General features: G+C 33.5%; 2 protein-coding genes and 1 pseudogene across 2 annotated transcripts; 1 reads left to right on the forward strand and 2 right to left on the reverse strand.

The window, feature by feature from the left end:
* The first annotated feature begins 25,238 nt into the window (after nucleotides 1–25,238).
* Nucleotides 25,239–31,032, forward strand: GULLO3 (D-arabinono-1,4-lactone oxidase family protein). The gene is made up of 3 exons (XM_088109855.1): nucleotides 25,239–26,060; nucleotides 29,163–29,421; nucleotides 29,940–31,032. Exons 1-3 carry the CDS (start codon nucleotides 25,296–25,298, stop codon nucleotides 30,767–30,769), a joined length of 1,854 nt encoding a protein of 617 aa, XP_087965981.1. The 5' UTR covers nucleotides 25,239–25,295; the 3' UTR covers nucleotides 30,770–31,032.
* Nucleotides 31,033–32,373: 1,341 nt separating this feature from the next.
* LOC124846203 (Calcium-binding EF hand family protein) lies at nucleotides 32,374–34,518 on the reverse strand. Its single transcript, XM_047323420.2, has 6 exons — nucleotides 34,011–34,518; nucleotides 33,615–33,717; nucleotides 33,397–33,462; nucleotides 33,081–33,236; nucleotides 32,831–32,927; nucleotides 32,374–32,508 (listed from the first exon to the last, which is right to left on the reverse strand). Exons 1-6 carry the CDS (start codon nucleotides 34,516–34,518, stop codon nucleotides 32,386–32,388), a joined length of 1,053 nt encoding a protein of 350 aa, XP_047179376.2. The 3' UTR covers nucleotides 32,374–32,385.
* A 23,686-nt stretch (nucleotides 34,519–58,204) lies between these two features.
* Nucleotides 58,205–60,679, reverse strand: LOC148205104 (uncharacterized; annotated as a pseudogene).
* Between the last annotated feature and the right edge of the window lie 269 nt (nucleotides 60,680–60,948).

Consider the following 60,948-nt stretch of genomic DNA (forward strand, 5'->3'; position numbering starts at 1 on the left):
TATATTATCACATAAATTAACGATTTCATTCACACTTTAGTTTCTTTTACACTATTAGTTATTTTTATTTTAGATATATTTTGGTTTTCAAATAACTCACATATCACTTAAAATTTGTTATGATATATTCTAACCATGTTTATAATATCATATTTGAAAATAGATTTTAAGTCTAATTCAATCCACAAAATCGACTTATAAAATAAGATTTCACTTATATATTATAATTTAGTTTTATTTTTAATTAACGTAAAACTTTCAACAAATTCAACAATTTAATGAATAAATAATAAAATAAATCTTCCACGTACACTTTTTAATTACCTAAAATTTCTCTTTTTTTCCTACTTTAATACTAACCCTTTCTAATGGTTTTAAGAAATACTATACCAAAATTTCTTAAAGGCTACACTTTTTTTCTTGATTGTGTAAAAAACATTGCTTTGGGTTTCCCAAAGGGAGACGACTATAAACGTAAAAAATAGAGAAACTTGTGTCACTTAACCAAATCTCAAAATGATAGCTATAAATAATATAATCTAAAGAACATATTTAACAATTAAGTAATATTTAATTTTAAATATTTTTTCGATTTATGTAAAATTAGTAAGTTTTGATACATATTCTTTTGCTTTTTATAACATTTCAAATAATTTTTAGTCGTTATAAATAAGCGTGAATCATTATTTTAGTCTCTGTATTCTTTTCCATTCCTATAAAATTTTGGGTTAAATATGTTTTTAGTCCCTAAACTATTGGTCGTTTCTGGTTTTCGTCCCTCTTCCAAAGTAAGGTACGATTTGGTCCTCATTCTTTAGAAAAACGTTCGTTTTAGTCCTCAAAATTTTGTTTTTAGTCCTCGTTTTAGTCCTCAAAACGTTCGTTTTTTCGACTAAAACGAACGTTTTTTAAAGATTGAGGACCAAATCGTACCTTAGTTTGGAAGAGGGACGAAAACCAGAAACGGTCAATAGTTTAGGGACTAAAAACATATTTAACCCTAAAATTTTAAATAACTAACTGTTATCCTTAATATTCATTTTAAAATAAATAACTAAATTATTTTATAGATGTTAGAAGTTTTTAAAGTAAAACATAGTGACATTATATTGTATGACTAACATGACAAGAGAGTATTTATTTAAAAAGATTAATCTTTTTATTTTAATTTCAAGGCCTTTTAAAAGAATATCTTTTTAAAAAATTTAAAATGTCTAACAACATATTAAAGTAATTGGATTACATATAAAATTAAGAATTTCAAACTTACCGAAAAAGTAAGAATTTGAAATTTTTGTTTCTATTTATATTTTAGTCTTTGCAATCAAGCTAGACTGAACCTAGTCTAATTTGATTGAACATGACTCATTTTAATTTATTTCACCTTTCGATTAAGGTTGATTTAACTAATCATTTATACAAAATTTGACTTGTCTCGACCTTTGTGATAAAGTTGGACTCAACCAAATTGAACTCGATATAGACCTAGTCCAATTTGATAAAACATGAGTCATCTTGGTTCATTTCACCTTTCAGTTAAGATTGATTTGCACTGATTATCCATACAAAATTTAACTCGTCTCGACCTTCAGTTAGAACTGCTAAGGTTGTCTCAATTCGACTTTCGACCTCGAACTTGTCTCAACATTCAACTTAAACTGGTTTAACTTGAACTTCAAATCAGACAGACTTATCTTAATATTTGGTCTGAGCCCACTCAACTAAATTAGTCAACTTAACTAACTCAACTTAACTTTTAACTTATATCATAACTTTCAATTTATATCAGCTTGACTCAAATAAAACACGTAATAATAATTAATCTTTGGACCTTCTGATCCATATCTAAAAGTGAATTTGGTACCTTAAAAAACTATTTCCACTGTCAAATAAAGTTTTGTATAAACAACCTCCACCTACGAAGACAATAATACAACAATTTTTTGGACAAAGTCAAGAGTATTTCAAAAAGATAATAACCTCTATCAATCAAGATACGTGCAATAAAAAAACCAAAGTATAATTATCTAAAAATAAACGTATATCAATTTTGTTCATGTATTAAATAAATTATATATAAAAGCCTCATATGTTTAGTTAAGAGTACGTCATATATAAAGTATAAAGAATAATGATGCATAGACCAGTACAAATTTCTTATGGTAAAATATGTTTAGTTAAGAGTACGTGAGTTGTTGAAAATCTTTAATGTGTTTTATTTTTACGAATTGAAAAAAACGTAATTCCCTTAACATATTGTGAGTTGTCCGTAAATTTTAATATACGTTTATTTTTTTTTATGAATTAAAAAAGTACAAATCCCTTACATAACATGTTGTAGATGCTCCGAGGTGACGTATAATATCTAAGATGTTGATCTATCATTTTTTTATTATTAATTATTAATTCGTGCAAAAGTTCTAAATGACAATGACGACGAAAAACAATTGTGGTTGAACTTCAATAGACGTAACCGCCTTTGCCAATTAAGAAAGGAGTCTTTCGGTTTCCAATATTAACATCTTTTGTCAAATATCTATTTAAAAATGTGCCAAAACTAATACATCTAAAATCTAAAAGTAATAAAGAAAAAGACCTCTGTGTTCACTCTTTTACATAAAGTAAATAACTAATTTATTAAGAAAAATGAATAAATATCTTAAGCATAGAATTAAAGTAAATTTAAAAAGCAACTGTGATTATATCTTAAATCTATCTATATTGAAATAAATAAAAAATTTCACATGCAATATATAAGACTCTATAAAATATAAGAAATAGTTTTTATAATAGAGACATAATTATTTTGTTAATAGAAATTAGTTTAATTAAGTTCATTTTATAAAGTTTTTTATTTATCTAGAAAGTAGAATCCATTATTATAAGAAAACCTTTTTACACCGTTAAAAAAAGTTTTTATAACGATTTCATAACTTATATATAAAATAGACTTTCTATATCAATTTTGAAACTATATAAAAAATCCAATTGAAAAAGGAAAATTCTATATAAGAAAAAAACATTATTTTTATATTGGTTAAGGTGAAAAAGAGCATAAAAAGTGTTTCTTTCTATACCACTTTCTATTACCATTTTCTGTCTTTGTTTGCAATTTTATCATCGTGTTATTTATTATAACAAGTAGATTATAATCGGTATAAATGGTCTTTATAAAAAGAATTTTTTGGATATTTCTAAGTCTTTTGAATTTTCTACCCATTTGTTTAAAGATCAGAGCATACTATAAGACTCTTGGCGACGAGGTCTATCTTTTTATTCGATCAATTTGTTGAACAAAGTAAGTTCCTTTTTTACTTTTTTTAAAGTAATTTGGTCTTCAGTTTGCATGCATAGTTCTTGGAACTTGCATGTCTGATCTAAGAGCTCTTAATGAATTTATGTTCAATTAGAATTGTCAAGGTATGTTCAAAAAATTTATCTTAGCCTTCTTTATGCAAGTACTACCTTCTTTGTGGTTAGGCATGCTTGGAGGAAAAGGAGACAATGTATTGTGCCCATAGTCATGTAAGGAAAGTTAGTTATTTAAAATTGATTGTATTTTAGATTGGTATTGTTCTTTAATTCTGAATTAGATTGGCTGAATTTAGTGTATGATGTGAATTTGTTTGTTCAATAGTGTGATTAGGTGGATTGGTTGAATGGATGATTGAGGTCGATTTTCATATGTGTGTTTGTCTTTTCATGAGTTTGATTTAAATATTGGTAAATTTGGCTCAACTAGTTTTAGTTGGTGCATTTGATTTGGTATAACTTGTTTTGACTTATGAGAGGAAAGAAAAATACAAACTAAACCCAAGGGAATAAATTCACCTATATGATATGATTCTTAAATTATGCAAACTCTTTAGATGGTTGATTTACTTGTTGAGCAAGCGTAAAAGTCACGAAGTCAGGGATTCATGTAACTCCCTAAATTTCAGGGTGTCACGAGTTATTCACAAATCGATAAAATTCAAAACTTAATCATAGCGCGGAAACGTATTTTAAAAAAACTTTAAAATTTAAACGACATAATTTATTCAAAACATAATAGTTCAAAAACATTGGTCTAATGAAATAACGAAGGAAATAAAATAACTTCAATTACATTATTTTAAAGTTCAAAGGTAATAACTTTAAATAAAAATTCCAAGTCTGTCCCTGTCATCTCTCGAATCTATCATGTCTTAGCATCATCTGCAATATAATCTACTCACACATTATGATAATAACATCATTCACAACACACAAACACAAACACGTATGAGGTAAACTATCGATAAAATAATCATAATAATAATAAGATATAAACACATTGAATATATCAACCACAAGCCACCCTATACCCAACAGTAATAACAATAAGATTCTTAATCCTCTAACATAACAACTTAATCATAATAATTACTCAATTTTTGATCCTTGATCCTTGAACCTTAATGTCATCACTAACATCTCACACATAGACCCTTGGTTTATCCGCTCATTAACGCCTAAGCTAACTACCTACTATAACCATTATAGTAACACAACTATCAACATAACATCACTTGGGAATCCTCAAATACCATGATCATCATCATAGATACACCACCATCATGACTATCACAGTCATCAACAACATCATGAGCATTACCATACAATAACACCATAGTGGAAAGAATCAATCACACTCATGTACCCTACCTCACCGACTGTAGCTAGGGATGAATAAAAAATTTGTGCCAGCGAATATCCGTGTATAAAATTTGCAATGGATAGTTGGTACCTGTTGTTGATGGATTGACAAGTGTACCAAATCGCACAAATAATATAAAATGGTAAGGCCAAGTATCGTATCCCAGAAGACTCTCGACACTAGACAATTGTGTGATAACTCGAATAATTAAGACTTAAATAAAACAAGATATCATTTGTTTAAGATGAAAAATACTGAAAATTAAATATGAATGCAATTTGATTAATAGTAAAAGAGCACAGTGATAAACGAATGTTGTTTAATATGAGATGGGTATGTTGTTGGGGTTAGATTTCACCAAGTTTTCTCTCATGTAGGAAAGAATTCTCCTTTATGCATTAATGTTAACGTCACTCACTAAACCACCTAAACCCGATCCCTCAGCGCACCAGTTCATGCAATTCCTAGCATTCCTAGTAATTAAATGTGCAGATCAAGAGCTTAAAGACGACCAAGACTCATACCCTCATCCCTGAGCAATATTACTCTTGGAAGAATTCAACAAGGACCTGAATTGTAAGGAACCTCCCGACACTCATGCAATTCATAAATCATGCGATGAATGAGTTAAACAAAACATGTAATAAGCACAGATGAATTACTCTAACAATTAATGAAAAAAGCATGTGTTATTAATAATCAATTCAAATACATGAGAGTTCACAAGGTTACATCATCCCCCAACAAAAAATAGAGTTTAGTTCCCCACAGACATGAAGAGACTAGATGAATAATGGAAAAGCATGAGATAGCAAATCCCTAAAAGTAGAGGAAGAACGCTTTCGCATCCAAATCTGCCTTCAAAGAGTTGAAGAGAGTGTTGTTGTGCTGCTCCAGCCAGAGATACAAAACCTAGGAAGTGCAAGTCCTTAAATAGAACATAAAAATAACATAAAACAGGTCCAAGCCCACGAAATTGGCGCTCAAGCGCCCTAAATGGGGCGCCTGGGCGGTGTGCGGTGCATTTCTGGCGCTCAAGCGCCCTTGAGGGGCACCCGAGCGCAGTGCGGGACGAAAATCTTGCACTCTGGTTGAGTTTTATGCACTCTGGTTGACTTTTCTACATTCTGGTTGACTTTTCTGCATTCCAACTATTTGGTACTTTAACTCTTCTTTCAAATATTCCAATAGCCTACAAAATCAAGGGAATTTAGTAATAAATCATCAAGTCTAACCTCAACTTTCTTATTCACAAAACTAAAGCAAAAACATGATTACAAGAGAGTTTCTAAGCAGAAAAGGGTGCATTTAGTGTCAAAATTACATCATATATAACGGTATTTTCAACCGTTATCACAACCCCAAACATATAACTTTGCTTGTCCTCAAGCAAAACAGAATGTAACTCAACTTTTCAAAACAATCACTACAATGACTCAACATTTTTCAAAACTTTTTCTTCCAAGACAAGAGATCACTTTTATCAACTCAACATACAAATGTTAGTCAAGATGTACAAATGCCTTAATTTAATCAAAATCAATGTGATGCTCATATACTTCAACAGATGCTATCCTTAAGAATGATCAATCAACCAAGCAAAGATGTAATCATAAATTCAAAGAACTAATCCTTACCAAGGACAGTGTTTCACTTAAGCACTCAAAAGTTTATCACTCAACTTACAGGTGTATAGTGAGGTGTTGGTGTCTTTTTCACTCTGCTATCACAATGTCACACAAATTAACTGTCTTTCATTTAACCACAATCAAACATACTCACAAACAAGTTGTCATCACAATGGCTTTTCATGGCTTGTAGCTTGGCTAGGCTAAGAAGGAAATTGGTTTTTCTGGTCAGCAAAATCCTTGAGTTAAGAGAGACATTTATGATTTCATCATTCAAGCACAAACTCTCTTTTCCAGCTTTCCCTTGCATTGAGATTTTCTTTTCTTTTCTTTTCATTTTTCTTTTTCTTTTTCTTTTGCTTTTCATGTATTCACTGCTTAGCTCAATGCTTTTTCTTTTCCTTTCCCAATCTTTTCAGCAACCCCAAACTTGAACCTTTATCAATACCTCACAAATATTCTCAACTTAACTCAAGGTAAAGATTTTCACAAAGGGTTTTCAAAATTTGCATAAGGCTCAAGGTTCAAAGGATAATTTTCTTTTTAGTGGAATGAAATCATGTGAAGGTTAAGAAGAATAAGGGATAACAAAAGATGGCTTTGATCATATGAAACCTGCAAGCAAGTAGTTCAATCACAAAAAATATGAGCAAAATCATTCATGCTTCCAAAGGAGTAGCAATCATTCACAAAAAAATCTGAAGCCCAAAACGCACACAGGTAAACTCTCAAATCCCAGAATTCAGAAAAACATCTTGCTCAGTATCTTAATCAAATTTTACCTCAAGCACATGTTTCATACACTGTGAGCCATCACATGTATATCAGCACATCATGCATCATCTCAACATCAATATATACACTAGAATATCACAAAGCAATACTCATCAAAAAACACAACACGGTTGAATCAAAGCAGTGTGGTTCATTCAAGCAAAGTACAATAACAAAACAATTGATTAAAAGGAAAGGTTTAGAAAGCTGGGTTGCCTCCCAATAAGCGCTTCTTTAACGTCACTAGCTTGACACCATCTTCATCATCATAGCATTCATCAGTAGATGTTGTTAGTAACATCCATCAATAGATGTCTAGTCATCGTCTTCTTCCATAACAGCATCCATTAGTAGATGTTGTCATTCATCATCCTCATCATAGCAACATCCATCAGTAGATGTTGTAGAAGCATCCATCAATAGATACTATCATTATTGCCATCAGAAGCAGCATTTAACCTAAAAAAAACTCAAACACACAAAGAAAAAAATCAAATCAAAACCACACAATTAAATCAATTAAAAAGAAAAGTTCAGAAAAATGGGCTATCATTCATCGTAGCAGCATCCATCAGTAGATGTTGTTATCTGAATCCTCTTAGCATCCCCAGTAGATGTTGTCCAGCATCCATCAGCAGATGTTGTCATTACTGCAAAACAAAATCAAATCCACACCACACAACTAAATAAATAAATAGAAAAACAAAATCAGAAACAAGGTTGCCTCCCAGCATGCGCTTCTTTAACGTCACTAGCTTGACCCACTGCAATTGTCCTATGCCTCAATTGTTCCCTTTTCTGGATATATTTTTTTTCTTTTTGTTGAATTTTTTCAAGAATTTAATATAACCAGGAACCTGTTGCAGTGTCCCAATCATAGGAATTTTAATCTCCAATTTCTTGAAGATTTCTATGAAACGCTCAAACTGTTTTTCCTTCTCCTTCCTATGATACTTCTTTGGGTGAGGAAGGGGTTTTTCATATGATTCTTTCTTTTTTCTCTCATCCTCCTTCTCTCTCTCTTTTTCTTTTCTTCCCTCTCTTTTTCTTTTCTTCCCTCTCTTTTTCTTTTCTTCCCTCTCTTTTTCCTTTTCTTCCCTCTCTTTTTCCTCCTTGGAGCACTCCTTAGGGTACAAAAGATTTTTCTCAATTTTTTTCTTTTCTCTCTCAACCTCTTCTGTTTCTCTTCTCTCTTCTTCCACATTCTTCCCCTTTTCTTTTCTCTCAACCTCACTTTTTCTCTCTTCTTTTTCTTCCTCTTCCTTTACATCTTTCTCTTTTTCACTCAACCTTTCTTCTTTTCACTCTATTTTTCTCTCATCTAAAACTATCTCACTTCTAGTGATAATAACTTGACATTCCTCTCTAGGGTTAGCCTTCATGTTACTCCCAAGATCATCCATCTTCTGAATTATGTGACCAAGTTGGCTCTCTATCCTTCTGAATGCTGCTTGATTGCTTTTATGATGAGAATTAGACATTTGCATTAGCTGTTGAAGTGTGTCATCCATGTTAGCCATTCTTCCAGAAAGAGAGGGTTGTTGCTGACATTGTTGTTGTGGCAACCTATCAAATTGTTCGGCAGCTTGCCCAAATTGACTTTGACCCATGTTTAAGTGAGGTTTCCACCAGTGGTTAAAATTACTTTGGTGGAATTAAGTGTCCATATAGTTAACTTCTTGTCTGAATTGCATCCTGCAAGCGCTAGACACAAACCCTAGAAAACACTATTAGAACAAAAACAAAAACAAACGACACAAAACACAAATTAAAAATAGGATAAAAATAAAAATAAAAATAAAAAAATAAAGTCAAAGTTAATCAAGAATCACACAAAAAAAAATATTTTAAATCGTGAGTCCCCGACAACGGCGCCAAAAACTTATTGATGGATTGGCAAGTGTACCAAATCGCACAAGTAATATAAAATCGTAAGACCAAGTATCGTATCCCAGAAGACTCTCGGCACTAGACAATTGTGTGATAACTCGAATAATTAAGACTTAAATAAAATGAGATATCATTGGTTTAAGATGCAAAACACTGAAAATTAAATATGAATGCAATTTGATCAATAGCAAAAGAACACAGTGATAAACAGATGTTGTTTAATATGAGATGAGTATGTTGTTGGGGTTAGATTTTACCAAGTTTCCTCTCATCTATGTAAGAATTCTTCTTTATGCATTAATGTTAACGTCACTCACTAAACCACCTAAGCCCGATCCCTCGACGAAATAGGCTTGTTCTTAATCACCAGTTCATGCAATTCCTAGCATTCCTAGTAATTAAATGTGAAGATCAAGAGCTTAAAGACGACCAAGACTCATACCCTCATCCCTGAGCAATATTACTCTTGAGAGAATTCAACAAGGACCTGAATTGTAAGGAACCTCCCAACACTCATGCAATTCATAAATCATGCGATGAATGAGTTAAACAAAGCATGTAATAAGCACAGATGAATTACTCTAACAATTAATGAAAAAAGCATGTGTTTTTAAGAATAAATTCAAATACATGAGAGTTCACAAGGTTACATCATCCCCCAACAACAAATAGAGTTTAGTTCCTCATAGACATGGAGAGACTAGATGAAAATGAAAAGCATGAGATAGCAAAACCCTAAAAGTAGAGGAAGGATGCTTTCGCATCCAAATCCGCCTTTAAAGAGTGGAAGAGAGTGTTGTTGTACTGCTTCAGCCAGAGATACAAAACCTAGGACATGTAAGTCCTTAAATAGAACATAAAAATAACAGAAAACAGGTCCAAGCCCACGAAACTAGCGCTCAAGCTCCCTAAATGGGGCGCTTGACGGTGTGCGGCACCGTGTGGCGCTCAAGCGCCCCTGGAACGGTGCCAGGGCGGTGTGCGGTGGATGTCAAGGGGCGCCCGAGCGCAATACGGGACGAAAATTCTGCACTCTAGTTAACTTTTCTACACTCTGGTTGACTTTTCTGCATTCTTGTTGACTTTTCTGCATTCCAACTATTTGGTACTTTAACTCCTCTTACAAATCATTCCAATAGCCTATAAAATAAAGGGAATTTAGTAATAAAATCATCAAGCATAACCTCAACTCTCTTATTCACAAAACTAAAGCAAAAACATGATTCCAAGCAAGTTTCTAAGCAGAAAAGGGTGCATTTAGTGTCAAAATTACATGATAGAGAATGGTATTTTCAACTGTTATCACCTGCGGATATTTACTACCCACGGATTGCGGATAGTGGATATTTTAATACCCGCTTATAAACGGGTCGGGTCCGGGTAATATACTATCTGTACCCGGGGATATCCGCTACCCGCCAAAAATAAAAATAAAAATATAATTTATATTTTATTAAGTTAAATTTAATTAAAACTAACATTAATTTATATTTTATAAGGTTAAATTTAATTAATATTAAATTTTCTTTTATATTTAATTTAATTTATGTTATATTTTAATTTTTTTATTTTATTTAAATTTTATTTTAATAATTAAAAAAATATATTGTTTTAAATATTTGCTGGTATCCGCGGATGTCCACGGATATTCGCGGGTTATAAACTACTTGCGGGTATCTTTTAGGTGAATATTCGTGCGGGTAGCGAGTGAATCTTTTTTTTGTCGGGTCGGGTTACGGGTAGGCATTATCCGTGCCCGATCTGACCCATTGTCATCCCTAACTATAGTTGCTCCTATAGCATAACCTATAGCATCCCTATATAAATACACTTGAGTAGTCCCACAATCCAACTAAGGAACATGTAATCCTGCCACACAATGACAAGGATGACACCATCACCCCCATATATGGAAGGTTCAATACCCGAAGAACCCTTCCTATGCACACAAGGCAAAGGAAGCATCTATCCGTAGATAGAACCAAGATTTACAAGGTATAACTACTAAACTTATCCTCTACTCTCATGCTCATCAACCATATACTCAGGTACATCCCAACACTCACTCATGCTCCAACCTCAACCACATGTCAAACCTGACCCTAAACATAACCACTAATCCCATTCTCTGATTATCATCACGTTTTACAGCTCGGCATGCTTGGTCCATGTCCAATCTTCATCAAAACGCATCGTTTCCAATAAAAATACTTTTTGATAATTTACTATCATGAGTGATAATCAATTATTCCCGAAACACACACATGTACATAAAATACCCTGTGATAATCGATTATAACTTAAGATAATCGATTATCTCAGTGATTCTATACAACAAATCACAATAATTCATTACGTATAATGGGATAATCGATTATCATCCCAAATAATCTATTATTTCCGAAACTCAACTCAACCAATGTGAAAATAGTCGATTATAACTAATGATATTGCCGAATTGAAATACATTCTGGACAAATATCAAGTGTTCAAATATACATGCAACAACCCTATATCATGAGAGAATCTCCTCTAAAACCTCATGCATGCATTCAAGCTTCACATACCTGTTACAAATAAGGAGCATTGGTATCTTGAAGATAATAATTTTGATGATATTACAAAGTGAAGAATAAGAAGACTTCTATTGTATGAATTTAAAAGCATTTCTGTATAAGACATCAGGACGGAGGAGTTAAGACCGAATGGTAGAAGGCATGATCAAGACCAAACGGTAGAAGGCATGAAGGAGACCGAGCGGTTGAAAGGTGAAGTGTTGATAGAAAGAATTGAACCTGGCAACCGAACATAAGCATGACTAAGACCGAACGGCCACCATCATTCAACGGCCAAACGCATATGCAGACCGAACGACTACACACAGGATGAACACTAGCCGAACACAATTCAGAACCGAACGAAGTTGAACATTGGCGAAACTCAGTTGAATATCGAACGGTCACTAACACTGGCCGAACACAACTTGAGTACCGAATGATGTTGAACACAAATGAAGGCCAAAAACAGCTTAAGGCAGCACACTTTTCATGGCCGAACACTGTTCATGGCCGAACATAGCTAACAGACCGAACAACATATAATAGTTGAAGGCTGGATGATATATAGCAATTCAAGGCCGAACACAGGATGAACACTGGCAGAACACAGTTCAGGACAGAAGAAGTTGAACATTGGTGAAACTCAGTTGAATACCGAACGGTCACTAACACTGGCCGAACAAAAGTTGAGGACTGAATGGTGTTGAACATAGTTGAAGGCTGAACAATGCTAAAAGGCTGAATGGCGCATAGCAGTTGAAGGACCGAACGATGTCTAACACAAGCTGAACGAAATTATGTCCAACTTCACTGTAGAAGAAAATGTTAAGAGTTGGAAAGCTTACAAGTATTGAGCCAAGCGGTGGAAAGCATAACCGAGATCGAGTAGTTAGCACCGAACGTTGGATGACAAAAGGGGATAAGGGGTTGAACCGAATGACATGAGGATGTCCTAACTGTTCCAAGTCTTGCATATAATCGATTATCACTTACAATAATCGATTATCACTAGCAGTTGTAATGCGTCTTTTCATTTTTGGACCAATAGGCTATATATACCTTTATCAAACACTTTAGAAAATAACTTTGCGAATTTGAGAATACAGTGAAATCTGAGGAAGTTCTCAAGTGCTAGTTCTTGCTCTTGTCAAGTCTTGTGAATAGGAGAAGCTCACGCTTTGTGTGTCAAAGGTCGGAGCGGTTCTCTTCAAGTTGGCAGAGTTATTGCTTCCGGTTCGTTTGTCGAAGGAAGCTCTTCCGGTTCGTTTGTCAAAGGAAGGTTTTTGCTGCATTCTTTTGGTTCGTTTGTCGAAGGAAGGTGTTTTTGTTATTGTTATTTTCTATTCACTTTCATTGTAACTATGAAACGATTTTATTAAAAAAGTTAATCATTATTCATAGTGATTAACGATTGGACGTAGAATCTTTTGATTCGAACCAGGATAAAAATCATTTGTGTGATTTTTCTACTCCCTACACTCTTTATATTTTATGCTCATCAACTATTCGATAAAATGCTTATAAGAAAATTAAGGAACCATTTTTAATTTGACCGAACACGCTTTTCGTAATTTTTTATTTCGCTGCGCGACTCGAAGATATTGGTTGTTCTAACCAACAATACCCTTATGAACAGACCTTAATGCATACATTACATCACTTGAATCATCCAAAACCCATCATCATAGAGATTATAACCCAACAAACTTAATATTTTGCATATAATTATCATACCTTCTTTATAACATACATTTGCATGATAAAACCCCAAATTATCATAACTTTGTTCCCTCTTAGTATCAAACCATATTATGGGATAACCCAACAAAACCATACATACATTCATAGGGAAAACCTAACACAATTGTTGATAGGAGGAGGTGTGCATAGCTGAACCCATCTCACATACATGTTTTTGATGATGAACAAAAGAAATGTTTTATAGTTTCTTGCACAATAAATGACAAAACAATTGCTTGATTATATCTGTGTTTGTGCGTGAATTGTTTGGTGTATGTATTCATTGATTGAAAATGAATCATTGGTTGAAATACATTGCACATTTCATATCTACATGAAATAATCGATTACACTGTTTGCATAATCTGTTAAATTTCATCAGATATCAGTATATGCTTATCAAGGGCAAAACAATTATGTTTTAACCGATTACATTAATTGTATAATCGATTAAAACACGTTGTTATGCCAGTACATGATTGCTGAATGCACCGAAGTGTTTTGAATGGAAAATGTTTTCAAATTTGCTTAAGTATGGAACTTAACTGGTAACACTATTTTCCTAATTAGTTAAAATGCGTCACTTGTGAAAATCATTTTCTTGAAAAGTTATAACTTTCATAGCAGTCATATTTTGAATATTGTTGGCTTGTATGTTTTTTATAATCGATTGCATGTGATTTTAATCTATTAAATCTAATACAGATGTAAAACTATTAAAGTAGAAGAAAAAGTTTAACAAATTACATTAAATGCTTAATGGATTAAACTGCACCGGAGTTGAAAAATCTATAAATTGACGCATTGCTCTATGCCTCAACATAATTCTATAATCTTACACTTTCATAAATAACTTGTTTGTTGAGATTTAATTGTAGGAGTGTCCTAGAATTCTTAGAGAATCAAGATCACTCATTTGAAAGGAAATTCATAAAGATTCTTGCAAGGACATTGTGCTTTCACATTGCTGATCAAATTTTCACATCTGGTGTGTTTTATCTAGATCAGTAGTCATTGCCAATTAAGAAGATTGTGTTTCCCTGTTGTTGTGAGTCAGGAAGAGAACCTTGTGTGTTCTAGTTCTTAGAGTTGGGATTGCTTTAAGGTGACAGAAAGTAGAGATAGCTTTCTAGGTTGAGACTGTGAGGTGTTCACGTCTTGTGCTATAATGGATATTGAGTTTGGGAAAGGAGAGTGCATTTGAGAGGGGAGTTCTTTGTATTCTTGCTTATACAAACTCTATCATTATATTCGTTCCCTTCAACTCAGGTTCATTGAATGAAGACTGGATGTAGGGTTTAGGTGTTGATCTTTCTATCCCTTCTATTTTACATTGTTCATATACTTTTTTGATTGCATTCCAAGAAAACTTCAAACATTTCAAAAATCTTTTGAAAGAACAAATTTTTTAAAGGGATAACCAATTCATCTCATCCCCTTCTTGGTTGAGATTATTGGCTTAACTTTTTCTACAATTGGCACCAGAGTTGGGAATTCAAATTTTACTCGAATTTTAATCGATTAGGTTTTAAGTATAATCGATTAAATTGTTCTTGATGGCCAATATATCTCAGATTATGAGTGATGATGGCATACCCCTAGCCATGACCTAGCACATTCAGGAAGAGTCAGAGACATCTATGGAAGGTGTGCCTAGACTCTTTCTCTTGGATCATCTTAAGTCATCGTGAGGATTTATTAGAGTAAGAATAATTTTGGACCTTGTATTTTGGGCCAAGTAGTCTACATTTTATTTGGGCTTTGTATTGTAGGCCAAGTAGTCTAGATTTTATTTGGGTTTTGTGTTATGGGCCAAGTAGTCTAGATTTTATTTGGGCTTTGTATTATGGGCCTAATAGTGTAGGATTTCAATTGGGCCTTGTATTTTGGGCCAAGTAGAATAGGATTTTGACCAAACAAGTCAATAAAGGGCCAAGGCCCAAAGTTGACTATGCTTGGACATCCAAAATGGGTGTGTTGACCAAGCGATCAACATTTTGGCTAAGCTTGGAGAACAAGGGAGCAAGATTTCATCCTACAAATGTGGAGGCTTCCCATCGAAGAGTTTTCTTCCTAGTTAGTGACCATGTGTCACTCTTGGAATGGAGAGTTTTTCCATAAGTAGTGGCCACATGTCACTCTCTCATTTGAGAGGATTTTTGCCACTTGTCTCCCTCCTATTGGAGAGGATTTCTCCTTGCTTTCCAAGCCAACCAATGTGGGTCTTTTAGGTTAAATTTTTTGTCCATTTTGAGACACCTTAGCCTATAAATAGCGGTGTTCTCCATCATGTAATAACTTTTGATTTAGAGTAAAGTTATGCTGCCATTTTTGTGTCATACTACTCTTTTAAGGTCACCTTAGGCTAGAGCAACCCAAGTGGTCTCCTCTAGCCACCTTCCTCCACAAATTTTGCATGCAAAACCGTGAGCTCTCATAGCTTGGTTGCTTCTAGATTTGGCTTGTCCTAGCTAGAGCATTGTCATCAAAAGATGCACGTGATGATGTTTTCTTGAATTCAATAGACAAAGATATACAACATTCTGTGATTAACTGTTCTCATGACCTTATTAAAACAAGAATACCAAGGAGATCAAATCAAATGAAGAAAAGAGTCACCAACTTCATTGAAATTGAAGAAACTGACTTAGTGGAAAAAAGGTTCTTGAAATTCCTGACGAGTAAAAGGAAATCTAACATGAATCTGTAGAAAATCAAAAGCATTCTAAAGACCAAGATTCACAACAAAATAAAGGCAGTGAAGTTGATTGCAACCACTCAAAACAGCAAACAGATTTGAGTATGATGACAAAATTTGCACATGCTGGAAGCAATGAGGAAAAAGATGAAAAAGATGAAAAAGAAGCCATGTGATATTTGGACAGTGGATGTTTCAGACATATGACTAGATATCCTACAAGTAGGGATGGCAAAAAAATCCGCGCCCGCGGATATCCGCGGATAAAATCCGCGACGGATAGTTGATACCCGCAGATATTTATTACCCGCAACCCGCGGGTAGCGGATATTTTAATACCCGCTTATAAACGGGTCGGGTGCGGATATTATACTATCCGTACCCGCGGATACCCGCTACCCGCAAAAAATAAAAATAAAAATTTAATTTATATTTTATTAAGTTAAATTTAATTAAAATTAACATTAATTTATATTTTACAATATTAAATTTAATTAAAATTTATATTTAATTTAATTTATATTATATTTTATATATTTTTTATAATTCTATTTAAATTTTATTTTAATAATTTATTAAAATATATATTTTTTTAATATTTGCGGGTATCTGCGGATATCCACGGGTATCCGCGGGTTTTAAAATACCCGCGGATATTTTTTAAGCGGGTATCCGTGCGGGTAGCGGGTCGGATAGCGGGTGGATTTTTTTTTGTCGGGTCGGGTTGCGGGTAGGCACTATCCGTGCCCGACCCGACCCGTTGCCATCCCTACCTACAAGGTTCATCAGCCTATCCTACAAAACAAGTGGTCAGTTACATATGGGGACAAGAATAAGGGTAAAATTGTTGGTATTGGTAAAATACAAACACCTTCCTCATACATTATTGAAAATGTGTTACTTATTGATGGGCTGAAACATAATTTTCTTAGTATTAGCCAATTGTTAGATAAAGGATTGAAAGTTACATTTGAACCTAATCATTGTTTAATTTGTCATGCTTCTTCAAATGAACTTGTGTTGATTGACATGAGATGTAACAACATATACATGGTTGATTTTAGAAAGACTTCTTTTAAATCTGTAATATGCTTGTTGTCCAAAGAAGATGAGCCCTGGTTGTGGCATAAAAGACTTGCTCATATTCATATGCCTCATTTAAATAAACTTGCATCTAGAGGTCTTGTTCTTGGGCTACTAAACATACAGTATGAATCTGATAGACTTTGTGATGCTTGTCAAAAGGGAAAACAAACCAAAACATCTTTTAAATCCAAGAGGATAATATCTACTACTATACCTCTTGAGCTTTTACACATGGATTTGTTTGCCCTTCAAGAATCAAAAGTCAAGGAGGAAATCTTTATGGTTTGGTCATTGTAGATGATTAGTCTAGATTCACTTGGTCCTTCTTTCTTGCTTCTAAGAGTGATACTTTTAAAACCTTTAAGAAATTTGCCTATATTATCCAGAATGGAAAAGATCTTAGGATAAAGGCTATTAGAAGTGATCACAGGAGACAATTTCAGAATGAGAGCTTTGAGAATTTTTGAGATGAGCAAGACATATCATACAACTTCTCTACTCCTAGAACACCATATCAGAATGGTGTTGTTGAGAGGAAGAATAGGATAGTAGAAGAGCTTGCAAGGACTAGAGGTGTCAACTTGACCCATGATCCATGGGTTAGCCCTAACCCATTTCAAAAGCCTCATTTTAGGAAGCCCCTCAAGTGGGGGCCAAAAACAGCTCCAACCCCCAAAACCCCTTTTCAAATGGGTTGGGGTCAAGATTAAACTGGGTTTAGTTCAACTAAATAAACTTATGTTTACTTTCATTTTCAAACCTGTTTACTTTTCACAAATTCATAATTTAGTTATTTAAAACTCAAATTCTTTATATCATTAGATTATGTATTTTTAATTTAAAAAAACGTGAGATTATTTTTCATGTTAAAAATTCAATTTTACAAATTATGAATTTGATTATTTTCTTAATTATAACCATAATTTTTCGGTGCAGTATTTTTTAGTGAAATATTTATAACCGTAATTTGATTATTTTCTTAATTATTTATCGATCACTATTATTATTTTTTTTAAAGAGGGTCTAAGTTATTGTTACTTTTTCTAATATGAAATTTCTTTTTCCTAAAAATATATCCATTAAGAATATTATTTAATTAAAAATATTTAATTAAATATTTTTTAAAATATTTAATTTAATATTAATCATCAACTTTTAACTTATTAAAAATAAATCATAATTCAATTTTAATGTGAAAAATATTTACAAGTAGATTTTACTGGATATATCTAATATGAATAATCTAATCATAAAATTTTTAAATAAATTCAAACTCGAAAATTTAAATAAAATTCTATTTTGATCAACGACATCTTAGAGTAATAAATTTAAACAATCGTTATTGTTATTTATTACAGCAACACTTCCTTCCCTTCTATTTATAAGACCAAATTACTCATGAATATGAAAACTGGTTTATTATTTGATAGATACAGATCTATTTATATATATATATATATATATATATATATATATATATATATATACTTTATTATACTTTATAATAAATTTATATTTTATTAGGTATACATTTAAAACAAATTTGCCAATTATTCTAAATAATTGTATTATGGGAAATTTATAAGAACTTGAAATTTGATAAAAACCTGTCTCGGAAAGTAGAGTAGGGGTTATGTTGCATAATTGGATTAGGCTTAGGCTCTTTTATCATATCATGATAGACATTGAGAATTAATTACATTTTTTTATTTGAAATGAATATTTTTTCTAAAAAAAGTCTATAGGTTGATTCTTGTCCACACGATTTTTGTAGATATTTTGGTTATGTGAATTTTTTCTATGAGAATTTTTTAGTTCTATGGGCTTTTCTGGCTTCAACCCATGAGAGTCAAGATCAACTATGTAAAAGAAGTCAAATTCACTAGAAAAACCATACTTAATAAGAGATTTTTAAGTCTCACCAACGAGAATGACCAGACGTAAATAATAATAATAATAACAACAACAACTCATTCATAGCTTCTTTATTAAAATATATTTTAAAATTAGAGAAATTAACATGTCAATTACAAATTATTGAAATATATATCTTAAAATAATGTTATTTTAAAACAAAAACCATAAGAAGATTTTACAAAGAGACTATAATTTATTTACGTAAAGTAAAATAAGACCCGATCAATACATCGGTGATTTTAAGTTTTATTCGCCAAAAACTACTAAAAAAACTTAATTTAATTATTTTGTTCTCAATGTAAATTTAAATTAGTTACTAATTATATCTCCTTTATTTCACTCTCTAGTCAATGTCAAGAAAACTTTAAATGATAATATAAATGAAAATAAATATATAACGGAAAAAATTATGTTAATTTTGAAATTTAAAATGGAGAATACGGTATTAACATGGTTCCATTTTCTGTCTCTATTTTGAATTTGTTGAATAAGCCAAGAGTGATGGAGAAGACGAGAGAGGAGTTGAAGAGAGTGGTGGAAGAAGATCGTTGTTGATGTTTTTGGTTGACAGTAATAAAAAATACTTTCTAGAAAATTCCATAGTAAAAAATGAGAGCATAGGTTTACTATGCGGTGATGAAGAAAAAGACATAGGAAGGAGAGAAAAGAGAAGAAAGAAACCAGAGAACACAGGCTGAGTGAGCAGTAAAATCTTATTCACAGTTCAAAAGTGATACAGGAGAAGAAATATATAGGGAGGAAGAACAGAAACAGAAGAAACAGAATAATAGAAAAAGGGCAGGCCTAGTGCAGGTCCAAAAGGAAATCGAGCGGTTCAGGTCAGTGAGACCGAACGGTCCACTGAACAACACAATGAGACTGAACGGTCCACTGAACACCATAATGAAACCGAACGATTCACTGAACAACACATTGAAACCGAACAATATACTGATCACCACTACCATTCGGTACTGAACAACACAAGACCATTCGGTATAGCGAAGCCGAACAGTAGTAAAACCGAACGACATATGCAGTATAACCGAACGGTATATCTGTTATCAGCCCCCCTCAAGCTGGGTGTAAATATTTTGAAGACCTAGCTTGGAACGCAAAAGTTGAAAAGTAGGAGGGGCTAAAGGTTTAGTTAATATGTCAGCTATCTGCATGGTTGTGGAGATAGGAAGTAATTTGATCAATCCAACAACAACCTTTTCATGAACAAGGTGGCAGTCAATATCAATATGCTTTGTGCGTTCATGGAAAACTTGATTAGAGGCGATTCGTATTGCAGATTGATTGCCATAGTAGACAAGAGTAGGAGAGATGTAAGGAACGTGTAGATCATGAAGCAAGTAAGTGAGCCACTGGAGTTCACACACTGTGCTGGCTAGCGAGCGGTATTCAGCCTCAGAAGAGCTACGAGAAACGGTTGGTTGTTTCTTGGAGCGCCATGAAATGAGGGAACTTTCGAGGTAGACAGTGAATCCAGTGACCGAACGATGAGTATCGGGACAGGTGGCCCAATCAGAGTCATAGAAGGCTTTTAGCTGAACGGTAGAATTGTGTGGAAGAAAAATGCCAGCACCAGGGGTACCTTTGAGATATCATAGAATATGAGTAGTAGCTTGTTGATGGGCAGAGGTCGGAGCAGACATGAACTGAATGAGGTGATTGACAACAAAAGTAATATCTGGACGGGTGGTGGTACGGTAGATGAGTTTTTCAATAAGTCGACGATAGGAAGCAGCGATAGCATCATCTAGTGACCGATCGATATGTATAGATGGTTGTTTGTGAACCATGGGAGTAGGGACAGAGGAGCAGTCAAGCAGGCTGGTTTCAGCAAGGAAATCCAGAACATACTTTCGTTGGCTAAGATGAATCCCTTTGGAGTTGCGTGCGACCTCAAGACCGAGAAAGTAAGTTAAATCACCAAGATTCTTTATGCGAAAGGTAGAATGGAGAAGGTCAGTAATACGTTGTATTTCTCCATTATTGTTGTCGGTTATGATGATATCATCAACATAAATGAGAAGTGTCGTAATGTAATCATCATCATGTTGCAGAAAAAGAGAATTGTTAGAAGTGGAACAAGTATAATTATTTGAAAGTAAGAAATGATGCAGCTTAGCATACCATTGTCGGCCAGATTCTTTAAGACCATATAAAGACCTTTGCAGTTTGCAAACTTGATTCGTGGTTGAAGTGGTAAGGCCAGAAGGAACTTTCATATAGACATCTTCATGAAGGTCATAATGTAGGAAAGCATTGTTAACATCCAATTGTTTGAGTGGCCATCTCTTGGAAGCAGCTATGGCAAGGAGAAGCCGAATGGTGCTGAGTTTGGCGACAGGTGCAAAAGTATCGAAGTAATCTAACCCTTCAATTTGGTTATATCCTTTGGCGACCAGACATGCTTTATACTGGTCGGCCGAGCCATCAGAGTTGTATTTGATTTTATAAACCCAACGACAACCAATAGCAGTTTTATTAGGTGGTAAAGTGGTTAGGACCCAAGTATTATTAGCCTATAGGGCATCAAGCTCGGCACGCATGGCAGTAACCCATTGAGGTTGTTTTGAAGCAGCAAAATAAGATGTTGGTTCAATATTAGATGAAATAGATAAAATAGTATGCTTGAAATAAGTAGAAAGACGATCATAATTAAGATAATTCTTGATGGGATAGCGAACAATGTTGTTAGTTTTAAAATCCTTTAAATAAGCAAGAATCTTACGTGGTCTAGAAGACCGTCTTACACTAGTAGAGGTATCATTACTAGTATCATCAATTTGAGTGATATCTGTGGATGTGCTATGAGGAATGTCATTAGTGCAAGGAATAGTTGGAGTAAATAAAGTATCGGCAGCAGTATAACCGAACGATAAAAGAGTATCATAGTTATTGGTGTAATTAGTGGGCAAAGTTAGAGATAAAGAGTTGTCGGTTTTATGAGTATTTTTATATGGGAAAATATTTTCATGGAAAATAACATCATGGGATATATCAACCTTATGGTTTTTGAGATTTAAAAAGAGATAACCTTTCATGTGTTGTTTAAAACCTGAGAAAATGCCAATGACAACACGATCATCAAACTTCTTTCTGTGAGCAGTAATGGTGTTGGCATAGCAGAGACAACCACAAATTTGGAACATTGAGAGGTCACAAGGAGATCCATGAAGACGTTCATGTGGTGTATCATTCTGTAAGACAGGTGTGGGCATCTGATTGATAAAAAAAAATAGCATGTTGGGCTGCATAACACCAGAAAATAGTTGGGAGATGTGAGTGAAAAAGTAAGGCATGAGTGATATTTAAGATGTATTGGTGTTTACGTTCGACAACACCATTTTGTTTAGGAGTTTCAACACAAGTAGTTTGATGATTAATGCCCTTGTTTGAGAAAAGATCATGCATAGTGAACTCAACGCCATTGTCAATTCGTATAGTTTTTACCTTTGTATTGAATTGAGTTTCTATATTGCAAAGAAAAGTAAGAATGTGATTTTTAACAGAAGATTTATCTAACATAGGTATAATCCAGGTGTAGCGAGAAAAATCATCAATGATGGTTAAAAAGTATTTAAAACCATTCATAGAAGCAGTACTGGGACCCATATATCAATATGTAGTAAATCAAAAGAACACAATGAATGAGATGTACTAGCAATGTAAGGGAGTTTCTTTTGTTTAAATCGATGGCACACATCACAAGTAATATGAGTATCATTTTTTATATAAGCATGTTTGCTTTTTAAAAGATGTAACATGTCATTTGAAAGGTGCCCAATAGGAGCATGCCATAAATTTGGATTCTATATAGAGTAAATTAAAGGACTACATTTAGTATCATGTTTACAAGCATGAGTCAAAGAGATATAAGCCATTGTGATGTCTAATCAAACCAATCTTCTCTTGACTTTGTGTGTCTTGCATAATGCAGCCAGAAGGAGAAAAAGTTAATGTATAATTAAGGTTTGCGATAAGCTGTGAAACAGATATAAGATTGAAAGAGAAGTCAGGGATATAGAGCACATTAGAGAGACAAAGCTTAGGATTGAACCGAACGGTACCCCTATAATGAGCATGTATAATTTTTCCATTGGGTAAAGTTATGGGAATAGGAGTAGTCTTTTGATAAAAAGAAGAATTTTAAAGAAATGCAAACATGATCGGTGGTACCAGAATCAAGAAGCCATGTATTACCAGAATGCACTTGAAGACCTGAAACAATATTACCTGAAGAAGTGTTTGTGGAGAGAGTTCTGACTTGATTGATGTGCACATTAGGACCGTTAGGCTCAGATTGTTTGAACAATTCTGCAAGAACCTGATATTGTTGGGGCGTGAGTTGAATGGTCTCAATAGAAGGTTATTCTTGATCCAAGTTGTTCGATTAACTATCACCATGAGTGAATGAAACAACATCGTGAATCTAACCGAGCTTGTTGTTGGAAAGCTTATGACCACGAGGATAGCCATGTTTCTTGAAACAAACATCAATGGTATGACCATTTTTATGGCAATAGGTGCAGATCTTACGATTGTTGTTGTTTGTGGTTTTGACACTCTGGTGATCTTGAATGGGGAAACCATGTTTTTTGAAGCAGGTATTTTCTTGGTGGCGGACCCGGTTATAATAGGTACAAGTAACAACAGTATAATCGTTCAGTTGAGAGGAGAAATTAGAGAATGAATTAGCTTTCACAGAAGGAGTAACATGATCAGTCATTAATTGACGTTCTTGTTGAATAACAAGAGAAAAAATTTTGGAAATGGGAGTAAGAGGATCAAGAAGAAGAATGTGAGATTGTATATTGGTATAGTGGTCATTCAAACCTCGTAGAAGAAAGAATCGAAGAAACGGTACAAGAACATTTGAGCTTACAAATGCAGACGGGGTCTGAGCGGAAGCTGTCAAGTTCATCCCAAATAACTCTGAGTTTGGTGAAGAATTTGGTGACAGAGATCTCGCCTTGGGGCATGGTGGTTGCTTCCATTTGTAATGTGGAAATTCTTGCAAGATCGCCTTGGGCAAAGTGGTTCTTCAGGTCATTCCATATGTCAATAGCGTGATCCATCCTTATGATGCTTTCACGGATGAAAGGAGAGACATAATGAAGGAGCCATGAAACAACCATGCTATAGCAACGGAACCAAGCAGGAAAGGAAGCATCAGTCTTAGCGGGTTGAATAGCTGATCCAAGAACGAATTCCACCTTGTTCTTAGCAAAAAGAGCCATAATGAAGGATTTGCTCCATGAATGATAGTTTATGGTGTTAAGAACGGGTGATACAAGGAATATGGCGGGGTTTTCATTGGGGTGAAGGTAAAGATATGAATGGGTAGGATCTTGGATTGGGAGATGTGTTTCAGTGGTTGCCATTGAAGGGAAAGATAAAAAACAAGAACAGGAGTGCAAGAATCAGAAAGCAACAAGAATTTCTTCTGATGCCATCATAGATTTACTATGCGGTGATGAAGAAAAAGGCATATGAAGAAGAGAAAAGAGAAGAAAGAAGCCAGAGAACACAGGCTGAGTAGTAAAATCTTATTCACAATTCAAAAGTGATACAAGAGAAGAAATATATAGGGAGGAAAAACAAAAACAGAAGAAACAAAATAACAGAAAAAGGGCAGGCCGAGTGCAGGCCCAAAAGAAAACCGAACGATTCAGGTCAGTGAGACCGAACGGTCCACTGAATACCACAGTGGGACCGAATGGTCCACTGAACACAACAATGAAACCGAACGGTTCATTGAACAACACAGTGAGACTGAACGATATAATAATCACCACAACCATTCGGTACTGAACAACACAAGACCGTTCGATATAGCGAAGCCTAACAGTAGTAAAACCAACGGTATATGCAGTATAACCGAACGATATATATGTTATCAAAAGAAAATATTAAAAACGAAAATGTTTTTTTATTTATGAGTGAAAGAGATAGAAAGATTTTTCGCATTATATCGCGCCCATAATTAAAGAGATAGAAGAAAATACAAACTGTTACCACATCGGCCTACAATTAACTCCATTGAAGGGATGTTTGAACAAATTTTACCGGATGAAATTGAAATTATTTTTAAAAGATAGAACCAATTAGACATTGAAACAGTAAAATTAGAACAAAGAAAACAATTAAACTTAAATATAAATGTCATTAAGGTAAATATTCCAATTTCTTAAAATTAATTTATTTGGAAAGAAGTCTACCCCTTATTTGCACTCCAAGCAACTTTTAATAACTTGATTTCCTCACAAAGCTTTATCTTTCGTGAGTGCTTCTAAATCCGCAGTATAACACTGATGATACCTAACAAACCAAAAAACTTTCCCTCGACTCCATCACCACCATCTTCAATCTTCAAGATGGGTGGTAGCCACCGGCTTTGTTCTCAGATTTTGGGATTCATTCACGCACTTCAATTTTTGTGTTCAATCACAACCGTCTACGGCATGGTCCCACAGTCCCCGGTTGAATGCAGCAGTTCAGGTTGCATTCTCCGCAACTCCTACGGTTCGTGGGGGGACCGCCGGGACTGTTCTGCCCTCAACGTGACATACCCAACCACAGAAGAACAGCTTCGTTCGGCAGTGTCCTACGCTGTCCGAAACAACCTCAAAGTCAAGGTGGTGACGAAATTTTCGCACACCATTCCCAAGTTAGCATGTCCCCAAGGGAGTTCCAGAGCAAGTGCAGGTGCCACTCTGGTCATCAGCACAGAGAAATACGACTCTGGCATCGAAATCGATGCTGCGAATATGGCAGTGACTGCGGACGCGGGTGTGGGGCTTCGCCAACTGATTGACGCGGTTGAGAGTGGAGGGTTCAGCTTGGTGGCTGCGCCTTATTGGGAGGGTGTGACGGTTGCCGGAGTTATTAGCACGGGGGCACACGGTAGTTCGTGGTGGGGTAAAGGTGGTTCTGTTCATGATCATGTTCGGGCTATTACTCTTGTAGTCCCTGCTTCCAGATCTGAAGGGTATGCAAAGGTTTTGAGGTTGGAGGCGCAGGACCCCATGCTTAATGCGGCCAAGCTGTCTCTGGGAGTGCTTGGTGCCATCTCCAAGGTCAGGGTATTTTCGTCCTTTTATTCTTCTTTTTAAAGCTTGATTATATATGATTTCTTTGTTTAATGGATTAAGATTTTCTTTTACTCTTTTATAATTTAAGAAATCATTTTGTTTAATAAAATTAGTTAGGACAATAAATTTACTTAATATTAGTAAAATGATATTGATAAATAAGTATTTTTTAAAATAACATTAAATAAATATTACAACATGACTTAATACAATAACATATTTATAACTTCTTAAAACTCAAAATACACAAAGATAAACATATTATAATATTTAGTTTGAATTTTGAGATATATAATAATATTTTTAGAAGAAAATAAATACTTTATTTTATATTCTTAAGAACAATATACAAGTAGTATGTATTTATTTTTAAAAAGTTGTTGAAATGTTTTGAATTAATTGTACCCATTTATTCCTTTTTGACATTTGATATTAAATCAGGTTATCCTGGTTATTCTCACAGAATTTTATTCTGTCAAATATTTGTCCCCAAACAAATCTCTAATGATTTCTTTGTGTTTGTAAAGATTCATTTTTCAATCTATAAAATTACTTCAAATCTCTAATGATTTCTTTGTGTTTGTAAAGATTCATTTTTCAATCTATAAATTACTTTTTTTTTTAAATCTTTAGTTTAAAAATTGTATATATTTAAGAATTGCAATAAAAATATCAATTTTAAGATTTAATATTTTAAACTTCATCAATTTATTTAAATTTGTATAGAACTTTAATAACGAAATTACTTGTTTTCCTGTTATTTTATATCATAAAACATAATTTATTTTCAAATTAAAAAAATTATTCAAACTTATCTGGTCCTTATTTTCAAAACTCCATTAGTGTTAAACTGGTTCAAATTTATAGCTGTGAGAAAGTCTTTTCAGTTTGGATGCAGTGCACTGAATTACAGATAGGTTGAAGAATTTAACTAAGAGCTTTATTATGATATGATTTTTCTAGTCTGTCAATTGAATGGATTAAAATGTGGATCAGATTAATCCATTTTTTTAAAATTAAAATAAAAATTAATTAAAAAGTTTATTTTTTATATTATATTTTTTATAGGTGTAAATATGTAATAATATTATAATTTAAATAATTAAAATTTATTTAATTATTGAAATAATTTAACATGTAATAGTTATTATAATTTATTTAATTAAAAATATTAATTAATTAATTAAAAAATTAGAAAATATCTTCTATTATTAAATATTTTTTTACTATTCCTTTTTCTATGTATATAAACAAACTTTAACAATTAAAAAATTTGAAAGCAAATTAAAAAAAAAATGACGAGTGTTCTTATCAGTGATTGACTGACAAAATGAGTCAAACTACCCCTTTTACTATCCTAAGAATAAAGTCTTTGCATTTATTAAGAAATAAATGAAAATATAATTAACATTCCTACAAGGAATAATAAATCCCATTAATTGCTATACATTAAAGATAAGTTTCAGAGGAATTATAACTTCCTTAGCCACTTGAAAATTTACTTTTAAAAATAATATAATCATTGAAATAGTAAATTTGTATATTTGTGAAAGAAATAAGAAACTTGAAAGTTTATTTTTAAGAGTAATATGCTCTTTAAAATAGTAAATTTTTATATTTATAAAAAAGAAAAGAAAAACTAAAATAGTAAAAATAAAGTGACATATGAAAACTTACTAAGTGTAAAAGTAACATGTTTCTAAGTTTTATAAGCATTTATTGTGTCAAATAATCAGTACCCTGTATAACTTTTTATGCACATTTAAAATTTATATTAATTCATGTATTTAATTCAATTAGTGATTTATTGTTCCAATAATTCCACGGTTCAATACTATATTGGGGTTTAATAACATTGAGAAGAAATGAGGTTAAGCAGAATGGTTTTATTTGTGGTCTTTAAAGTATATAATGCTATTAATTTTATTTTTATTATGAAAGATAAAAACGAAACAAATATAAACAAAAATATTATTAATAAATAAATTAAATTCAATGATTTATTTATTTATTTAATAGAATAAAAACAAGTAAAAATAGAACAAATATTTTAAAATTATGTAATTTGATTGAATAGTGTTTTGGCCTCTGAATATTTAGTTTTGTTGAGGAAAATATAATTAGTTATTTGTTTTAGAAAAGAGGGAAGAGAAAAATTGTTAAAACCCTTTTTTTTTATCTCTCATTTATTTTTATTCATCTGATCTTACTATCTATTAATTGACTTAAATTATTCACTTTTCAAAGTACTTTCTTTCACATTTCTACTGTTGGCATATAATTAAAAATTCAATTTTATTTTTTATGTATTTCTATTTCTTAACGTTTCTTTTTTCTATTTTGTTTTTGTGGAAATAATCATTCTTGATTACATATTTAAGCACAATATATTTTCCCGAACTTACTTTTGCATATGTTTAATTATAATAATAAAAGTGAGAATATTTAATTAAAATCATTAATGTCAAATTAACGGCTTATACGATTTATCTAAGTATAAATTATTTTGTGTGATTTTATTCATTTTAGTTAGATGTTAGGTGATCTATGTAATTAAATATCCAATTTTGAATAATTGGGTATTTTAAAGGTAAATTATGTATGAGATTTTAATTTTTCAATTAATGATGATACGAGGTTGGAAACTGAATATACTATTTTAATTAAATATTTTTTCACAATAATTAGGAGTTTTTAAATAATGAACTAATATATAACTAGCGTGTAGAGTAAAAATTTCGTAAATACAGCGACATCATTATAACATATTTTAAACAGCCATATAATTTAATTTACTTTTTAATACTAAATATGTATGGTTATAAAACCCACTTTTGTAATATTTCAACTTTTTAAACCGTTTATACTTAGGATTGTAAGAGGTGAATTATCTCGTGAACTTTCTACCCTAATTTAATTATATTTTATTTAATTTTAGATTTTTGATCGTGCTGAATTTTATTTTGAATCATGTTTAGTGAATTAAAAAATCCACAACTTGATGCAACCCAACTGAACAATAAAAATAATTTACTTTTACCAATAGTGGGTAAAGTTTAATAAATTAATATGAATGTTGAAGTGCAGGTAAAATTATCAATCGAGCATAGGTTCAAAAGAAGCATAAGATACAATTTCTCAGAAAAAGATGATGCGATCGAAGATGTATACGTAGAGCATGCGAAAAAGTATGAATTTGCAGATATAACTTGGTATCCATCAAGGCACACAGTGGTGTACAGATATGATTCCAGGGTTCCCTTAAATGCCTCCGGTGATGGAGTTAATGACTTCATTGGATTTCAACCCAATTCCATCTTGATATCAGAATCTGTTAGAGCAGCAGGTATTTGTTCTATTTTCTCCACTACTTCCTACAAATTTCAAGCAAGCACAATTTTTATTTTATCTTTTTATTATTCATACAAATTATACACTTTACTTTCTTACTGATAAAAGAAAATACCTTTATTCTCTTCAATGTGAAATGGGTGCAGCTTAGTTTGGAAACTAGTCAGAATTTGATTTTTCAAACTGAATTTTCTTTTGGTCTAAAAATAATGGAGGATTCAGCAAATATGGGGGAAATAACAGATGGGAAAATAAATTATTTGAAAAAATAAGGTGAACGTCATTACAAGATTGTAATATATATTTTTGGAAGAATTGTAAATATAAAACTTTTAAGAACTAAGTTATGATGACCTGTGTTTAATTAAAAGTAATAATAATAATAATATACGTAATACTTTAAATATAGTTAAATAAAATGGAAATTGATATAATTGTGTGAGAATTTAGATAAGGAAAGTTTAGTCTCTTTAATAATCTTTTTCTTATTTTACCAAAAAAAACCACATGCAGAAAAACTACTAGAGAGTACGAGAAACACGAATGGGAAATGCTTAACAGCAGCTACAACTTTGGGCTTCAAGAGATTAGTAGGAAATGGGTTGAAGAACAATGGCCAAATCTTCAGCGGCTACCCTGTAGTGGGTTACCAAGGCAAAATGCAAACTTCAGGTTCATGCTTATATTCAACAAGATTTGACACATCATGTGCTTGGGATCCACGAATCAAAGGGCTATTTTTCTATGAGAGCACTGCAATCTTCCCTGCATCAGCATTTGGAGACTTCGTCCGTGACGTGAGAAAACTGAGAGACCTAAAACCAGAAAATTTCTGTGGGGTGGACAACTATAACGGGTTGCTAATTCGCTTCATCAAAGCTTCAAGTGCATATCTAGGGCAACCTGAGGACTCAGTTGTGGTTGATTTCAACTATTATCGTGCAAACGACCCTTCAAATCCTAGACTAAACCAAGATCTGTTGGAGGAAGTGGAGCAATTGGCCTTCTTCAAGTATGGGGCTAAGCCACATTGGGCTAAGAATAGGAATGTAGCATTCCTAGGGGTGCAGCATAAGTATCCAAAGTTTGGCATGTTCATTGCAGCAAAACAAAAAATGGATCCTCAAAATGTGTTCTCCAGTGAATGGTCTGATGCTATACTTTATGGGAAGGAATCAGAAAAAGTTGATGGGTGTGCGTTGGAGGGACTCTGCATATGTAGCGAAGACAGACATTGCAGCCCACAAAAAGGGTTTTACTGCAGCCATGGCCTTGTCTACAAGGAAGCTAGAGTTTGTAGATATTCACAATCATCAATGTCACCGTCATCAACCATAGCATGATGTGTCTTTTTATGCATATAATTGTTTTAAACTGTGTCCACTTGAATAAAAGTGTGACATTTTTAACATATATATGACTACAAATTCAGTAAATAAACTACAATATCCTGCTAAATAGTTTGATTTAACATTCAGAGTTCTATATCTTCATTTCAAATATGAAAAACGAAAATTATGTAACTAAAATTTGAAACTATTTAAAGTAATTTCAATTTGAATATGAATATGAATCTTAACTCCAAACCAAACATTTTTGGTGCTCAGTTGATGATTCTGCCTTTACTTTTCTTCTTGGCCCATCAATCGATTAGAGAATGAAAGTCAGTTTTAGAGTTTGCTTTGTCAGTGCTGATAAAATAAAATGTTTGCTTTCAATATATGGAAAAATTTGCTTGTTAATTATTTCAACATTTTTGTTTAAGTCGAAGCATATGTTTGGTGAGATTTAATTCGAGTGACTGAGAGAGAAAATTAAAAAAAAAAAAGTAAATTCGTAATATAAAATAGTGTTGCTTCATAATCAATCGATACTCGTACAATGCTATTCTTACAAGCAACAACAAAATGTTATCAAATGCTTTACGCATGCATAGGAATGGAATTTTCACGAATTCACATCACTTGCAATGTTCAAACACTTCAAAATAAAATTTTGAAATTAAATAAATATAATAATTTATTTTATTTCTTTAGGGAAATTAGAGTAAGAGATCTAGAATTTTCATAACGCTGTGGATTAGTTTGTAATATTTGTTTCTATTCTTTATCACGCTCATCGCGTCACTTTCCTAAGCACTAGCATGTGCTTTAAGTGGTAAAGTACATCACATCCAACTAAACAATTCTATCTAACTAAACAGTTCAATAGAAAGAAAAATATTCTTTTGACAACTTTTTTGCAACCATCTAGGTTATAACTTGTGATTGGTCCGTTACGGATCAATAAAATATTGATACATAATCTATTGTTAAAAAGTTATTAAAAAAAGTTATTAACTCGCAGACATAAATGAGACTTCCATTATCGTTTAAAGCTCCTTTGTTGTCCCCCGAGTGTCTCCTCTCCTTCATCCTTCCAGACATGTTCATCTTCTTCGGCGATTGTGAGTGCAACGAAAAGACCAAATTATTGCAAAATCTACTACTATTAGCATAACCACCCGCTCGGGTTCTCTACCTCAGAACTTGTTGCTCTTGGGAAAGTATGTGGAAGAAACTTGCAAGTGAAAAACTTTTAGGAATGAGAAAAACAAATAATATTCACACAACTAATGTCTTGAAGTGTTAGATTTGATTGTCTTAAAATGTTAGGTTGGAAGTGGTGTCTTTATTTTCTTGTATAAAATGTAAATCTCTATTATGTTTTTCCATAGTGAAAACCCAACATTTTTCATTAATCATGGTTTAATAATTAAAAGTGAATGTTTAGATTAGGATTAGTAAATTTTGTCACAATAATGCCCGAAGACAAATTAAAAATGTTAATCATGAGTCCTGTGAAAAATAGAAAAAATGACTGTGTTTGAGTTCTATATTACAGAGAAAAAATAAATAAGGAGAACAGCTAGATTGCTATTTGAAATACGTAAAACTTTTCTGGTAACTTGGTTCATACATCAAAGCTCATCATGTTCATCGTCACTTTCTTGGTGGCCATCTGCATGAACTGTACTGTAAAAAACAGATTCATGATCAAGCATCTCTTTTAGTGTCAACTTTCTATCTCCATTATCATCAGCCTGCATCAAATAGAATAAAAAATCTCACATATCAGCTACCTTCTCCTTCTGTCAATGCATATATTTGTCAGCGTGTTGAGATATAAATGGAATTTGTGAATAGTTCTGAAACTAAATATAAATAAAAAAATTGTCAATTAGAGTGAATTTAAATATAAATAAATTTAATTAATATCACTTTCAAAACACCATTTATTCAATGATAATTTTATTTTCACCCACCAAGTTTTAATGAACGATATATCTTAAGAAATTGTTTTGAATTTTTGTATTGACTCTTTTGTATTTCACTTAAATATGTCTTTATGGATAGGGAACTAACCTCATTCATAAAAAAGCATGTGAAATACTTAGCATAAGCTAGCTCGCCAGGGTAGATATAAGAAAGTATTGGTATCAATTCTTCTGGTGACAAAAACCTGCCAAATATATAGCAAAAGTAAATTTTGATAATAAGCAGGAGCAATAATTCATAATAACACAAAATCTTATTGTTAGCATATATAATACGAATACACAGTTCAAATATTGAATAATTATTTCAAAAACTTTAGGCAGGAAAGAAAACTCACTTGTCTTTGTTTACATCAAGCTGGAAAAATTCCTCTTCTGGAGAAGGTATCGATCCTCCATGAGTTTCGAAGGTCATATAAGTTTCGTATGTATCATATACATGATCTACAAATTCATTAAAGTTCATTTTCCCATCTTTTTCATCGTCCTTGCGCCTATATCATAAACAAAACAAAATATAAGCTAAGTCAATGTGTATATACAGGAATTTCGAGAACATCATTCAGAAAATTGAACATCATTCATTAACCCTAAAAAAGATATTTAACCATCACAAGTTACTTTCAATTTCAATTAAAAAAAAAGAAGGCTTACTTTAGCCTATCTCTCAACATCCACTTTAGCGTTTCTTTATTGTCGCTATCTTCTGGATGCAAAAAACTGCAAAAGGAGACAAATTTCTTCAGCTAAATTTCATCGAAGAAATGTAGACAATTTCAACATTATATATGTAACCTACAAATAAATGTTTAAAACAACATAGAAAAGAGAAAGGAGAAAGTCAAAGAAAAAAAGTGATCAATTATTTATACTCTCTAAGTTCGGTGAAGTTCAGAAGCCCATTGTGATCAACGTCTGCAACTTCAAATCTTTCTTTCCACCATCCTGCTTCGCCATGCAGCATTTTGTTTTCCTCTGTTTTAGCATAAAGAATTCAACGTCAAATTTATCAATCATCGCTGGTTTTTAAGTGAAAAAAAAATAGAGAACCTACATAATTTTAACAAGACAAAAAGGAAAAATGACCAAAGCAACATCATTCAATTAATAAAAGGGTTAAAGCAAGGATTGAATTAAAAAAATATAAAATTAATTAATGTATTACGTATCTCCCTGAGTAAGTGACATGAAACATGAAGGATGAAGGTGGTTGAATAAGAGAAGAAATTTAAAACCCAACGATAAAAAAACAAAACATATTATATTACCCATACGCTTTTCAGAAAACTGAGGTAAATACTCCTTAAAAGAAATGGCCAAATCCCCATTCTTGTCTTTGGAATCAAGCTCTGCTTGCGTGAGATAATCTAATCTCTCTGATGCTCGCTGAGTAATCCATGCCTCTAACTCTTCAAAACCAACCACCCCATCTTTGGGTTCTCTATCTAACAAAGGGAACAAGATGATCAACCTTAACGTGGTGTTCAATTTACCGCCAGATGTAAGATATCGGTATGTCCCTGAAACATCATTCGGCGACGTGGTAGTGTCCAAAGTGGTCGACGTACGAGGAACAGGTTCCGAATGTGTGGTTTTCTTTTCAACCTCTCTCTCAATATCTGCCACAAGAGGGTCAAAGTTGGGTGCTCGTTCAAGTAGCTTGTACCCAAACCTGCGATTAAGACTACCCTTTGGTTCATCTTGGCTCAACGGGAACAAGCATTTGTAGAGCAACACGGCGGTGGCTATTAGGATATAAACCACCGCCTTTGACATTTTCGGCTGCTGGCTGAGTTTTGAGTCTCTCAGAGAAGAAGCTATGGAAAAGGAACAAAAAAGATAATATGGAGAGAAGAATGAGAGGGAAATACGGTTATTGATGGTTGGAGAGAGTTTGATTAGGGGACATAGAACCTTGTTCGAATGAGAACACCTAAACTAAAGTTGACCTATTTTGCAATGTTTATATTTATATAACAAATTTGTTAGCATGCATGAACGGCTCTAAATCCTTTTGCTTGCATTAGTAATTACCAATGTCATATCTACTCATTTTATTTTTCAGTAAATGTCATCTACGTGTTCACATATTTTTTTTTTCTTTTTCTAATATTTTTGTAAATGAATATGTGTGGTTTCAGAAGACAATTATCGTGTGCGCCTTCAGAATTCGAAAGTCGTACCGTAATTTTTATGTTTTTTCCACGACCAAACATAATTGAATAATAATTTCAAAATAATGTGTCAACGCATGTCTGTGGTAACCTTAAAGATTCTGTGGAGTTGTCTTAGTTCTCCAATTAGATCATTTTGTTTTAGTAAGTTTTTGCCACTATAAATATGTCATCTATTTTACTCTATAAAATGTTATGAGCAATTTTCCTCCCCGTTCATTTGTTTTATAACAAGTTGTCTCGAATGTTAAATTCACTCTTGTAAGAGTCACATTATAGTAGCATGAAAGTCACCTCACGGTCAAATTGTTAAAACAATATTTCATTTCCATAAATGTTTCGGTCACTACTAAAAAAACTCTTATTTCTCTTGCAAAGTTTTTCTTTTAAAAACAATTTCTTAGAAAATGCTTGTAAATTTTTTTATGAATAATAATTTTGTAAGAAATTGCTACCAATTTTTTTGTAAAATATTTTGCACAAAACATTTTTCACGGAAAACTTACCTGCTAATTAAAATTCATAGAAAAAATAACAAAAAAAACGTTTTATTTTTAAAAAGTTTATAACAAATTTGCAAGGAAAAATTCATGAAATATGAAAAAAATCCAGTAATAAGTCTTTTAAACTCAGTCCCTCAAATCAAATTGTAACTTTTATATTCAATCCTTGCAAATTTGCAACAATATTATTTTATTTAGTCCCTGTTTAGAATTTATGAATATGCATGGAAAAAGAAAAAGCCACAAAGTAAAACATCTCATACACTAAACAGTTTGTAAACAGACATAAGTTCAACAATATCTAAAGAATATCATGTATAAGTTCAAAAATATCGAAAGAATATTATGTAAAAGTCAAAATATATTTAAAGAATATTATTTAAAAGTTAAAATTAATTATAGAATACTATTTCTATACCTTGAGAAATAAAAATATATGAAAATATATACAAACGTAAATTACATCATATTATGTCCATGATAGAAATATCGAAGAAATATGTGAATTGGCGGCATTTTAAAAATAAAAGTTTAAGAAATATTTTGATCTTTAAAATTTAGAGTTAAATTATTTTTTTAACCTCCAAAAATTAAAATTAATATTTGGAAGGTAAAACTTACCTTAGTTTTGGTGGGTCTCAATGTGGTTTACGCACCTTTATACTCTTTTTTTCTTACTTTTAATAGTATTTGAGATATGGTGCAAATTATAATTATTGATATTGATTGGAGTGCTAACCTAATTCATATTGTAGTCACCATTGTGATGTTTTTTTTTCATACCTCTTTTGATTAAAAAACTAATCTTTTTAGTCTCAGTAATTTGAAAAAAAATAAATAAAGATTTTGCTTATGAATATTAATTAAAAGTTTTTTATATGACTTTGCATTCTTATCGCTAAACCGCCAAATATACGATCACATGTTTACTTTCCTTTAAAGTCTTCATTTAGACAACATTCATGTATACAGCATTTTAGCTCGGAATAAGTTCTATGAGAATTTATCACTTGATTAAACATGGTAAGAATATAGTCATGCTACAATTTTTTTCCCTAAAGTGAAAATAATATAAAGTAGTTGTGTATTTGGCTTACTTAATTATTTAGTCGGGCTTAGTTAATGAAATGATAAACCGAAAACAATCAATGAAATGCAATTAGTATAGTTTGGTTACCATAAATTTAGAAGCACCTTGTTGTTTTTGATGATAAATCTTGCTTGTCACCGTGCAAAAACTCTTAGAAATTTCAGTTTGAATTCTGACTATGCTAGCTGACCAATTCTAGCTTGTTCTAGTGTATTTACACTAGAAACTCTTAGAGTCATTTCCATTATTGCTTTAGCTTTTGATTCATTTAAAGTGAAATTTGGTGATGTGGTTGATGCAAATTCTGCATAATTGGGTTATCACAAGTCATTTTTCATTCAGTGCTATTTTGGTGCTATTTGACAGTTGTAACAAGTCTAAATTCAGGTATTAAAGTTGTTAGAACAATTCATTTGAAGTCAAGTTACTTGTATGCATAATAGTATGTTAAACCACCTATTTTGAGTCAAATTAGGAAGTGGAAGGGTGAATCTGAGTTGCAGTTCGGTTTTGTACTTAATTAGAGTTCAAACAAGTTTAATTTGATGAATTAAAGTTGTTGAAAGTGTTATCAAAGTAGCAGAGTAACTTATGCATGAAATCACTTCTAAAACCACCAATTTTGGGTCAATTTTTTCTAGTGCAGAGTTGAAAAATTAGTTTTTGTTTTGATGATCTAGCTTTGAATTTCAATTTAGATTGTAGTAAGAGTTGGTTCAGTGTTTTAAAGTGGAAATAAGTTATTGATAACGATTGATTTTACCATTATCTGTGATGCAATTTTGATACTAAATCAACTCTTTGACTGTAAAGCTTGCTTAAACTCTTGTTTTTAGTTGAATTTTGTGCATAAGTTAGTCGAGGTTATACTTAATGATTTTTATCACTAATTCCCTCAATTTTGTAGGTTATTGGTATGTTTTGGAAGAGCAGGAAAGTATCAAGGAGTTGGAACTCTGGAAGGACAACAAAAGTACCAGAAAAGAAGGCTGCAGAAGGCTCAAGGACGCTTGGTTGCCCTTTTTTGGGGCCTTGGGCACTGGTTGCCACACAACCACGCCTCTTCAGGGGCCTTGAGCGTTGATGGTCGCACAAGGACGCCTATTTCCTTCTTCTGGGGCACTGAGCGTTAGAGGCCACGCAACGACGCCTGATTGCCCTCTTATGGGGCGTTGAGTGCCAGTTATCCCGTAGCACGCTTGGTTGCCCACTCAAGGGGCGCTGAGCGCCACTCTTCGTGCAGTCTCGCCTGGTTGCCCCCAATTGGGGCGCTGAGCGCCAGCGACGTTGGCTTATGTGGCACTTCTGATCTATTTAAAAGCTTTTACGCACTAGGGTGGATATATATGGACGGCTAAAGCACAAAAACGCGATTTTCAACCCTTTGGAGGAAGATTGGGCATGCAGGAGCTTTCCTTTTCTCTTTCTAGGGTTTCCATCTCATTTACATTCTTCCATTGTAAGCCAAGGTTCTCCATGGCAATGGAGAGCTAAATTCATTTGTTGTTGGGGAAAGATGTAACCTCTGAACTTGTAGTTGAACATGTTTTGAATATTTTATGCTTCTTTCGATGAATGTTAGTGATTTTCTCCTATTCTTAATGCTTGTTATGTTTTTGGCCATTTATAGCTTGATGATTGGATTTTTCTGTTATTGGGGAATACTTAAGAACCATGATCTTGAGGATTTCACCTAAAGGAAATATTATCTAGGGATAGAAATAGAATGTTTAGTTGTCTTAAGCTTCTTTTCTTAATGCGGAATTGGTTATTAGGGTTTCAAGGGATTGCTGTCTAATAATCAAGGGTAGGCTTTTTACACCAAGGGATTGAGTTCTAAGTAATTTTGTAAGTGACATTAGCATTCCAATGAAGAAGATGAGTTCTAATATGCATGAAAGTGAAGTAGGTGAAATCTAACCCCCAACAACATCATCATCTCATATCATCTCAATACCATTCATTCATTCTTGTTTTAACTTCAAAAGATCAATTTTACATTCAAGTTATTATGTTTACTTTTATTGCATTAAATTTCATTCAATGGAATTGTTCTTTAGTCTTAGCTAGTTAATTTATTATACGATTGTTTGGTGTCACGAGTCTCTTAGGAAACAATACTTGGTTTTACCATTTTATATTACTTGATACGATTTGGTACACTTGCCAATGAGTTAGCAATGATCAAAAGAAGTAATGCAAAATGTTATAAAGGCTTTAGAACCGTGCAATCCAGTTTAGCAATCAAAAACCAAAAACACCAAAACTGATTTTCATTAAGGGATTTCATCAAACACTTTTTGATTTTATCAAACAATTTCGAAATAACTTATTTTCAACCTGCATTTTGATTTCTTTGCTTTCGTAATTTGTTCTAGAACCTTTCCTAGGATCTAATTGTGTGCCTACTTCATTTCTAAACCCGTTTTAGTTGCTTTTAAACTCATTGGCCTCTTAAGTGTTTATTTTGGAACCAAACTCTAGCGCTGAAACTGGTGCATCAACCTAATATGTTGGTGACTATTTTGATTGATTTCAATGGTGTTGTGAAGTCTTTTTGGAGTATTCAGGTTACAAAAACCTCCCCCTACCAAGGTAGCATCTTAGGAAGTGGAGAGGGAGCTGAATTTGGAACAATGATGTGGTTGTTTAGCAAGCCAAATAGTAGAATTCCAATAGCATAAAACATTAGAAAAATGCTTGCATCCAATCTATTTTGAAGAAGCAAACACAAAGGGTTGAAGTTTGAAGCACATATTAGTTTTTAAGCATAATTCAAGTGTAATTGAGCACCAATATCACAAAACGTTTGCTGTTTTAGATTAGGTTTTATTATTTGATTAAGTGACTTGGAAAAATGCCCTTGGTGTATGATAATGGTTGATTTTACCTTATCTGTGATGTAATTTTGATACTAAATCAATTCTCTTTGACTGTGAAGCTTGCTTAAACTCTTGTTTTAGTTGAATTTGGTGAATAAGTGAATAGAGGTTATACTTAATGATTTTTATCACTAATTCCCTCAATTTTTTAGGTTATTGGTATGTTTTGGAAGGGGAGTAAAGTATCAAGGAGTTGGAACCCAAGAAGGATAGCAAAAACACTAGAATAGATGGTTGTAGAAGGCTTAAGGACGCCTGATTGCCCTTTTATGGGGCCCTCAGCGCTGGTGATCACGCATGGACGCCTAGGCGCCCTCTTCAGGGGTGCTAAGGGCCAAGGATCTCACAAGCACGCCTGGGCGCCCTTATAGGGGCGCTGAGCGCCATTCAGCTACATTGCATGATGCCTGGTTGCCCTTAGCCAAGGTGTTGAGCGCCACTCTTCGCGCAGCTTCGCTTGCTTGCCCCTAGTTAGGGTGCTGAGCACTGGCGACATTGGCCCATATGGAATTTTGGATCTATTTAAAGGCCTCTACACATTAGGGTTCATATCTTTTGACGGTTGAAGCACAGAAACACTATTTTTCGACCCTTTGGAGGAAGATTGGGCATGCGAGAGCTTTCCTATTCTCTTTCTAGGGTTTCCATCTCATTTACATTCTTCCATTGTAAGCTAAGGTTCTCCGTGACAATGGAGAGCTAAATTCATTTGTTGTGGGGAAAGATGTAACCTCTAAACTTCATGTATTTGAACATGTTTTGAATATTTTATGCTTCTTTCATTGAATGTTAGTGATTTTCTCCTATTCTTAATGCTTGTTATGTTTGGGCCATTTATAGCTTGATGATTGGATTTCTTTGTTATTGGGAAATACTTAGGAACCATGATCTGGAGGATTTCACCTAAAGGAATTATTGTCTAGGGATAGAAATAGGACGTTTAGTTGTCTTAAGCTTCTTTTCTTAATGCAGAATTGGTTATTAGGGTTTTCAAGGGATTGTTGTCTAATAATAAAGGGGAGGCTTTTTACGCCAATGGATTGGGTTCTAAGTAATTTTGAAAGTGACATTAGCATTCTAATGAAGAAGATGAGTTCTAATATGCATGAAAGTGAAGTAGGTGAAATTTAACCCCAACAACGTCATCATCTCATATCATCTCAACACCATATATTCATTCTTGTTTTAGCTTCGAAAGATGAATTTTACATTCAGGTTATTATGTTTACTTTTATTGCATTCAAATTTCATTCAATGGAGTCATTCTTTAGTCTTATTTAGTAAAGGTATTATACGATTTTTTGGTGTCACGAGTCTCTTGGGAAACTATACTTGGTCTTACCATTTTATATTACTTGATACGATTTGGTACACTTGCCAATGAGTTAACAGTGTAATTTCAAGTTCACATTTGAACATTATAACAGCCTTAAATCGTGCATTAGTGTGAAAGTGTGTTAAGGGGCTCCAAGTGTTACTTGCACTTTTATTTAGGATCATCTAACATTTTCATTTGCATTTACATTTCTATTATTTTGCTTGATTGCTTGAATGATTTTTTTATGTTCTAAGTCTCCGTGATATTTAGGATAGCATAACATACTAGTTTAAACCTTCTTTTGGTTTTAGGAGCATTTTAACTTCCATTTGAAAAACCTTTTGAAATATTTCTACGTAGAATCTTAGGTAAAAATAATATGAGGAAACTCTGGCTAGGAAGGACTTGGTTCTTAAGCTTGTCCATTTGTGACTCACCTCTCCTTCCTGGGAGCTACTTAGAACAACTTTACCTCTAGTTTCTCTTTAGAAATCCTTTATCTCGAAAACAAAGAATTTTTTATGAAATCTCTTTCACTCATAGCTTATGTAAGTTCTTGAAAACTTTGTAAAAACAATTTCTAAAACACTTCACAAGTATGAGCTAATCTAGTATACAAGGTAGTTTGAGACCTAAGAATGAAAGCCTACAACTGAAGGAAGAGTATGAACAAAAGGTTCAACAAGGTGAGCTTAAAGATATGATTGGTCAACTCTTGATTGATCACATAAAAGAAAAGAATACCTTAGAGACACATCCTTTCCTCTGAGCAAGAGCTTTATAGCAGTTATCACAATGATAACCATTATCAATCACCTCCTAGGAGAACCCAAAGAGTTAGGAAACATTATACTAGGGAACCTAGAATAGATTTCCTCCCTTCTATGGTAAGGTTGATATTGAAAAGTATTGGAATGGGAGATGAAAGTGGAGCAATTTTTTGAATGCCACTAGATAGATGATGAAAGAAGAGTGACTATGGCGTCTTTGAGTTTTCAAGGCTATGTCTTGTACTAGTGGACAACCTTGGTAAAAGACCTAAGATTGAGAAACCTACCTCCGATTAAGTATTGGAATGAACTGAGGTCAGCCTTGGGAAGAAGGCATGTGTCAGCCCACTATGATAGGGAGTTGATGAACAAACTCCATAAACTCCAACAAAGAAACATGAGTGTAGAAGAATATAGGCAAAAAATAGAATTACTCATGTTGAGGACTGGAATAAGAGAGGAGCCAAGGATAACAATTGTTAGGTTCCAAAGTGGACTCAATTATGACATAGGGATAAGGTAGAACTTTTACCTTATAATGACCTCAATGAGTTAGTCCAACTTTGTGTAAGAGTGGAGAAACAAATTAAAAGGGAAAACTCCAGTTTGAAAGATTACCCAACCACCTCCATCCATAGGAAAGATTATAAGAGGGAGGGAAAGATAAAAAGAGAAAGGAAGAGAAAAAAAAACTTCAAGTTAGAGAACGTTTCGAAGAGAATAGGAATAGGGAGACCAAATGCTATAGGTGTGAGGAAAAGGGACATTATGCTTCTGAGTGTCACAATAAGAGGTCAACCTATATCCTTGAACATTAGAGTGATAATGAAGTTTCATCTTGTACTGAGTCATAAACATCCACTTCTGAAGAAGAAAAAGTCTTACCTTGTGATGGAGATTTACTTATGGTTAGGACACATCTAGAGAGAAAACATGTTGAGCTTGAAAAATCAAAGAGAGAGAACCTATTCCACACTAGATGCAAAGTTTTAGAAAAAACTTGTTCAATGATTGCGGATAGTGGCTCTTGCTGTAATTGTTGCAGCTCAAGAATTTTAGAAAGACTAGGCCTAACTGCTACTCCTCATCCAAAACCCTATAAACTTCAATGGATCAAAGAGAATAAAGGAATAGTAGTAAAAGAACAACTGAGGTACCCATTTCCATTGGAAATTATGAAGATAAAATTGTTATTTGTATAGTATCAATAGAAGTTGGGCACATATTACTTGGCAGGCCTTGGCAGTTTGACAAACAATCTCTCCTTGATGGTGTCACTAACAAAATAATCATTCAACACAAGGGAAAGAAAATTGTCTTATTTCATCTTACACCTTTACAAGTGAGAGAGGACTAAATAATTCTTAAAAAGAAGTTCGATGGAGAAAAAAAAAGAAAATAGGAAAGTAAAGAAGGAGAAGACTATAAGTTTGGTGAGTAGTGTATTGACCAAAGATGTTATTCAACCACAAACTTTAAAAACTTCCAAAAACCTTTTTCTTGGACAACCACATTTTCTTCTATACTACAAAGAGCCACTTGTTTCTGTAAATTATGAACTTGGTTCTCTACCAAAAGGATTGAAAAAACTTTTAAAAGAATTTAATGATCTATTTCCTGAAGAGGTACCAAGTGGTTTGCCATCTTTGAGGGGAATAGAACATCAAATAGATTTAGTACCTAGGGCAAGCTTTTCTAATAGACCAACCTGTAGGACCAACCCCAATGAAATAAAAGAGATAGATAAAAAAGTTAATGATTTATTGAATAAAGGATGGACCCAAAAGAGCCTAAGTCCCTATGTTGTGCTAGTGTTGTTGGTTCCTAAGAAAGATCGATATTGGAGAATGTGTACTGATTGTATAGGCTCCCCATTCCTAGATTGGACGAGTTTCATGGAGCAAACATTTTCACCAAAGTTGATCTTAAAACTGGTTACCATCGAATAAGAATCAAAGAAGGAGATGAATGGAAAACCGCTTTCAAGACCAAGTTTGGATTGTATGAATGGTTAGTCATGCCCTTTGGCTTGACCTATGCTCCTAACACTTTCATGAGATTACTGAATCATTTCCTTAGGGAATGCATAGGTAGGTTTTTAGTGTTCTATTTTGATGATATATTAATCTATACTAAAAGTCTTCAAGAGCATCTTAGCCATATCAAACAAGTTTTGCTTCTTCTTAGAGAACATAATCTTTTTGCCAACTTTGATAAATGCACCTTTTGTCAAGAAAATTTTATTTTCCTTGTATTCAAAGTTGGGAAAGAAGGTGTACATCTTGACCCTGAGAAGATCAAGACTATACAAGAATGGCCAACCCCTACGACAATAGGAGAGGTGAGGAGTTCTCATGGATTGACTAGTTTTTATAGAAGATTTATAGAAAACTTCTCCACCATTGTTGCTCGTTTAAATGAACTTGTCAAAAGAGATGTACATTTAGTATGGGGTGAGAAACAATTATTGTCTTTTGAGACCTTGAAACATAAGTTAACCCATGCACCTATTCTAGTTTTACTTGATTTTTCCAAAGCTTTTGAACTAGAATGTGATGCCTCTTGGGTAGGAGTAAGAGTTGTATTAATTCAAGGAGGTCATCCTGTGGCCTACTTTAGTGAACAACTTAGTGGACATACTTTGAATTACCCTACCTATGATAAAGAATTGTATGCCCTCATTAGAGCTTTAAAGACTTTAGAGCATTACTTAGTGACTCGATAGTTCATTATACATACTTACCATGAGTCTCTCAAGTATTTTAAAGGGCAAGGAAAATTAAACAAGAGACATACAAAGTGAGTGAAATATCTAGAGTAGTTTCGCTACGTCATTAAACACAAGAAGGGGGGTACTAATGTTGTTGTTGATGCTTTATCTAGGAGGCACGCATTATTAGTTGAAGTATCTGGAAAACACCAGAAGGGGGGTTGAATAGTGTTAATGGAAAACGATTTCGCAACCCTTCTGATATAGAACACTATCGAGCTCTTGAAATATTCTTTTGAAAACTTAGATGATCGACTTGAGATATATGTATTAGTGTTGATAAGTTTGAAGTGTTATTCAAAATATATCTACTGTAGTGTTTTGTAAGAAGTTCCTTAAAGAAAATAATCGTTTAGCTTGGAAGTTCCTGTACTTAAAATATAAAGCTCAACTATAGGTTTTTCAAGAGGATCATTTAGCTAAGAAAAGAGAAAATAACATAAGAGATTTTATACTGGTTCGCTCCAATATAGCTACGTCCAGTCTCCTCCGCAAAGGGTTCGACTATAATCTTCAAACAATTACAAATGAGTGTTTGCACCACTCTTGGTACTCAGCATCCTGCAAAGATTTCCTTTGAGTATTCGCATCACTCTTGGTACTCAATACCTTGTCAAGATTTCCTTTGAGTATTCGAACCACTCCTGGTACTAGACTATCGCGCTTATATTCCTCAACTCAAACATAGTTCAGTTGTGAGTGTTTTAATTCTCTTCAAAATTGCAATCAACGATTGCTTACAAGTAGTTCAGACTATATCTCTCAACGAGAGGATTTGAGTACAATACAATGCAGTTTAAACACTCGTAGGTGTTTCTTTCTTCTCTCTTACAATAGTAAGCAATTTGACAATGAAGCTTGAGAGTATTTATTTCTCTTTTTCTCTTTTATCCTCTTTTCTTTTGCTCAGATGCATTCTTTTTCTTGAGCTCTTTCTCTTTTTCTCTTCAGCATGAATATGTCGTTGTAAGCTCTTCTCTCTTAAGATTTTCCCATAAGTTATCTCTTGATTTTCTTCTTGAGAGATCTTCTATTTATATGCTTCATGAATTTTTTTTCCGTTAGACTGAGTTTGTAGTTTATAGTTTTGATACATGTGTTTTCTTTTTTTTTTCTTTTCACAACAGCCGTTGTGTAAGTCAACTTTGTCATAGCAGACATGCTTTTCTAGTCCTTTGCTTAAAGTAGGTTGTATGATCTTTTTATACTTTTCTTCAAGTGAAGAACATTCCGTAAATATCTCTTTTGTCTCTAACATCCACATTTTGATATTTGAACTAAGTGTTTTTCTATGTTTGGAGATTCTGGTTCGAGGTTATGTTTGTTTGGAGTACATGTGTGCTTCGCAACGACGCAACTTTTGCTCATGATGTCCGAATTGGACGTATCATATGTGCTTTTTGGGTAGAAAAACACGAGCTATCCATTTCTCCTCGCTTACGTCAGGAGCCCAGGCCTCTAATTCCAAAAAGAGGTCATTTTCTATTTCTTTTTTATTTTTTGAGTTTTATTTTTACCGTTTTCGCACTTTCTTGTGTTGGTTGACATAGTTGCACTTTGAATTTTGCTTTGAAATTTTTTGTGCTATATTTTCATGATTTTTGGGTGTTAGTAAAAATTTTTAGCCCATTCTGATTTGCTTTGCATATACTTGCTATTTACCCCCTAGGTGTCACTATGTTGACTTTTGCTTATAGGAGTTAAATTAGTGTATGACTAGGGTTAATCCTAGAAAACTACCACCCTTTGATCCTGAAATTGATAGGACTTTGTATAGGTTAGCTAGGCATTCTAGGAATTTATCTTTAGAGTCTGTTTTTGAGTTAGTACCATTAGAGTCTCAACATCCTACTTCTGATTATATCAAGAGGAAGAAAGAGTTCAAGAAACAACACTGTACAGTATTATGAATGTGGAAAAGAAGGTCACATCAAGCCTGATTGTCCAAACTTGAAGAACAAGCAGAAAGTAATCACAAAGTACCCTCAGGACAGAAAGCAAAGAAAATCATATATAGCCTGGGAAAATAGTGATGGTGATTCTTCAAGCAATGATGATTGCAGTGTGGAAGAGGAATCAAATTTATGTTTCATGGCACGCTCTGCACATTCTAATGATGACAACGATGATAATTTTGAAAATGAGCGTATTGAGGTGAAGTATAACATGTTGTTGGATGCTTTCCACGAAATTCATGCAGAAGCCATGCGACTCCAATATAAGGTGAATTGATTATCCTTTGAAAGAAATTACTATAAGTACAAAATTGATAATCTTGTAGAGGTAAACGATAAATTGAAAAAATGAGTTAGAAATTGCTTTGAAATCTACAAAGACAGTTAAAACAAAAATACAAATGGTTGAAAAGAAGTGTGATAACTATCCTGTGCACATTGAGAAAATTGATTACTTAACCAGCATTCTAGCTAAATTTACTCAAGGAAAAGAAAATCTGGATGATGTGTTAAGATCATCTTGTAGAGCAATTAATAGGCAAGGCATTGGCTATAAAGCAAAAAGTAATAGGATCAATTCCAAGAAATTTATTGATCTGAGTAAGCCTGTTACTAATGCCGGTTTTTATTGCAATACAATTGGTCACAATGTAAGAAACTACTATTATAGAAAGGTTAGAGTTCCCAAAGGAAAATACAAATGGATTCCTAAGGAACAACCTCCTGCAACTGACATGAAAGGACCCAAGTTTATCTGGGTACCAGCGTCAAAACCATTCGATTCTTTTGCAGGGAAGTAGCTGTAGCTGAAGCAGTACAGAACTCAAGGATCAACTACAATGAAGAAATCTTTTGTTCTTGAGTATCTATAATTTTGTAATTGTAGCAATTATTTTCATACATTCATGCATCATAAATGTTGATATGAATGATTGTTGTATGCATGTCTGTTGAATGTCTATATGATTGACTGGATTGTATGAAAATATGATTACACGACTGTTAATCGATTATGTTATGAATAGAGTCAAATATGTTCTATGTGTGTGTTTCTCTATTTAAGTAACACTTTGTTAAACATTAAGTCGACTATGAATTGAATTAAATCGATTAATTCTCTGTAATGGACTTTCTATTTTTGAAAATTCAAATGGGCCTGAGTATGTGAATTTTGGGTCACGCCTTATAAACATCTAATTTGACAAATTTGCATGCTGCGTGATTGCCTCAAAATTGTGAAACACCAAACCCTTTTATGAGCCAAGAGGGCTCTACAATTCTTCGATATCTATCATGGCCGCTTCATCCTCTCGACCGAGAAAGTTCCATGCCCCTGTGGTTAGAGAAGCAAATCCATTCGGCTGGTTTAGCAAAGATGAACAACGGACTGACTTCATATGCCAGTGAGGCTTCAACGAAGTAATCAGGCACAAATGCCTAAGCATCAACTTCTTTCGTGTTGAAGGATTTATGTTTCAAGAATGGCTAGTTCACTCTGGACTAACAAAGTTTGTTGAACTCGAAGGAGACAACTATCCAAATCTGGTGAAAGTGTTCAATGGAAACTTGAAGAAAGAAAGAAATTGTCTTCTATCCAAAGTAAAGGGTGTAACTATTCGTATTGATGAAGCGGTATGGAGGTGTGTTGCTGAATTTCAACCAGGAGGATATTTGGTATACCGGGTCTCAACAAGATTGATATCTACAACAACTACTTAAGAAATCCATACAGGATAAGAAATTATGATTTCTTTTGTATTGATCATCTAAGCAAGTAGGACAAGATGTGCGCATTTGTGATCACTTGGATTCTGTTTCCAAGGAGAGAAGATCAAACCATGCTAACTGCAGAGGACATGTATCTATTACATGCATTTAGAACCAAGATTCAGACGAGCTGGACCTTTGTAATCAGTGATCACATGATAAAGGTAGCCAGGCGGAAAGAATATTATCTACCATATGTTGTATTCATAAGAAGGATTATGAGGTTTCATGATGTGGACATCACAAATGAAGTAACCATTTGCTGCAACAAGAAGGATGTAATTGAAAAACTATTTCTGGATCACATAGGTCTTAGAAAAAGTGAAGAAGGCTGAATATTCACAGATGAATACTACCCTAGTACTGATGAAGTTAATCTTGTCAACATTGACACATCAAAAGATAAATTCAAACCTCTTAAAAGATTTGAGAAGTTTGTGGTTGAAAGGTTCAATAGACTTGATGATAAAATGTCAATGCTTCAAAGATCCTTCACAGAACTACATCGTAAGATGGATTATGCATTGAGAATAAATGCCTTTGGTGACACCTCTATAGATGATTCTGAGAGTGAAAAAAAACTGTGCAGACGAGAAGATTGTAAAGTCATCTGAATCAGAATAGGACTATAGGATCACATATTTTGAATCCAGTAGTGTTATGTTTCTGTTTGGTTGTGATTTTATGTTTTAATTTGTAATGATTGACATTATATGCCATTATCTTTTGTTTCTATCTGATTGTACTCAATGATTGACTATCAATGAAATTAGATTTTATATTAATTCAGTCTGTGAATGGTTGATTATATCTGTGATTGAGTGAAACTGATTAACAAAGTCAATTACAATCTGTATGTATGAAACTGCACATGTTTTACTGTCACATTTACATTATTGCATACTTATACATTACCTGTGATAATTCATGTAATACATTGATTCTAAAATGCTTGATCTGGAAAGACCTAGAAAGGTTATGCAGGAAATATGTTTGCTAACTGAGATTAAATGGAAGGTCGACATTCTGAACAACAAGAAGTCGATTATGACTATGATCAAATCGATTGGTTTTCGACATTGGGTTTGAAGATTCCAAACTGGGAATATCTGTCATCTTTAAACCTTGATAAATATCTGTTGAATGTTTATACATCTTATATCTCTGTGTTTATCTGTTATGAATATGTTTTTGAGATATTAAGTGTTTAAACTATATTGGTGATTCAAATTGTATCATTTATGCTCTGAAATTACTACTGTGGTATATTTGTTCTGATACAATGCTTGAATATGATTTTATATGCTCTGAGATATACTCTGATTGTACTGCATTATGCATATGTGATTTGAGATTGAAACATGTATAATGACAGGGGGAGCATTATATAGTGTTGATATAGTTCACATGTTTCCGTTAAGGGGGAGAAAATATTATTATCATGTGAATATCGTTGATAGAGGGAACATCATAATATTTCTGTTGTCTTATATGATGCATCTCTATATGCGTGATTATATCGTTGATAGAGGGAGCATCATAATATTTATGTCATCTTATCTGATGCATCTCTATATGCGTGATTATCAGTGTCTCAATTACTTTAAATATCTTTTTTGATAATGCCCAAATGGGGAGAATTTGATGTAATTGAATATTGAGATAATTTGTATGTTTTGTGCAACATGGTTGATTATTAATCATTGTTGAGATTGTCGATAGGGGGAGCATTGGTTTAGCTGAACCTATAATCTCAATGATATATGTGTTTTTGATGGTAACAACACATAATTAATAACACATGACTATTCTATGTTACATGTTCTATGCTAACATGTTATATGCTTTTGTTTACTGTGATAAATCTGTATAAGCATATTTGTGAACATGATTGTGTTGTTCATTGCATATCACTGTGTTTAATATGTGATTTTATATGTGTATGCATGACATGAGTTTTTAGAAATGGAAAACCACAAGCACTTTGGTTGAACTTTAATGTGTAGCAAAACAACAGTTTTAAGTCGATTACATTATGGGATGAATCGATTAAAACTTGTGTGTTTGCACAAACTTTTATCAAGTGTGCTGTGAGTTATTTTGAAGAGAATTATTTTCAAAAATGTGCTAAGTGATTTTTCTTAATCGACTACATGCAATGTGTATTTGACTAAGTTGATTGTTATTTTGAAAACTGATTGAATACTTGACATAATTGTCGTAATGGTCATATTTTTAAATATATTGACCAGGCATTTATTGTAAGTCGATTGTATTAAATGTACATTCAATTAATGAGCTTGACTGATGTTAGTCTGTTATAACTGCAAGATGCATTCGACTACATTAGTAGAGAAATCGATTAAAACACGTCTGATGAGTGTATTATTATAAATTGACATTGTTTTGAATTCTATAAGAACTTTTGTGAATCTGACGTTTTCATATCTTTTACAGAAAGCCGTGTGATCTTACAAAGAAAAAAAAGCTCAAAGAACCAAGATTGACCGTGGTGATCAAAGACTTGAGGTTTCTTGAGAAGCAAGGCTTGCTAATTTGAACGTCTGATCAATCTGCACAACTGGGTGTATTCTGCATGATCAGGATTTGTAATCTTTGAGGATTGGCTTGGATTCCCTGTGGTGTTAGCAGGAAGAAGAACGATGTTCTTGACTTTGAGAGTGTCTCAAAGGGATAGACAACAGAAGAGGGTGTTCTTGCTTCTGGTCTTGTTTGTGTTGTTGCCTATATTTAGATTAGAGGGTTAAAGAGGTGTTTTACACTTTTGACGTGAGGTCTCTGTAAAAACCTTGTTGTAAAAACCTTGATCTTTATAGTGTATTTACTTCCTGTGGTTGGAAGGACACTGGATGTAGGCTTGGCCGAACCAGTATAAAAATCAGCGTTTGAATTTTCTGATCCCTACACTCTTTTATTAAGTCGATTACGTTGTTAGTATATTCGATTAAGTTTACTGCTACATTGCATATCTTTTAACTTGCGATTCAAGAAAAGTGTAAAAGCATCTTATTTTGTGAAATAGTTTTTGAAATATTATATTTTTTATACTTCACCAATTCACCCCCCCTCTTGGTGTGAGAAACTAAGCCATTCTATTTTAACATTTACAAAGGGATATGCATGATCTTTGCATCAGATGCAGACAATATTCGATGTCAAACCTTTAAAATACACCTTAAGGAGAGCTTAGAAAAATGAATCAACCAAAGGCATATGCATGGTATTTTCATCGGATGCAACCAATATTCGACGTCAAACCTTTAAAATACACCTCCAAGAGAGCTTAGAAAAATGAATCAACCAAAGGGATATGCATGGTATTTGCATCAGATGCAACCAATATTCGACATCAAATGTGTATATAGATTCATATATTGAATTGTCTTCAAGTTATTTCCACCCTAAGATATTAGTTAGCTTTGAAATCTAACGGTAGAAAACAACTTCAAGACAATTTAAAAAATGAATCATACATTGCTAAATGAAAAGTTGGACATTTTTTAGAGCTTTATTTGAGATCTTAAAATTGTTTCGGCATTAAACATATTGTGAACCATATTTCTTTTTTCTGAGCACTTCCCTTTCAGTAATATATCTTAACCATTTTTGTACTATAAAAAGCATTTGGTGACTTGAATTTCAAAGGGCACCTTCATATCAACTAAGCTGAATGCACCACTTTGAAATTCAAGTCAGCAAATTGCAATTTAAAGAACAAAAATGCTCTAAAATCTAAGAAAAGGAAAATGCAAAGGAAATAAAAAAAGCATGGATCCTAATATGTTGAATAGGGAAATAGAAGGTAAGAAATTACATTAAATGCATGTTATTTATAGAAGAATAATGGACGTCGAAATTCAGAAGAATTCGACGTCGAATAAGTAGTTCATCATGGATAACAGTACTAATTATGCCTACTAAATGCCCCTTTCCACTACCTAGTATTGACAGCCAAGCCCAGCCGAATTCGACGTGTAACCATCGTAAGGAACTGAACAACTATGTGAACAAGTATACCTGTTAATAACATTTTGACGTTGAAGCCCCATAAAAATCGGCGTTCATGACTTCCTTGGTAAATGCACATAATTAATGTGCCCAACCACTCCATGTCCCTGAGCAATTATAACGTCAAATCCCCTTAGAATACGTCCTCAATAGATGTGTTGTAAACTGCATTGTAATAAAACTGTAATAAATAATCATAACGTTTAGGGTGACTAATAAAAACGTCAAAGCCCCATAAAGTTCGACGTTTTATTGGTGGTTTAAAAGAAAAAAAGATTAAAAGAATAAAATTATGGTTGACCAATAAAACGTCGAAGCCCCATAGAGTTCAACGTTTTATGGGTGGTTTAAAAGAAAAAAAGATTAAAAGAATAAAAGAGAGGATGACCCTTTGGCTTCTGGCTGACTAATAAAACGTTGAAGCGTTGTAGAATTCGACGTTTTATGGGTGGTTTAAAAGAAAAAAAGATTTAAAGAGTAAAAGAGACAATGACCCTTATGCTTCTGGCTAACCAATAAAACGTCAAACTCCCATAGAATTCAACGTTCATGACTAATGCACCCAACCACTCCATGTCCCTGAGCAATAATAACGCCGAATCCCCATAGTATTCTCCGTCAATACATGCGCTGTTAACTGTACTTTAATAAAACTATAATAAACAATCATAACGTATAACATTGTAATAAACAATCATAACGTTCAGCGTGACTAATAATAACGTTGAAGTCCCATAGAGTTCGACATTTTATGAGTGCTATAAAAGAAAAAAAGATTAAAAGAATAAAAGAGAGGATGACCCTTTGGCTTATGCTGACCAATAAAAAGTCGAAGCCCCGAAGAATGACCATTTGGCTTTTGGCTGACCAATAAAACGTTGAAGCCCCGCAAAGTTCGACGTCTTATGGGTGGTTTCAAAGAAAAAAGCAATAAAAGAGTGGGGCGCTAGTTTAAATATTTACCACTACATAACATCGAATTATATGGGGCTTCCACGTTTTATTTAAATAGAATGTCGAATTTACCATGGGTCCAACATTGAAAGTGTTTTAATGAATGTAAAAAACATAACACAATTTCACTATTTCTTCGCACTTTCATTTCTGCTTGAACTTTCTTCTTCAGGGACGAGTGCAAACAACAAACAAGGTTAGTTTTTAGTCGTTTAATGCTTGTGAAAGTTTTTTTATACTCATTTGCTTCGTTTTTCATTTGTTTTGACCAATTGATTTTCGTTTTTCTTTAGGCTTTTGTGTACGTGGTGAGCGACTTCATCTTCTTCATCAATGACAACATATGGAGGTTAGCTTTATGTTTTTTCTCCTTCAATGTATTGCGATGTATGTGTTTGTGTTTATAGTTTTGGGTGTGTTTGTGGGTTCTAGATTCGTAAGTTAAATTTTTTTTGACGTGGTGTCTTGCTTTTTGTTGTTTATAAAATTATTTAGAATAGTATGGATTAAAGCTAAATTCATCAGCGTTGTATTAGTGAAGAGTATGAAAGAGGAGTATATGAATTCTTAGAATATGTTAAAGAACACGCAAAACCAGTGAACAAGACATAATTTTGCCCTTGTGTTTGTTGTCTCAATCAAGTATTTGGAGACTTGGACATTATACATGATCATTTGTTCATCTATGGAATATTGAGAAGTTATACAGTTTGGACTTGGCATGTGAAGTATTATATAAGCCAACATCGTTAAGAGGTTCAGATTATGTCGACGAATGGATGAATGATCATTTAGAGGAAAAGGTACGTGACATTGGCAAAGAAAATTTTGGAAGAACTCATTTATACGAAAGTCTTAAGAACGATTCAGAGCAAGAGTTGTATCCAGGATGCATAAACTTTACACGATTATCGGCAACTTTGAAATTGTTTTGTTTGAAAGAAAGAAACGGATGAACTGATAAAAGTTTCATGGAATTGTTGGAGTTGCTGAAGGAGATGCTTCTAGAAAATAACACGTTACCTATCCATAATTACGATGCGAAGAAAATTTTATGTCCAATGGGTTTAAAATACCAAAAGATACATGCATGTCCCAATGATTGTTCATTGTATAGAGATCAGTATGCTTCGCTAAAGGTGTGTTCGACGTGTGGTTCATCACTGAAGTGTTACCGTGTACTTGCTTAGAGAAGCTCTTTAAGAGACTGATAGGAAGTGGCATTGTGTACTTGCTCGAGAAAGCTCTCTAGAAGAGTGATTTTAAATTAAACTTTGCACTTGCCCAAGGAAGCTCTTTGGAAGAGTGATGGGAATTGACATTGTGTACTTGCTCAGGAAAGCTCTCTTAGAGAGTGATGGGAAGTGACACTTGAACTGGTTTTGGATGGTAAGCTACGTGCGAGGGTTATGTTGATGATTGAAGCACTTGGGTCATTTTTTGTAGATGATACAACCATAAATGTTATTCGATTATGTTATTTATAAAATTAGCGAAAGATTGAATAGGGAGTCTTATGATGTTTTATTATTGTATATTTGTAATTTTAATTATTATGTAGCTTATCCTTGTGTGTTTGTGGTTATGGTTTCCACCTGTGATGATCGTATGACTTGTGTTATACGTGAGCAGATAATGTTGCAAATGATGGTTCAGATGCACAATAATGAAGAACATGGGGATTGCGTTGGGAATGCATTTTCTTGTATTTCAGATGTATTTTGGATAAACATTAATTATTGACTATTCTTAACTGTCTTTTTATTATTAGAATACATTTTTCTAAGTGGAACATTTATTTGATGAAATAAATGAACATTTTAATATTTTATTTTATGATGAAAAATAATTATGTTTAGTATATGCACAAAAAAATTTCTAAATTTTAGTAGCATCCTGAAGCGGTGTTACAACATGCATTCCACAGTGGGTTTGGTTAATATCGGCCTTATCATTGTAGACAACTGCCTTTTTTCCTTTTCACTTTCTAGCTTGGACATTATGTTCGTGCCAGTGTTCTCCACTTGGGGTATGTCTCTGATGTTAATGGCCTCAAAGCCTTTAGTTAGTTGAATAGCCCTATGGTAGTATTTGAGGAGTTGTTCGCCTTTGATTTGAACTGTTCCTTTCATCTACTCCACAATAAGCTGGGAGTCAGTCCTACAGTCAACTATGCTCACCTCCATGTCTCTTGCCAAAGTAAGTCCTACAATTAAGGCCTCATATTTGGCTTGTTTATTATATATTTTAAACTTGCACTAGTACAAAAACAACGTATTACGTCGGTTATTTTTGGCTTTTAACGATGAATTCGCAACCGATGTGATAGCGGGTGACGTAAATTTTACGTCGAATATCACTAGGCGATGTTAATAGGACAATTTGACGTCGAGTCGATCGAGAATTGACGTAAACCTAATGTCGATTTTGTGCAACGATGTGAGGTTACGTCCGTTAGTAAGAGAATGGCGTTCAATATTTGAATAAATATTTATATTTATAGTAAGATTTGTCGTCTTATGTACGAGGGAAGGAACGTAAAGTTAACGTCGTTACGGAAGATAACGGACGTAATGTTCACGTCGTAGTTCAAAGAGGACGTCAATTTTTGAGTAATATTTGAATAAATATTTATATTTAAAGGAATATTTGACGTCAAGTATAAGGGGATGGATGTAAGGTTAACGTCAAACTTGTCGATATTGGACGTTACTGTCGATGTTTGTACGTCGAACGGTGTATACTTCGACGCAGTGTTTTTTTTTTAGATTTGATTCGGTTTAGCTTATTAACCAGACCTGAAATACAGAAACCAATTTTCCAATTCATATATATTCACAAAATTAAATAATTTAAACCATGCTATCATTAATTCATCAATTCTAATTAAATAGTAAAACTAAAAGACGTTAATGCTATCATCAAAACATAAAAGAACCCAATTTTCCATTCATCTATTCACAGTATTCATTTATTCACAATATTCATCTATTCACAATAATCTATTAACAGTTTAAAAGCTGCACAAGTAAGCAAATGCTACTATCATGAAAGGAAAAACCTAAAGCTATAGCTATTTAAAATGTTTATTCAAAAATCCTACCCAATCCTCTCTTATCGTCTTTATTACTGAAGTGGACAATGGAGAGGTAGTGTTGAACCGCTGCATAATCAAGGAAACTTTACTATTATATTCATTTTAATGTCAAAAGTTTATTGATATTTGTAAGATTTTCAAATGTAAATTTCTACCTCAGTCCATTCCCCTCTGATTTTTGCTCGGATGATTGCCTTTATCCATGACATGATGTAGTAGCCACATGCCTAGGAATCATTCTGCTTATTACACTAAACATGTGAAAGAACTTAGTCAAATGTAATGGTTTAAATTTGACTACGAAAATCAAAGGTTAAAGATCAACAAATTCGAACCTTAAGATATATAATTTCAAGTTGTTGTCCTCTGTTCCTAATCACAACTCTAAACAAATTTGAAACATTTGAAACATTAGAAACATAAGTTAATATATTAATATCATAATGAATTGATAAGAATGAATGTAATACTTACATTTGTATCAAGGACTTCAACTCTTCTTTAATCTTCCTTTGAAGAGAACAAAACCATACAACTTATGGTTTTTTTGGAATGATCACCATGAGTTGCCAATGACACCTATCATGTAAAGACAACTAGTGAGTTACTTTATTGATTAAAATTTGATAAAAGTTGGCAATATTGGGAAACACATACGCATCAATGTATGGCGCAATATATATCTCTCTGTTAGACTCAATCATCTATGTTTGAATATATGATTTTTTGAAATCTAATGTGTTTCCAGATGGTTAAATGATTTGAGGTTCACGAAGGCCATAAACAGACGCTCGACCTGATTCAACTACAATGATGTCCATGTACCTGTAAGAATAAAGTTAAGTATATTTATTAAAAAGTAATAATATTAATATACAAATTGGAAAATAACAAATAAAAAACTTGCATGCACCATAGTTGTATGCATGCAATGTTGAGCATTTTTTCTCCACCAATGATCTCATATGCATCATCGAAACTAATATACAATGGAACATGGCACTCGAGGCCAAATGTTCTTAACTCCCACAGCATCTCTACGGGTCCTTTTCTCAACTTATTTAATCTGGAGGTCAATATGGATATAGCATCATGGTCTTCTGTTTCCTCCAGAGCCTCATTCACAGGTTGAGCAATTGGTTGTTTCTTAGGATGGTAGACCTGCAACTCACATTTACAAAAGTTAGGAATCGTTTAATTATAACTTGAAGATTTAAGATAATTAAAAGAAGAATATAATACTACTAGTGGGCCAAAATATGGCATGATCATAGCCTTAGGCGAATCTATAAATGTGCCTAAGGCCTCCCCACGAATTGGATTTCAGATGTAGGCACTAGCACTCGAGCTTAGGGGTCTCTTGGATCATCAATCATTACCCGCACGTGAGTGGGCAATAAAGGAGCACCATGAATGGTCTGGCCTCCTGCAATTTGTCGTCCCACGACCACTACACGCGGAGGATCCATATCAACCAAAAACTCATACTGAATATTGTAATTAGTATGATCTGTAGTAGAGCATGAGCCTTTGGTGCTCACACGAGGTACAATAGGATCATCTGTAGGGGCGTCCTCCTGCTGTAACTGTTGTTGTTGCTCTTTTGTTGTTGTTGCTGTTGTTGGGTGATCATCACAAGTTTTTCTTTGATCATTCTGAACCGTTCACCCATGCTTTCCTCTAATTCAACTTGCACTTGTTACCTGATGCTACTAACCCTTTCCTAAGTCACGGCTTATGTGCTTCTTGGTTTAGGGCCAAAGTAGTCCCTCAATCCAATATCTCCTCCAACAGCACGCACACGACTTGAACGGTCTAGCCAACCTGTGGCTTCTACTAGGAGAACCTCCCTACCTTATGCCACAAATGTGCCTTGACTCTGTTGGTCAACATAGTCATCCTGCATATCATAATGAAGCTAGACACATTAAAAAGTTTGTTACATAATTTTTTTATGAACTATGGTAATCAGTTAAAAGTTTCCACTTAAAATTCTCTAGGATATCTCCTGAGCAGACATGGATGTAAACTGGCCATTGGAATTTGTTCATGCAGCCTTCCACAATTCATGTCTGGCTGGTGGAGGTGCTAGATCAGGTGACTCAAGACCTAATAACGCATAACCACTACGTGACAGTACGTGTGGTGTATCATTAAGCTTCTGAATAGAACAAGTAATTGTTTATGTAATAGCCGCCGAAAGTGATCGCATCAGTGTTAGGTCCACGATCTAGTCTCAATAGATTTTCAGAAACATTCGGAGTCGCATAAATCTTTTTCTTAAACCAAGCTAAAAAGGATTTGTTATGTTCATTAAGTGGATGTGCTGACTTAATTTCATCAATGTGTTGTGAAATGTAAGGAATAACATCCTCTGTGTTGTTTAAAATGTACAAATGTGCTTGATTAACTTCTTTTCCACTAACACTTTCAATCCTTACTCCTCGAACTCCCTTTCCTTCATGTATGTTTTCATGTCTTTTCTTTGGAAGTCCTATTGGGTCACAACTTGGCATATAACTTGAGCATAATTCAATGACTTCTCTGCAATGTAGCGCTCTATAATCGAAGCTTCCGGTCTCAATTGATTCTTAACATATCCCTTTAAGATCTTCATGTATCTTTCAATCGGGTACATCCACCTCAAGAAAATCGGCCCACATATTCGAATCTCTCTCACTAGATGGACAATCAAATGAACCATGATATCAAAAAATGAGGGTGGGAAATACATTTCCAATTGGCACAATAGTCTGATGGCCTCATTTTGCAAATCATCTAATTGTCGAGGATCAACAACTTTCTTGCAAATGGCATTGAAAAACAAACTCAAACGTGTGAGAATACCTCTAACAGAGGCAGGTAATATGGCTCGAATAGCTACTGGTAAAAGTTGTTGCATTAAGACATGACAATCGTGAGACTTTAAACCAACCAACTTCAAATCTTTCATAGAAACAAGGCTACTAATATTCGACGAATAACCTTGTGGAACCTTCACACTATGTAAACATTGAGAAAACATTTGTTTTTCATTTTTTGAAAGAGTGTGACAAGCTGGAGGAAGATATGTGCATGTTCCTATGGATTGTGGATGTAACTCAAAACGGATTCCCATGTCAACCAAGTCTTGTCGTGCTTTCACTCCATCTTTTGTCTTTCCTTTAACGTTTAGTAAAGTCCAAACAACACTATCACATACATTTTTTTCAACATGCATCACGTCTTTGCAATGTCGCACATCAAGTTTACACCAATGTGGAAGATTAAAGAATATTGATCGCTTTTTCCAAATGTTTTTCTCAACGGTCTTCTTTTTATGTTTTTCGAAGACAACATCAATGTTCCTCACCTTGTCATATACTTCTTCCCCATTACGTGGTCTGCACACTACATCATCCTCAGGACTTCCATTAAATGCTTTTTTTAATCTACGGTAAGGGTGATTTCGAGGAAGGAATCTTCGGTGTCTTGTGTACACAATTTTCTGCCCATGCTTCAGTTGAAGATAGCTAGAATTTTCTTCACAAATCGGACATGCAAAATGACCTTTAACACTGTAACCACTCAAGTTCCCATATGCTGGGAAATCATTTATGGTGCAAAACAACATTGCACGAAACGAAAGTTTTCTTCTGAATATGAATCGAAGACCTCGACTCCCTCTTCCCACAACATTTTTAAATCGTCAATTAACGGTTTTAGATAAACATCAATGTCACTTGCAGGTTGTCTAGGACCCGATATCATCATAGAGAACATCATGTATTTTCTCTTCATGCACAACATAGGAGATAGATTGTAAATCATCAAAATAACTGGCCATGAACTATGTTTGCTACTTAAGTTGCCATAAGGATTCATACCATCGGTAGCAAGTGCAAGTCTTAAGTTTCTCGGCTCTGCACTAAATTCAGGAAATTTGCCATCAATGTTCTTCCATTGTGGGGAATCAACTAGGTGTCGAAGAAGATTATCACATTTTCTTCCATCAACGTGTCACATAAGATTCTTCGCATCTTCTTTAACAAAAAACAATCGGTTCAACCTAGGTACTATAGGTAAATTGGACATAGAATTTTCTTCGCGTCGTAATTGCGGATAGGTAACGTGTTATTTTCTGGTAGCATCTCCTTCAGCAACTCCAACAATTCCGTGAAACTTTTATCAGTCTATCCGTTTCTTGCTTTCAAACAAAACAATTTCAAAGTAGCCGATAACCTTGTAAAATTGATGCATCCTGGATACAACTCTTGCTCCGAATTGTTCTTAAGACTATCGTATAAATGAGCTCTTCCAAAATTTTCTTTGCCAACGTCACGTACCATTTCGTCTAAATGATCACTCATCCATTCGTCGACGTAATCCGAACCTCTTAAACTTGTTGGATTATATAATACTTCGCCATGCCAAGTCCAAACTGTATAACTTCTCATTATTCCATAGATGAACAGATGATCACAGATGTTGTCCAAGTCTTCATATACTTGATTGAGACAACGAACACAAGGGCAAAAATATGCCTCGTTCACTGGTTTTACGTTTTCTTTAACATATTGTATGAACTCAGAAACCCCTCGCTCATACTCTTCACTAATACCACGCTGATGAATCCAGCTTCGATCCATACTACTACACTAAACGAAAAGAATCCACGGAAAAAAAACTAACTTACGTAGAGAAACAAAAATAAATACCTATCATACGTTGAAGGAAAAAAATAAATTATCATAGTATACGTACACGAACACAAATATCTATCGTTATACATATATCATACGTCCAGAATCAACAAACACGAACACATATATCATACGTAAGAGATATTGAAGGAAAAAAAAACAAACTTGAAATGGTGTCACTAGAGAAGATGACGAAGTTTGCTGACAACGAACAA

The sequence above is a fragment of the Vigna umbellata genome, chromosome 1, assembly GCF_029865625.1.
Source record: "Vigna umbellata cultivar VRB3 chromosome 1, Vumbellata_1.0, whole genome shotgun sequence".
In the NCBI taxonomy this organism is placed as follows: Eukaryota; Viridiplantae; Streptophyta; class Magnoliopsida; order Fabales; family Fabaceae; genus Vigna; species Vigna umbellata.

Coding starts and splice junctions, on each gene's coding strand:
- GULLO3 (XM_088109855.1), top strand. CDS start 25,296: ATGATACCTAACAAACCAAAAAACTTTCCCTCGACTCCATCACCACCA. Junction 26,061..29,162: donor TGCTTGGTGCCATCTCCAAG/GTCAGGGTATTT, acceptor GTTGAAGTGCAG/GTAAAATTATCAATCGAGCA. Junction 29,422..29,939: donor AGAATCTGTTAGAGCAGCAG/GTATTTGTTCTA, acceptor AACCACATGCAG/AAAAACTACTAGAGAGTACG.
- LOC124846203 (XM_047323420.2), bottom strand. CDS start 34,518: ATGTCAAAGGCGGTGGTTTATATCCTAATAGCCACCGCCGTGTTGCTC. Junction 33,237..33,396: donor ATGTTGAGAGATAGGCTAAA/GTAAGCCTTCTT, acceptor TTTATGATATAG/GCGCAAGGACGATGAAAAAG. Junction 32,928..33,080: donor CTTGATGTAAACAAAGACAA/GTGAGTTTTCTT, acceptor TATATTTGGCAG/GTTTTTGTCACCAGAAGAAT.